Below are 72,089 nucleotides of genomic sequence, written 5' to 3' on the forward strand. Positions count from 1 at the left end.
TGCACTGAAGTCAGTGCACTGAACTCAACCTGCCCTTGGCTTCCAAGCCTTGGTTATTTGCTGCTTCTTTTAGCTGTTTCTTTGCTGCTTTACTTTCCAAGCCTTGGTTCATATCAGTTACATGTTTAGCTCACTGCCATAGTGCATTGCCACTCTTATTAGTCTAGGAAAACTTCTCATATGCTCCTCTCCCTGTGGACAAACCCCTACTCACTCTTTTATTACAAATATTGACCTTGTATACTTGCAAGCATATTGTGTGCATCTTATCATCACACCAGCTTACACAACTAGTATCATACATGAGGTGTGGGGATTAGGTTTCCCAGTTGTTAGAGTTCTCCTTTATATAGTCTCTAAATCATGGTTTGCAGTCTAAGTTACCTTGGTAACAAAGCATTAAATATTCACCGTTAGATGAAAACCTGATTAGATTCAAGTTAATATCTTTCAACTGTTAGATCGAACTTAGCTTTTTATACACAAATGAAATGTAACTTTATTTAGGTTTGAGTAACCGTACCTAAACGTATATACTTAGTTGGTTCGACAATAGTTAACCAATTGTTAGCCATATGAGCACTTTCATATCAACCTTATTCATCTTCACCATAACTAGTTGAAATGACTCAAATGATCTAGCTAGATATTTAGATCTTATAGAAGTATGCAAGACACAATCGTTGCAAAATCGGTTTTGATTCACTCGAATCGATTCATGAACATTATAGCCACGGTTTGTAAAGATTGCATTCCTTATTATATAAATGTTTTAGTTCATGAACAAACTGATGTTAGAAAGTAACCTACCTAAGTATGCGAATGGGTACGCGTACTTAAGTAACCGGATTAAGTTTGGTTTCACTTTCAAAATCCATCAGAAATTCACGGACGTGAAATTTCCGCCAGTATGCGTATGGGTACGCATACTTACCCGGATTTCCAACAACCATCAGTAAGCGTACATGTACGCATACTTTGGGTTCCCGGTTTTGGACTTTTACACAAATGTGAAAACACACTATGTTTACATCCAATGCTCGTTACATGTTCTAAACTCTCATTTCAATCATTGAAACATTCTTAGAGGATGTTATATAGTTGTTATTCACAAACTATTTTTCATCAATGCGATTTTCAAGATATTGAAATGATCAACAAGACTTTTGTCACGAGTAAAGATGAGCTTGGCCAAAGCGAAAGCTTACCAACACATATTTCGAGAAATAGATAAGCGAGATAAACTTGGCTCGAAATAACAAATGTGTATAATCGAAGTCTATATATATAGCCGTGACTACTCGTTTTCACGTAGTCTACATAATGTGTACGACTCAGAGGATCATATACTAAGTAGTATTGATGCCTCTGTTGAACTGATGATGCTTAGTAATAAATGGTATTCAAGATCGCAATAGTAACGAAGAACACAAATATAATGTAAAAGATTCTAAGTTATCATGAGACACGAGAGATTACGTGATTCAAATTTCGTCTACGTCCACGAGGTAATGAGTGATTGTTTTGTATTGAATATGGTGGTTACAAAGATCTTAATGGTGGTTACAGAGATCTTAAATGCTTCTCAAAGTAATAGAGAGAACTCAAGTTCAAGGATACTTAATTTCCAAACATTAAAGAGGTATAAGCTTAAGACTAGATCCTCTCTCCTAGATCTTGAATGCCCTTAGTTTGTTGGTGAGGCTTGGTATTTATAGCCCCTTTTGCTCCAGGTATATCTTTGCTGCCTCTGGGTCCATCGTTCATTGATATACCTTTCGCACCAATGGTACCTTCGTTCACCGCATGCTTTCTCCAGTCGCACTCTGCCACCTCAGCTGACCCAGTTCCTTCGGGAACTTCCCAACCTCAGTACAGGTTGTACCTTCGTTCACCGCCAGCTTCTGCCAATCGGGTTCTGCCACGCCTTCTCTCTTCACGTGCTTTGATTATGTGTGTAGATAAGAGATTTGTGCATTGAATGTTGATTAGATGCGTCATCTAACTCTTTCCTTTCGCCAGCTGCCTCCTTGTAGACTAGAATTTTACTCTTCTTATCTCAATCTTCGAGGCATTCTTCCTTGGGACGAGATAAAGTAGATCTGCGAAGGTATCCTTTGTTACTCAGGCTTCTCTGTCTAGCGAAGGCTGCACAGTCAAGTTTGTATGCGGCCACTAAGATCGTGACACGTGCTCCATAGAATATTGGTATTCACAGTTTACCCATTTTCTTTCATATTCTATCGTTTGGTATAATTGGAAGAAAACTTCTGTTACGTCACCATTTTTGCACTTACCGATTGAGTGGTCCCTACATGTCCTTTCATGCAATAAATTCCCCTTGAATTTCGGGACATCCAAATTTTTGGATTCTCCAGCCGCCTATAAGATGGGAATAAAGAGAAGGAATTTTCATTAACTCCTTTTCCCTTCCTCGAACTGTCGCTCTCCATCCCTTTCTCAAAGATTTTTTCTCCTGCTGCTAACTGCTCAATTTTTTCTTTTTCTCCTTCGAAGTTCTGATCAACGTCTGATTGTGCAAGTAAGTGGTTCTTACTCGTTGTTATTGCTTTCATACTTTTTATGCTTAGTTCTGCATCTCCTCTTTCGATTGATGGATGTTGTTGTGGTGCTTGCATGTGAGAATTATAATTCTTTTTTGCCCATTCTCGTTGTATGAGGGCTTGGGTTTCATCCTAGTTTGCATTTTGATGATGATCTTGCCATGATTGTTCTTTGTCTGTAACTCCGATCATGTAATGAATGACCCTTGATTTTTCCCCGTGATGTGTTTAAACTCTTCCTTTGGTTAGTTTAGTAAAACCCATGCCCAAAGTATGTTGATTTTTGCCCCTGATCTGTTTTTATAATGGAATGTGATTTTTCGTCCGCCATTGTTGATTGGGATGTTTCTCCTGTCGGTGTTAGGAATTATGAGACTTTCGAAGAAGCCTACGCATAAGGGCCATAGGATATCCTTGTCGACTGACCCTCCTACGCAAATGGATCATCTTAATGCTACGTCATCCCCTACCAATGAGGACCCATAGGTTCCACCAGGGACTGAGGTGGATATGGTCCCTGAGGAGGTTGCGTACCCTGAGGTTAAAGAAGTTACTGTTAAAGATCTTCCACCTCCTCCTCACTATGAGCTTCAGAGGCTTCAACTGCGTGACAAGGATAGCTTTGCTCATCTATCCATTACTGAGATTACCAAGTCTTTTCGTCTTCATAAGTTCGATATTTCCTTCGTCAATGGCCTTGATGTTCTCACCGAGTCTCTCATCCGGGATTTTCCTTATGAGGAGAATAACCTCCTGATTAGTGTTGGCCAGTTGGCTGCAGGTATGCTCCTCCCTTTGTTTAGTAGAAAGGATCCCTTTACTATGGTGCTTTGTCTACGAGGGACGACCCGACAAACAAGACACAGGTTAGAGGATTTATGCAATATATTGGTAATTTCTGGCGTGCTCTTCGTGAGAGATGGTACCGTAGCAAGGGTAAAACAACTCTGGAGTCTTATGATCCCTTTGATGAGGGGAGATCTAAGCGAGAGGATTATACCCCCGCCAACTTCAATGCCACGTATGCCGATGCTATTCAGAAAAGTAACCTTCTTCCTTGGAGTGTTGGTCCTCTTCGTATCCATGTTACTTCCAAGCAAATCAGGGAGGGTAATAACCTTCGTCTGTTGGAGGAGATCGATAAGATTGGTTTGAATGTTATTCCTTATTCTGCTAGGCTACTTTTGCCGAAGTCTGATCGCATCTGTCTTGACCATGATGATCGTTGGGATCGTACTCCTCTTCGTGTGGTGGGTCCTTGGGCCTATGGCTTTACCACCGCTGATCCTCGTGTTCCACGCACATCTTTTTCTTTACCTGAGAAGTATGATGGATACCAGCCTTGGTTTTTCAACCCCGCTGCTTCTCATGAGGTAACCTTCGTTTTTCCTTGAAGGTTCTTTGCTTTGATTATCTTTGCTTTAACGTCTTTGTTTGGTACTCTGATGGCTTTCTTTTGTAGCCCGCCCCTGCTTCGTCTGCTGGAACTGGTCCGGGCTCTGCTGGTAATTCTGTGGCTATCAAGACCAGGAAGAGGAAATCTTAGGTTGAAACACCAACACCTGCGGAGGTAAGGATCATTATCATACCTTTGTGTTTGTAAGTTCCTTAGTACCTTGCCCCTGATTATTAGCTGACGCATGTGTTCCTTTGTAGTCTTCCAAGAGGAAGGGTAAACTGAAGACTGTTATTGATCTTGAGGCTTTGGATGAGGATCCTAAGGTTGTTGTAGAGGTACCGGATGATGAAGATATCGAGGATATCGAGGATACCGGCCTCAGTCCTCATTTGGATGATATTGAGGAGGACTTTTCCAAAGACATCCCTAGTCCCGTCCGAGCTGCCTCAGTCGAGGGTGAGAATATCCTTGTTGGTAATGGTGCTCAGTTGGTCGAGCCTGTTGGTGTCCAAGCCCCAGCTCCTACTTTGTCTCCAAATGTGCCTTCGCTTTCTGCTCCTGGCGGAGCATTACCTGTCGTTTCTGCTGTTATTGAGGCTGATATCGTAGCTTCTAAGAGTCTTCCTTCGTCTCCTGCTACCTCGCTTCAATCAAGTGGTTCATTTGCTAAGGTTGTTTCCCCAGTGGTGATGGTTAGCAGTTCGGACTCTCAGCCGAAGAAGAGGGTTGTGATTTCACTTTCTAGCTTCTCCTTCAATGCTACGCCAACCTCGTTGGGGAGCGCTCAGTCTGTGTTTACCGCCCAAAGCTGTTGGTCTTCCGCATTCGTCACTGGATTGGACTAGATTGGGTAATCTTCCTTCTGCAGGTGACATGGACCTAGGTGGTGCTCAAGCTTTTCGTTCAGTTCCTAGCTCATCCACCATGCGTCTCTTCGTTGTGGTGAGGGTTCAGCATTGGTGCCCCGCGTTCGTTCCCAAGTGATGAAGGGAGTTGCTGCTGAGCCTAGCCACGGTAAGCTGCCTGAGAACCTGAGTCTTGGTAGTTCTGACGACGCTATCCTCGAAGCCATTCTACGGGACTCTAAGGGTCCTTTTTCTGCTGGGGTTGATCATCATCGTCTGGACAGTTCCCTTGAGGTAGCTTCTCAGTTGGATGTACTATCCTCTCAATATCGTGCGGCTAAGGATATGTTCTTCGACCTGGACTGTCTTCGCTCAAGTCAGAGCTTTGGTGAGATCCGTAGGGGTAGTATCCAGGAGATGGGGGCTTTCATGGATACCTTCGCCGATTTTCTTCCTCGTCTCTCAGCATTCCCAGTAAGTAATTGTTGTTTTATCATTTTGTTTCTTCTCGTCTGTCCTTTACTCTGCTCTTATACTTCTTTGTGGGCAGCTTTGTAAGCATATCGATGTTGGCCATACCTTATTTAAGGTCTATAAATCTAAGTGTACGCATTTGAGTGCTCTGTTGGAACGTGATCGTCAAGAACATGCACTTGCCATTGCACAACAACCTTCATCGAGTGATGCTGCTTCTGTTGCTAAGATATCTCCGTTGGAGGACGATCTGAGGAAAACTCGGAGATCCCTAGAAGCTTGCTTGTTGGCTCTTGAGAGAGCGAATAATGCTGCCAAGGTTGCTGAGGATGGGCGCAAAGCTGCTGATTCTTCCTTGGACGCTGAGTCTTCTAAAGTCATAGGTTCGTTCCTTCTTTACCTTAGATTTTTCTTCGTTCTCGTTTGGCTGCATAGTCCTAAGACAACCTTCCTCTGCCATCCGATAGCCCCAGTGAACTTAGATGTCTCCGGGATCAAGTAGCTAAGTTAACCTCCGATGTCTGGTATTATCAAAAGAAATCTGATAGGCTTATGAATGTAACCGTCCATAATGAGGCCCAACTTTCCCTTGAGTCTGCTCATAATGCGGACTTAGTGAAGCAGATGGCTTTGCTTCGTAAGGAATGTGACGAAGCCCTTAACTGGAAGGAGAGTCTCATTTCAAAGCAAAATGAGGATATTGCCTTAGTCTAGAAACGTCTCTCAGCCCAAGAAATTATCCGCAAGAAGTATCATGCAGATTTTGAATATGCATGCGCTTCCTTTGCTAAGGTTACGGCAGAACGAAATGTCTTAACTTCTGAGGTATGTTCCCTCAAGAACAAACCTGTCGATGCCGGCTCCGTGCCTTCTTCCATGTCTCATGCATCTTTAAGAAGAAGGTTGGAAGAGTTAGAGAGTATTTACCAAGTTTTATCCTCCGAGAATGCTTAGCTCCGGATTGATGTTGATGATCTCCTGACAGAAAGGGATACCCTCATGGAAGATCTTGACGTAGCTGAGGTGGATCTTGCTGAGGCTCAACATAGTTTAGAAGAATCCCTTAGCCATGCCGGAGGTAGATTAGGATACTTATTTTTCCGTAGCATCCTTTGTGTCTTTAACTGCTTTTCCTTGTTGCTGATATTCTTCGTATCTGCAGGTCTCCAGGAGCAGCTGGTGGGTGCAAACGCCAAGATTAGCCGTCTTGAGGGTCAAATACCTTCGTTGGAGATATCTCACCAGTTTGATGTCGCTGCTAAGTTTAAGGCTGAGGCACTTCAGCGGGCTAATGACCATCTCAGTGATCAGATGACGGAGCTTTGTCATAAATCGGCTTCGGATTTGGAGGCTCAAGCTTCTCAGATGAAGGTGCAATTCGAGCATTCTTCCATTGATTACATCAACAAGGCCTTTGCGGAGGCTGAGCTCCAGGCTGAAGGAGTTGTCTTCCCTCGTCTTCCTTACCCATGATCATGTTATGTTCACTTTGTTTCCAACTGAACTTCTTTGTTGTATTATGCCCCCAGCTGAGGGGTCTTTGTTGTCTCCTTTCCTTGAAACAACTATTTGTCATATTCTGATCCTTTGTCATCTGTAATTTTTAAGACGTGTTAGTCGTATTTTGGTAACACTATTATGGTACCTTTATTATTGCATGAGTATATGTAGACGTATTGTGTATAATTATTTGCACATTCGAGTTATCACAAGGTGCTAAGGTATGTTTAACCTTTGGTGGAAGATCCATCATCCTACCTATGTATCCTTTGGCCATAAGGTACCGTGGTGGCGAGGCTCCTACGTGGGCAATAATTTTCCTGTAACCCTACGCGTTCAGCGCGATGGATGCTTTACTTCGACAAGGTATCTCTATAGGGGATATCTTACTTTTTCTTACTGCCTCATGAATGGAGTTATCACTCCGAGGATCCGAGTATTGACACATGCACAATTATGCCTTGCCTTGTCTCATGGTCAGTTCTGACGGAGGGTGTCTATTCTAACACAGTTTGTATTTAATCAAAATATACTTTTTCTTAGCAAAAGTTTCTTTCATTGATTAGTTAGGTTTATAATACCTTTGATCAGGGATAGAACATGGTGGTCTATTGCCCCTTCCCTTCTTTTCCTGAGTAGTAATCATTCGCTTACGTGTAGTACTTCTTTAGGTACGTTGCGTTCCAAGGGTGTTGCAATACTTCACCTTTAAGATTTCTTAGGTAGTATGATCCTTTCCCGGCAATATCGTGTATGATGTAGGGTCCGTCCCATGTCGGAGCTAGTTTACCCCATTCCTTCTTCTTTTGATATGGTGGTATTTGACATAGTACGTATTCTTCAACCACAAAGTTTCTAGGGATTACCCGTTTGTTGTATTTACAAGCTATCCTTCGTTGGTAGTTTACCATCCTTTGCAAAGACACTTCTCTCCTTTCTTCATATCATCAAGCTTTTATAGCATAAGATCCGTTGTCAGGTCCTTTTCCCATGGCTCTGTTTTTGTTGTTGGCAGTATTATCTCCGCCGGGATGACTGCTTCGGCTCCGTAGGTTAGCAAGAACGGAGTTTCTCCCGTGGCCGCCCTTCTCGTAGTTCGGTAGGCCCATAGGACATTGTGTAGCTGCTCACACCATCTTTTCTTGTATGCCCCCAGCTTCTTTTTTAAGTTCATTGCTATTGTCTTGTTAGTGGCCTCCGCTTGTCCATTGCTCTTAGGATATATTGGAGTAGACTTATTTTTTCGAATGTTGAACGTGTTGAATAACATGTCTATGTTCTTTCCTTCCAACTGTTTTCCATTGTCGGAGACTATGGAAGCTGGTATTCCGAACCTGCAAATGATTTGCTCAAACAAGAATTTAAAGACATCTGTGTCCCTAATTCTTGCCAAAGCCCTTGCTTCCACACACTTGGTGAAGTAATCCGTAGCCACGATAAGGTACTTTCTTTTCGATGTTCCCTCTATCAAGGGTCCAACAATATCAACCCCCCATTTGACGAATGACCATGGGCTGATGACTGAGTTCAGCTCTGTTGCTGGTGCTTTAATTTTCCTGGCAAAGCGTTGACATCTTTCACAACGCCTTGCCACGTTCTTTTCATCTTCGTCCATGCTTAGCCAATAGTATCCTTGCATCTTGGCTTTGATCGCCAAGGACCTTCTTCTGCTATGATTGCCAGCTTCTCCGTTGTGTATATCATGCAGTATTCTTTTAACTTTATCTTGTGAGAGGAACCGCATCAGAGGTCCAAGAAATGACCTTCTATACAGTATTCCATCTCGTAGGCTGTACATTGCTGCCTTTGATTCGATTTTTCGAGCTTCTTTGACATTTGCGGTAAGGTACCTTTGTCAAGGTACTGGTGAATTGGTATTCTCCAATCATCTTCCGCTTCGTCTTCGTTGCTTCCGTCTGACATGGACTGATCTTTGTCGGACTCGTAGAATTCGTTATCTTGTTCTTCTATACCTTCATCTTCTTTTTCTTTTTCTGCTTCCCTCATGGCCCTAGTTTGGACGACCAAGGTAACCTCAACTCCTGGGGTTATCCCTTCTATCGAAGGTTCATATATCCTTCCGATTTGGACGGAGGTGGTGTTTCTGTCCCTCAGCATTGATGATATGAATGCTAAGGCATCTGCGTGTCTGTTGTCTTTCCGACGTACATGCCTGAACGTGACCTTGCTGATCTTTGATGCATGCTCCCATGTTAACTATAGGTACGCATATAGTATTGGATCCAGAGTTTGATATTTGAGCTCGATTTGTCTAATGACCAATTGTGAGTCACTAGTTAAACGAACATCTGATAAGCCTAGCTTCTGTGCCAAGCGTAGGTCATGTATGACCTCCTTATACTCCGTAATGTTGTTAGTGTATTGTTCGCATTCTAACCTGAATGCATAGATGAGTCGGTCTCCGTAGGGGTTTTTATTACAATCCCTATACCTGCACCTTCTTTGTTGGAGGAGCCATCTACGAATATCTCCCACTTTCGTGAATTTTGCGGTTCCAAGAGGTCTTCTGGTTCCGGATTGTCTTCCTCCATTCCTGGGATGTCATCTATCTCTGCTTCGTCGTTGGGAGGTAGGTCCGCTAGGAAGTCTGCTAGGATTTTTGATTTCTCAGTTTTCCTTGTTTCGAAGATTATGTGAAACTGTTTGATCATGGCGTTCCATTTTTCCACTCTTTCAATTTTCTCCGTGCTGTCGAAAATTTGACTTATCTGAGCTTTTGTGAAAACTCGGATGGCACACATCGAAATATATCCTTAGTTTCTGTGTCTCCACTACTAAGGCATATATGAGTTGTTCCACCTTGGTATAATTACGCTCCGCTGAACTGAGTGTCTTGTTGATGTAGTGTACGGGCTTTTCTCCTTGCCTCTGGTCTCGTACCAATACTACGCTCACAGCGTAGCTTGTTGTTGCTAGGTATAGGGTGAGTATCTCACCTGGCTCCGATTTATGTAGGATGGGTACTGATGCTAAGTACTCTTTGATATTGTGAAAGGCTTGTTCGCATTCTGCGGTCCATGTAAACATGTTTCCTTTTCTTAGCGTCTCAAAAAATGCTTTACATTTATCCGACAACCTTGCTATGAATCTTCCCATGGAAGCTAAAATTCCATTTAGCATTTGTACTCCTTTTAGAGTTTGTGGAGATGGCATCTCCATTATTGATGTGACCCTTTCGGGGTCTACTTCTATTCCTGGCTTAGTCACCAAGTATCCCAAGAATTTTCCTGAGGTAACTCTGAACGTGCATTTCTCCGGGTTCACCTTCATGTGGAAGTTTCTCATGGTTTCGAATATCTCCCTTAGGTCTGAGAGATGGTTTTTTGCTTCTTTACTTTTGACGAGCATATCGTCTACGTAGACCTCCAGTATTTTGCCTATCCATGGATTAAAGATTTTGTCTACTAATCGTTGGTATGTTGCCCCCGCGTTCTTTAAGCCAAAAGGCATCCTTGTATAGCAATACAAGCCTCATGGGGTAAAGAACGCAGTATGCTCCTGATCTTCTTCTGCAAGGTCTATTTGGTTGTAGCCTGAGTATCCATCCATAAATGATAGTCTTTGGTGGCCTTCGGTTGTGTTGACCAGATGGTCGATGTTTGGCAGTGGGTAACTGTCCTTGGGGCACGCTTTATTGAGGTTGCTGAAGTCAATGCAAATGCGCACGCCTCCGTTCTTCTTAGGTACGATGACCATGTTGGATATCCACGTGGGATATTTGACTTCTCGTATGAATCCAGCTGCGAGTAGCTTTTGCAATTCTTTTTCTACCCCTTCGTGGTAGATATATGCCACTTTACGAATGCGTTGCTTAAACGGTGTTGTCTCCGGTTTGAGCCGAAGGTGGTGTGAGACCAAATTCGGGTCAATTCCTGGCATGTCTTCCATTGACCATGCAAAGACGTCTGCGTATTCCCTTAGTAACCTTTGTAGTTGCATCTCCTCTTCAAGTAATGTTCCGATGTTGTGCATTTTTGGTTCTGTCTCCGTCCCGATGTTGATTTTCTTCGTTGGTTCCACCGGTGAGAAGGTTTGTTGCTGAGGTCGTTGAGGAGTGATTTTCTGTAATTGTCATTTGGCGGAGACGTCTGCCCCTGGGGTGGCGAAGGTGCTTGTATCCGGAGCTAAGATGTATTCGGGTACTAAGGAGGCTCCGTCCTGCACTTCCCTAGTGTTTGCCTTACGTCTTTTTCTTTCGTGCTGTTGGGCAGCAATTCTTTCTTCGTTGAGTCTGACTTCCACTAGATTGCATAGCCTTGCATCTTGCTAATCGCCTTTGATTTCCATTTCACCCATAGGTGTAGAAAAGCGTAGGTATTGGTGATATGTCGAAGTTGTTCCTTGCAATCTATGAACCCATAGCCTGCCCATGATTACATTGTAGGGCGAAGGTGCTTCCACCACGTAGAACCGTGTATTGGTTACTAAGGTGTCCTGCATGTACCTGCAAGACAATTTGTTCTTTTGGTCTAGAGACTGCTCCATTAAAACCGTATATTGTGCAAGTGGAAGAATCCGTTTGCTCTGTTGTCAAACCCATGCGTAGGTAGGGCTCGTAAAATAACACATTTAATGAACTTCCCCCATCCACGAGGACTTTCGTAACATTCCAACCGTGTATTGAAAGAGTGATCACTAGTGGATCGTTGTGCATTTCAACCTCCTGATTGACGTCCTTTGTTGAGAAAGTTAACGGCGTGGCCATCCATTCTTCCCAAGTGCTAGTAGGTGGTCCACTTAGCTTGAACACCTCATGGGATTCTAACTTCTTTTTGTTTCGAGCTAACTCGAGGATGTCTTCGAGCATTTCTTCTTGATCTCCGTTGGATAAGGTGATCATGTTGATGTATTTGCCGTCCTGAGGTACTTCTACCCTTTTATTTGGGGCCTCCTCAGTTTCCGATGGCTATAGCTGTACGTACTCTATGAATTTTCCTTCGTCGATGAATCTTTGGATCATATTTCATAAGTGGTAGCACGCATCAGTTGTATTACCGTAGTATTGGTGGTACGCACAATACTCCTTGGCCTCCTTCGTTTTGTCTGGCTACTTTCCCCTAGTATTAGGGTAAGGAAAGCCTGGCTTTGCTCCCTCCTTGCTTAGGATGTGAGAAAAATTTGTATTTAGCTTCGTGTAGATTTTATCCATAAACTCTTCTCTTCCTTTGCCTATTTTTCCATCTCCGTGTTTGGATCATTTGTCTTGAGAGTTAGTTCTGCCCCCTGCTTCATTTTGTCGCTTAAGTATCTCCGGAATTGGCTCCAGAGAGTTGGTTCGCTACGGAGCTGTTTAGTCTTTGCTTGTGCCATGGGGTTATCCTTCTGTATTTCTTCGAGTCTGATGTAGCGGTCTTGGACAACCCTGAGCTCGCCTTAGAAATCATGGGCTTTGTTGTGAAGCTCCACGAAGATGGCTGAGGTTCTATCAAGTCCATACTTATAGCAGTTAATGCTAATTTATGGATTGACTTTTCCGATTGCTTGGCACGTCTTTTGCCACCTGTCTATGTATTGCATCAATGTTTCCCGGGGTCCGATAGCTAAAGAAAATAGCCTATCTAACACTGCCTTTGTTGATTTGTTGTACATGTATGTCTCCAAAAACGCCGTAGACAATTGCTCGAAGGAGTCAATTGAGTTTTCCGGTAAGTTGTCATACCAGGCTAGTGCTGATCCTGTCAAGCTTGCAGGGAAGTACCTACAAAGTACTACCTCATCTCTTTCCCAATGGGCAAGGACACAAGTGTAATACCGTAGGTGGGCTGTGGGATCCGAGGTACCGTTGTATGCTTGGAACGTAGGTACCGAGCATTTCAGAGGGATAGGTTCCCTTAAAATGCGAAAAAACAATGGGTATGTGGTTGCCTCTTGAAGTACTTTTCTAATCTTGCGCCCTCGTGGCCAGTTTTTAGTCCTTGTATCTCCTTCCGCATTTTCTCCATCTGCTCTATGACCATGTTCACATTGTGAGCGTCTTTGGAGAATGCCTCATCGTAGTATGATTGAGAGGGTTTGTATGTTGAATCCATATCGTCTGGATCGTGTCGTGTTCTCCTATCCTTCCCGCTGGGTTAGAATTTGGTGGGTTGGTGTAGATGGTGGATTTTAGACAAAGACTAAAATCGTAAAACCATAATCTTACATATTCCTGATCCAACAATCAGATGACTATTGAGGCTCATGTCTCTTATCGAAGCATGAAAGCTCATGCCATAAGAGTCTCTGACTGAGTATACTTCTCTCAGAGCATACATGAATATGCAGTCTCTCAACTGAGGCAACGGCATATTTCATGAATACTGAGCAATTTCAGTAATCACTTTTATATAGAATCGAATGATTGGACGACTCCTAGACAGCTTGCCTGCTAGTATAGAGCAATAACGCCTTCAGGATGTAACAATGTTTTCCATGACTGTATAAAATACATGTGTATAGAATCTTAATGATTGGACGGCTCCTAGACATCTTGCCTGCTAGTATAGAGCAATAACGTCTTCAGGATGCAACAAGGTTTTCCCTGACTATATAAAAGAGATATGACGTTTCAACAAGCTCATATCTCTCAATTCTCAGATAATTAATGCTCCTAGACAGCATGCATGCTAGTATACAACCATCAATTAATTATCTCTAATCGTTAACTGAATATTCAACAATATTCTACGATTCTTCGTAATATTTCGTCACTTCAATTTGTGGTTCTTCCCAGCAAAATTCCACGGGTTAGTGATAAATATTCAACGTGCGGGCATCTGAGCAGCTATCGAGTAAGCCCAGACTAAAACTGTGCAAGTGTACTCAGTAATAATGCACAAACGAGCACCTGAATGCACAAACGAGCATTCCAAAACATGAAGGAACGATGAACCTATGCAAAATGGGATAAAAAATAATAACAATAAAATATTGGCAAAGGCGTTAAGGGACTGGGCTCACCGGCCGACCAGTCACGCCGTGGCCAGTCCCACGCCTAATTTCATATTTTATCATGTTTTATTATTTTTCCCTGATCTCATGAAAGTCTTTTCATTTGAGCAAATCTCCTTCGTCTCAAGGAAACTCCCTAATCTCATGGTGTTTCCTCATGTCAAAGAAATAATAAAAATAAGGAAAGGTGTCGTGGGACCGAGCTTGCTAGCCGGACGGCCATGCCCTAGCCGTGTCCTGTCCCACACCTCATGGTTCCTTATTATTTTATTATTTCCCTCATCCCATGAAAATTCCTTGATTTCATGATATTTTCCTAAACTCATGAAAATTATGTAAAATTAGGGAGAAAACGCACAGGACCGGGCTTATTGGCTGGCCGACCATGCCCTAGCCGTGGCCGGTCCCACACGCTCTTGTCTCATTATTTTAATATATTTTTTTCCCTCATCCCATGGAAACTCCTTCACTTCAAGGAAAATCCTTAGTTTCAACAAACTCCTTGATTTCATGAAATTTCCCTCAAGTCATGAAAAATAATATAAATTTAGGGAAACTCGTGGGACCGGGAGCCGGTCCCACACGCCTCTTATTTTTTTTATTATTATTTTTTTATGTTTCCCTCATCTCATGGAAACTCCTTTATGTCAACAAATTCCTTGGTTTCAACAAACTTCTTGATTTTATGATATTTCCCTAAAATCGTGAAAAATATTATAAAATTAGGAAAAGTGCCTTGGGACCGGGCTCTTTGGCCGGACGACCATGCATTGGCCATAGACGGTCCCACACTTCATGATTCCTTCATTATTTTATTATTTATCCCTTCATCTCATGAAGTTTTCCCGGTTTCAGCAAAAATCCCTGATTTCTTCATATTTTCTCAAAATGTTGCTCAAACGAACACCAGAAAATATCGAAATTCTCAGGACCGAGGAACGGACACTTTGGAGACCTGAGCACGTTACCTTGACCGACCAATGTTGTCTCTTTGGCTTGCAAGAAGCCGGTCTCACATATTTTCACAATTTGACCTAATTTGCACAATTGCACGTATTAGGTCAAAAACTCTTCCAAACAACTTGGAACTTCATAGAATGATCGTAAATCGATCCCATGACCAACCAAGAACGGTTTCGTGATACCTTGGTCGGTCCCTCATCTCTTCATAATTAGGTTTCAACACCTAATGCTGAGACATGCATTATTTTGATAAATGATTAAACCAACATTTAATCATCTTTTTACCAACTGGTCTTCAAGAGACTTTGATATTTTGCTCACTTGAGCATCTGGGCGCTACATGGTCGGTCCCTCCTTCATTTCATGAATGATTTCCAATAAATCATCAATTCAACAATTGATCAAAATTAGGGTTTCGAATCCAAGGTTCATAATTCCAGATTCAAACGCTAATAATTTTATGTTGATCCCATGATCAACACCAAAATTAATTATACTCGGTTCAGCTGCCAGTATTTTAAATTAATATTGATCTTGGTCATGTTACCAATGATTCCTCAAACGAGCAACATTTGCTCAAATGAACCACATTTGCTCACACCAAAGAATATTGGTTCAACTATTAATATTCAATAATTCATCAAACGAGCAACATATGTTCAGATGAGAAATATTTGCTCAGATCAAGGAATATTGGTTCAATTATCAATATTCAACGACTCAGAACAACATTTGTTCACTTTAGCTATCAACATTTATTCGATTATTATACCTCTGTCTCAACAGACGCGTTCAATTCGTGAGTTTCAGAACATTTACAAATCACGTTCAACTCAGCAATACAAGAACTCATCGTCCCATGAAGTCAGCAACTGACTAACTAAACCACGAGATGTCAATCATGTCATATGGGGGAATATTAACTAGGGTTTTGGTCTGGCGGTCTACGACACACGTGTTCATACACACGATGAGAATGTGAGCAAGTCGTGCAATCAGTTGGAGGAGTGAGCAAAGTAGTGGGTGGAAAATTAACCAAGTATCCGCACGATGAGCAACTAGTTTTGACACGATTTCCCCACTTCCCCACTCTTTGACTCCAGCAACTGTCACACTTCATGGGATCAAGGTGTTTACAATTCTGGCAATATAAATAAGTCTCTGAATCATGATTAAAAGAACATGAAAATCTCTGGTCAAGCAGACAACACGAGATTAACAACTCAATGTCTGAGCAATTACTCTCAACAGAGCAAATTCAATCAATCAGAACTTATTTTATTTCTTCACGCAGAATACCCAACACACCTACAATCTTTGATCACCATTGATCTCACACCCTCCTACAGATTGACACATCCTCTCTTGTGACCGAATTGACTCTGAAATGGCCATTGTCTTGGTTTAGGCCGGATTCCTACAGATTGATCTCTCGAAATTAAAGCACTCCCTTCTTGCAGTGCATCCGTGTGAGGTTGAACATTTACTCGGTTCAAGGAGTCTCCTCCGCACGGTCGTCTCCTCAATTCCGTAAAAATCAGCAAATCGTTTTTCCCCATCTACAGATTGGCGACCACAGTGTGAGATTAATCTCTCGGTTGCAATATCAAGCTTTCACAAGATGGTTGATCTTAGGTCACGCACGATCGCAGATCCTAGCACAAATGATGCTAACACTAGCAACAACACTAATGATGATGTTCCAGAAACCATTCCTGCTTCCAACAATGGCGGTGGCGTCACTCCTCATCAGACCGATACTGGAGAACATCCCCTGTTTGGTCGTTTCCCTGAGGAAATCAGAGAAAACCCACCTACCATAGATGATCTCATCAAGGTGCAAGAGACTCTTGCCAAGAATCAGACTGACATGGCAGCAACACAGAAGAAGTTGTGAAATTATCTCAAAACTCTCACTGACAAGATGTCAGAGAAGACCCAAGAAAAGGGAAAAGAAAAAGAAACATCCCAGATGCTGATCTCAAAGTAGTTCCAATTTATACAGTGGATGACAGCGAAGTCCGTAAAGCTGCAGACGATCTATCAACAAAGGAATCATCGAATTTCATTACTCGGGAAGATTTGGAACGCCTCTTGGAGAACCGTGGAAAAGACAAGACATCACATGTTCATCGTCACCAACCTCCATACCTTGCTGCTACACAAAGAATTCCTTTTCCAAAAGGCTACACTTCTCCAACGTTCACACTTTACAACGGAACAGGAAATGCTCGAGAACAGGTCTCTAGATTATTAGAATCATTAGGCGAGCATGAACACAATCATGTCGTTCGTCTGAAGGAATTTTCAAAGTCTCTGATAGGCAGAGCATATACCTGGTACATAAACATCGCACCAGGCAGCATTGCCAGCTGGGGAGAGATGATTAATGCTTTTTATGGAAAGTACTTCTTTGTTTCAGAACAAGTCACTCTCCCGATCTTGGAAGGATATTTCAAAGGAGCAACGAACATCCCAATGACTATGTGAAAAGGTTCAGAGTTCAAGCTTTGGACTGCCATGATCCAAACGTCATAGAGCAACAACTTGTAGACATGTGCATAAACGGGATGATCCCGGTCTACAGAGCCTTGCTGGAAAATCTCCAGTTCCAGACTTTTTCAGAGTTTCATGAAGCAGCCAAACGATCAACGACTAATGCACCTGCTTTACTGGAAAGAGAAAAGTCTTCAAGATCGAGGAAGCTCGAAACAGCCGACGCCTAGTCAACAATCAGTACAATCTCCAGCCTTCAACAAACGTTGTTGCTGAAAGGAATGAAAGGAAAGACGAGACACAACATCGAAGCGCTTCTCCAACATCCCAGGATCCTCTGAAGGCGCAAAGAAAAGATAACCAATCCTGAAATGCACAAACCTCGACCCGGCATCAATGAACGGGAAATGATCATACAGACTCAAACTTCTCTCTTCCCATGAATGAGTGATCGAGTTACTGGAAGTCTGGGTTCAAGATGGTGCGATCAAATTGTTGTTCATCAGGAGAGAGCCAACTGAAGAAGAAATGGATAATCCCAGGAGTACACAAGAATCCTCTCCAGTCAGAACCTTTATGCTCTCTGAACAACCAGTCAAAGAAGCAGTTCAATCCTTGGTCGAAATGTGAATTGCTCTATCTGTCGAAGGCACAAAGGAGAGACATGTTCACAGCACTGAACCACATTGTGTCAAGAAGTCCATTCCGGAAATACTTCTTGAGCCTCCAGCCACATACCAAGATATGTACGACTGGGGATTGCTTACCACAGTCAATCTCAGAAGAAACAAATTTGGAAGAACGATGATCGATGTTGGCACATCCATCAACAACATCCCACTAAAAACCATCGGATCCACAGGCATCACTCGACAAGAAGCTACTCATGCTCCTATCTCAATCAGAGACCTTGAAACACTCGGAAATACTTATGGCTACATCACTCTCAAAGTGAACATAAGTTCAACCTAGATAGAAACCAAGTTTCACATAATCAGGAAGATCCAGGATATGACATGTCCTTTAGACGAGCGTGGATCCACGCTAAAAAGATGGGTACTTACAAAGCGCCTTTGGTTACACATCTCTCCAACGAAGAAAGTTCTGATCCAGAAAATTTGGCGGGTGTTCCATCGTCAGATCACTTGGAGGAATCTTTGACGAGGTTGAAACAAGAACCTGCAAAAGATGCATAGACATTCATCAAAAGTTCCTGTACTCAGGCAAGTCTCATTCCTCCCATGTCTATGTCATTTATTTCCTCACATGTTATTCTAGTATGGGACTCAATTATGCTAGCATCTTTGCTATTTCAAGACGCTATAAGTGGGTAATCTCACTTCAGCAATATTTTACCAAGTGGTTGAATCTGACATTCACTACCGAGATGATGTTCAAGCACGGCAAAGAAAAATTTGGGCGTTTCTCCATAGCCTTGAAGGAGTGTCCATGTGTGCCACAAAACTAGAAAGCTCTGATGTCTGCACAAGTGTTGAATCCCACTACCGCGACTAAAGGAATACTGAATCAACATAAGATAGTTGGGACCCAAACGATCAAACCTAAGACATGCTCAAGGGATATGACGCTTAAACGCTCAAGCATCTAATAAGCCTTCCCAATCAAAGGGTGCACCTCCTATAACGGCGCATCTAGCTTCAACACAAATATCTCGACGATGACACACTGATTCAACACCAGCGCAATCAAATTTTAACTAAATTACAATCGCTAATTCTTGATTATCCCATGATAAGACTGATAGGGTGTAGAATACACCGTATTTAATATCTATTGGTTATGCTTTCTTTGTTATTTTTCGTGTGAATTATGTATTTTACGAGTGTTTTTGAGTTATTAGGTACTCTGGAGTCATATGGAGAAAAGAAGAAGAAATCTATCTCAATTGAGCAAAAAGGAAAAAATGGTCATTTCACAGGAGAGTGCTAGTGGCAATATAGCCAATGTTAAGGGTCAACTCTATTGGGGGGAGTATTAAACACAGATCAGCTAAGGTTAAGGGGGTTGCCATATGGGTGACCGTTATCTCAAGTGCTGGGGTGTCTGAATCTTGCCCTAAAACTATAACCTAATAAGTCGAGAGAAATCAATCTTATCAGCCGCATATAACCTGAAATTTAGAAGAAGGAAACAATGGTTGCAGCTGTTATTGCCACGAGAAATTGAGAGATTGAAGAGGGTTTTGAGAGAAGATTCTGTGAGATAAGGAAGAGAAGTTCATAGCTCATGAAGGGGAGAAATCAGAACGACTTGTTGCTGCAATCGATTATTGATGTCGTGTTCTTGAGAGATTCAAATGTTGATGGTGTGAATCAAATAATGGGTTCACTGGAAATAGCCGAAATCGGTAGTTTCTGTGAATAATGGGATGATTAGGAGATGATTTGATGAACAAGAGAAAGGGGATCTGAGAGATGCTACTGTTGGTTGATTCAGAGAGGATGAAATTGAAATGGGTATGGACTGGAATATGAATCGGGGTTTGTTTGAGAAGATAAAGATGATGGTCATCTTGAAATTCAGATCGACAAGTGAAGAAATATGTTGCAGTCCAGCTCGAGAATTGAGTAGCAGATGCAAATGGGTTTTGAATTGATTCTACGGAAAAGAGATGGAGGTGTTGATTAGGTTTGCTGTGGTGGAGAATTTGAACCAAGAATAATGTTGGTGGTCTCTGATAGAATGTTAAAGCTGTTGCGGTTTCCAGAGTATAGAATCAAAGAATGGGTATGTGGTTTGAAATCAGTTTGATGTTGAAGAAGTGTTCAAGACAAAGAAGCATAAGAACAGGTTGAAATCATGAGTTTTTGGCAGAGATGAATGGTGTTTGTGCAGTTCAGAAATGGAGGAAGAATTGAGCTCAATATTGAGATGATATGGGTTACAAAAGTGGTGTTGTGCTGCTGCAGATGAATCTAATTAAATGTATGCTAGGATTGTTACAGGGGACTGAAGAATGGCCTGAAGAATGGACGGAAATGCTGTGAAACAGAGGAAGCTCTGTATGATTCTCCCCTATGATGAGTCGACTCAGTAACTCGATTGACCTAACTCGGTGAGTCAGCCGAGTAAGCTAACTCAACCCTGACTAAGACAACTGACTAGAAGCTAACTCACGTTCTGCCTTGACCTAGTCGACTATTAAAGACCGTTAGTATTAACTGTTAACTTTGACGGAATATGCTTTCAATAGAGAAGAATCTCAGGTAACCGACGACGACTTTTCAGGCTGTATTCCGGTGATCCCGAGAACTTTTCAGGTGACCAAAAATACAAACATTTGTGAATAATTCTCTAGACTCATCTAGACTCCGGGGCTTGAGGAATTGGAGTTGAATTTGGAAAATGAAGATGGAAGATTTGAGAAGGACAAGGACTTGGAAAGAAGACTTAAAAGGGAAAGGGATTCTATTCCTAGGAGGATTGCAAGCAAATTGAAGCCTATAAATAGAGAAGTTCTCTACTTTTCTCTAGACACTTTTTTTTTGCACACCTCTACACACACAACACTTGTGTTTTTGCTTGTTTTTCAAAATTCTTCTTTTAATTATTTGTGTGAACTTTAGAAATTCTCCCTTTAATTCTTTGTGTGAATTTCAAAAACATGACTAGCTAATTTTCTTATTGATTGAGGATGAATTCCTAGTTCTTAACATGTTTTGAGTTTTGTTTTTAAATCTACTTTGAAGTTTTTCACATGATTATGGTTTGTTTTTACTAATAGGAATGTTAATACATTCATGGTTGATTGATAGATCGTTTAGGTGGCCAATTAAATTGATTTGTTAATTGATCTAAAGCTAGTGAAAGTTAGGGGATAAGTAATCGTTTCTTGACTGTTTATACAAGTAGCAAACACGAGACCTTGCGGAAGGATTCCATGAAGCAATTGTGTGTGAAAAAAACGTTAGCAAGTAGACCTTGAGATAAGAGTCTAACTACTAATATCAACCTAATAAATTCATAAATCTTAATGCGTTTAACTAAATTACATCTTGAGTGAGCTACTACTAGGTGGTTTGGTGAATAGAATCCGGTAGTCGAGAATTTTTGTATCCGGTGATACTAGGGATTTAGGGGTTTATGATGAGTGCCAAATATTGTATATATTTATCCCTTTTTGTTGGCATTTAACTCATCTTTTGTGCATTAATTCTACATTTTATCCCATATTCTGTATTTTCATTGTTTTCAAGAATAAATATTTTTCTTACTTAATTTTGCATTTTTAGGTAATAAATAAAATCTGGATAACTTGCGGAGCGGAAAAGAGCTGAAGAGTAGTGAGAAACCGGAAGAAATTACGCAAGGAAGCCGCAAAGAATGGAGCGCACGTCCAAAAAGCTAGGAATGGGCTCAAGAAGGAAGAATTGTTCTTAAAGAAGATATGGGCTTGGCATACCCAAGGCCCAAAACCCTTACCCAAACCCATTTTCTATAACCAAAACCGCCTCCATCTTCAGCCGTCGGATTGGATCCATCTCATCATCCGATGGTCGCTCCTTCATCGCGCATCAAAATCTGAAGATCCTGCAAAACACCATAGTGCCTAAATTCCAAGCCTTCAGATTAGATCACATTTAGATCCTACGGTCGCTTCTTTGCCTGCGCATCAAACCTCGATACTTCCGCTTAACACTACAACACCTAACTCCATCTGGCGCCGTTAATTTCGTTGTATATCTGCATCCAACGGTCGCTGCCAGCATCTTCACTTTTATCCGTTAGATCAATCTTCATCTCCATACCCCACGGCTAAGCATCGCAAGACATCGAAATCTGATGGGCCCGCTTCACACTCAAACAACCTAACCCTATACCCATCAAACCAAACATCCCCTTCTTCCCAAAACAATCGACCTTCACCTTCTTCCTCTCCACCATACCCTTGCAGAACCACCACCATCACCCTGCAACAGCCATCTCTACCACCTAACCGCCACCAAATTATCTAACCACCACAGCCCACTCTCACCACCTAACTCGTATGATGATTTTCAATCATCTTCATCAATTCCACACGCCACTGAGGTCGAGTGATTTTGATGAAAGTGATTGCATGTCTTCAAATAACGACAGCAAGGCTATGGAGAGGTAGAGGAGTACAAATGGAAGCATGGGTCGAGAAGAATTGGGAGTTATCACATCAAATTAGGTAAAATATCTAACCCTAATTTTGACTGATTTGGGGGAAACTTGTAGAACCCTAATTGAGTGTTGTGGACTATAAATTGAGGGTTGTGGGTGTGTTGTAAGGGATATCTCTGGACTAGCCAGTGTATCCCCATGAGGGCTGGACTAGACAGTTTCTCTTGGGTAGATTTTTCTTCCCTGTTTTGTATTTGTAGATTTAAATTTAATTTTCAATTTCAATTCCTGCTTCAATTTCAGTTTATTGCATGTTAAAATTCTGTCTTGTTTCAGTTCCTGTTTTGATGTTTAATGTTTGTGCATGTTTCAATTTTTGTTAGGTTTAGTAGCAATTTTTATTTCAATTTTATTTTACTGTTGTGTGTTTGTTTTGTTGTTAATTCCATGTTAATCTTAATGTTAATGCATGTTCAGTTCCTGTTTAATTTTAATGTCATGTTAGTGCCATGTTTAGTTCCATGTAATGTTAATATACCTGTTATGTGATACATGTGAAGTGATGGAATGCTAGGCTAGAAGCCTTTGAAGCACTGAATTGATTGAGTAATGGAAGAAATCAGTGCTCAACTGTGCTTAAGATTGATTGTACTGTCAAAAGACAGTCAATGCTAGGAGCACATCAGTTGAGCAAGCTGATTATCTTGCCATTCCATTTTTGTATGCCTAGGCTCACCTTCACCATTTCACCTTCACCATTTCACCTTCACTGTTATGTGCTTCCCATGTTATGTTATTGTGTTTAAATTCATGTTTTGTTCACTGTTAGTGGTAGAAGTTTAGCTTTGAGGCACTGTATTGATTGAGCATTGGGGAGAAACTAGTGCTCACTAGTTACTGTGAGCAAACTAGTTCTCTTCCCACTCTAGTTGTATGCCTAGGCTCACCTTCACCATTTCACCTTCACCATCTCCCCTTGCCATTGCCCTTGGCTTAGGCCTTGGTTTATCTCTTTGTCATTCTTTATGCCATTATCACCTTCACCATCATCATTGTTGTTTGCTGTTTGCTTATGCCATTGTTAATATGCACATGTAGATTACTGTTGTTTTATCATTGTATATATTGCCACATTGTATATAATGATACTATCTCCATTGCCATCCTCACTGCCTTGGTCTTTCCCTTTGCTATATTGCCTTGTTTTTCCCTGTTATGCTTCCCTGAGCAGCCTGCATTACCCTTCTGCTGCTGCTGAAGCCACTGCTGCTGCTGCAACTGAGCTTGCCTCAGCTAAGACCACAGTTCAGGTTAAGGCCTAAGGCCCAGTTCACTGTTACCAAGCCCAGTACACATTAAAAGAACCCAAGCCCAAATTCAAAACCAAAGCCTAGTTCACTACCAAGCCCAGTTCACAAGTGAACTGTTAAGCCCAGTCCATAGTTCTCTCCAAAAGCCTAGTGTATTGATAGGATAAAGCTAAAGCCCAGTTCATTCCCAAAGAACTCAAAGGCCCAAAGCACAATCATAACCTATTGGTTACCAAAATCCATTGGTACCCAAAGCCCAACAATAGCAACTAGAACCCAAAATAGCTAAACACTACAAAACACACCCAGTCTCTGTGGATCGACCCGTACTTGCACGAGCTACAACCGACGACCGTGCACTTGCGGTATTACTGTAGGCCCGTTTTCATTGCTCTTCAATTTTATACACTTTCCCGGGCCCACCAAGTTTTTGGCGCCGCTGCCGGGGAACCATTTTGCATTTAAATATAATATCTTTGAGGCCCACCAGTTTAGCACTGAGCTAGCTGCTTTACCTACGGTTGGTGATAATCTGTGACTAATAAAAAGTGGAAAAGAACATAACTTGAATCATTGTTTTGCAACGAAGAAGGATTCCTTGATCTAATCTCTCTTATTGATTTCAACTTAAACTTTTAATTGCTTTATTTACTTTCTTTTGTTTTTAAAATCTAAAACCAATCCCCCCCTTTATGTGACAACTAAACAACTAAAACCTTTTGCTCCTCATGGGAACGAACTTAACTACCACAATATTACTTGTTAATTGAGTGGAAAAATATTCACTAATTTGTTGTGGTTACGACACGCATCAAATTTTGGCGCCGCTGCCGGGGAGCAACGGACGATTTTAGTTGTTTTATTTTTCTTTTTTCTTTATTCTTGCTTTGTTAGATTCTATATCGTATCTAACTTAGTTTTCGAGAATCTTGTTTCAGGTACTATATCTTTGGTGAATGCTTAAAGAGGGAAAACCGAGTCCAATTGGTATACGTCTTCGATCCAGCACTCAACTAAAGGACCTCTTTCGAGAGGTTAACACTCCACTTCCTCCTTCATCTAGTGAGTTCGCAGATTCCGATATAAACGAAGAAGAAATGGCTGATCGTACACTCAAGGATCTAGCTTCTCACAAGCTCGATACACAACAATGGTGTATCCAAACTAACTCAACCTTCGAGATCAAGCCGGGTTGATTAGAGAGTTACCAAAGTTTCATGGCATGGTGAATGAAGATCCAAACAAGCATCTTATGGACTTCCAAACCATAGTCATGGTTATGCTTCCACCGGAACTAATGCGGATGGAGCAATGCTGAAAGCTTTCCCGTTCTCTTTGACGGGCAATGCTAAGGAATGGTTGTATTATTTGCCTTCCGGAAGTATCACCACATGGAATGGGATGAAGAAACTTTTCCTCGAGAGATATTTTCCTGCATCAAAATCTACTCAAATTCGCAAGGAGATTTGTGGGATGAAGCAAAATGTGGGAGAGTCATTGTATGAATGTTGGGAGCGATACAAGAGATTGGTGGCAAGCTGTCCACACCATCAATTCAGTGACGTCATGATACTCCAATACTTCTACGAAGCTCTCCACCCAAGTGATAGATCTATTCTTGAAATCGCAGGTGGTGGTGCACTAATGAACAAGACGTTGACCCAAGCTAGAGAGTTGATTGAAAGTGTGGCTGCAAACTCGCAACAATTCTACACAAGAGAAGAACCAATGGTTGGGAGAGTGCATTAAGTTAGTGATTCATCATCATACCTTGATCAAAGGATGAGTAACATGGAGATAATGATGCAAAGGATGGCTGCAGTTATCATACCTTCATATGATGAGACCGAACAAGTAAATGCTTTATATCCAAATCAAAGGCCAAGGTACGATCCATACTCCAATACTTACAATCCCGGTTGGAAGGATCATCCTAACTTTAGTTATGCGAACAAGCAAGCGGAGGCTCCTAATCCATATGTGCAACAAGGTGGTTTCCAACAATCACGCTTCCAACCTCAACAACAATTCCAACCACAAAAAGTCAAGGAGCGTGATTCTTCGAGTGATGACAATCTCAATGCGTTAATGCAAGGCATGCAAGGTCTTACTTCTATGTTACAACAAAGCCAACAAAAGAATGAATCGGCCATTAAGGCTTTGGAAACCCAAATGGGACAATTGGCAACCGATATGCATCTATTGAAATCTCAAGCATCCACAAAGCTTCCTTCACAACCATTTGTGAATCCAAGAGAGAATGTTAATGCGGTTACTTTAAGAAGTGGAAGACAAGTGAGAGTCCAAGTCATCATGAAGAAGCTAGAAGAGTAGTCAAAGACAAGAGGAAGTCGCACCAAAGGAGAATCAACACCTACCAACCAATCCAAGGAAACGGTTCCTAGTTTCACTACTCCACCTCCTTTTCCTAGTTTTGCTAATCCAAGAAAGAAGCTCAAGACAAGGCACTCATGGATATCTTCAAGAAGATCGAAATCAACATCCCATTCATCGAGGCCATCAAGACAATGCCAAGGTATGCTAAGTTCATGAAGGAATTATGCACAAAGAAGGATAGGTTGCTTGATAATGAAATTACTAAAGTTGGCGAGAGTGCGTCGGCTATGCTATTGAAGAAGATGCCTACAAAGTGCACGGCCCGGTGGTTTCACGGTGCCAATTACTATTGGTACAAAAAGGTTTGAACATGCTTTACTTGACTTGGGAGCTTCCATAAGTGTAATGTCGGCCGATATATATGACCTTGAATCTTGGACCTTTGAAAGAGACAAGAGTTATTATCCAATTAGCAAACAAGTCTAACATATATCCTAAGGGACTTGTAGAAGACGTGCTAGTGCAAGTGAATGAGCTAATTTTTCCGGTTGATTTCTTCGTGGTGGATATGGACAACAATGAGAATCGGTCATCTACTTCTTTACTTCTTGGGAGGCCATTTATGAAGACCGCAAAGACGAAGATTGACGTTGACAAGGGTACACTTACTATGGAATTCGATAAGGAGATAATACACTTCAACATATTTGAAGCCATGCGCTACCCAAGTGATGTGCATTCCGCTTACTCCATTGATGTGGTTAGTTCGTTAGCGCAACAAATGGTGGAATTGAGTCAAAAGGACGAACTTGAGGTGGTGTTGCAAAAGAGCATTGAATTGGACGTCCACGGCTTGTCTAATTTGGATGTTGAAATCTCCAAGGAATTGGTGGAGATGTGTGGTGCCTTGACGGCATTGCAAGAAGCTAAAAAGGGTAATGTTTCATATATTTCTTTACCCATGGATGATGAATTACTTGTACCATCTATTGTGAAGGCGCCTAAGCTAGAATTGAAGCCACTTCCGGACATTTGAAGTATGCTTTCTTGGGAGATGAAGATGAGCTTCCGGTGATTATTGTAAAGAACCTCACACCGGTACAAGAAGACCGTTTGCTTAGAGTTTTGAAAGAGCACAAAACGGCTATTGGGTGGACAATTGCGGACATCAAAGGCATTAGTCCATCCGTGTGCATGCATAGAATTCTAATGGAAGAGAACGTGAAGCCGGTACGTGATGCTCAACGTAGGCTTAATCCTCCCATGATGGAGGTTGTGAAGAAAGAGATACTCAAATTGCTAAGTGTGGGGGTGATCTACCCAATATCCGATAGCAAATGGGTTAGTCCGGTACAAGTGGTACCAAAGAAGTCCGGTGTTACGGTTGTTAGAAATCAAGACGATGAACTTGTTCCTACAAGAGTTCAAACCGGTTGGAGAGTGTGCATTGATTATAGAAAGCTTAATTCCGCAACTCGAAAGGATCACTTTCCTTTACCTTTCATTGATCAAATGTTGGAGCGGTTAGCGGGGCATTCATTATTTCTTGGACGGTTATTCGGGATACAACCAAATTGTTATTGCACCGGAGGACCAAGAGAAGACCACTTTCACTTGTCCGTTTGGAACGTTTGCATATAGACGGATGCCGTTTTTTGCAATGCACCGGCTACTTTCCAAAGATGCATGGTTAGTATATTCTCGGACTATGTGGAGCGCATCATCGAGGTATTTATGGATGATTTCAGTGTTTATGGCAATTCTTTTGATAGTTGTTTAGACAACCTTGAACTAGTTCTTAAACGATGCATAGACACAAACCTCCTTAATTGGGAGAAATGTCACTTTATGGTAAACCATGGCATAGTACTTGGTCACATCGTGCTCTCGAGGGCTCGAAGTGGACAAGTCAAAGATAGATTTAATAAGGAACTTACAATATCCCACTTCGGTGAGGGAAATCCGTTCATTTCTTGGCCATGCAGGTTTCTATAGGCGGTTTATCAAGGATTTCTCCAAAATCTCCATGCCGATGTGCAAGTTATTACAAAAGGAGGTACCTTTTGACTTCAACAAGGAATGCAAGGATGCCTTTGACAAATTGAAGGCAATGTTGACAAGTGCGCCAATTATCAAATCACCGGATTGGAATCTTCCATTTGAATTAATGTGTGATGCTAGTGATTATGCGGTTGGAGCCGTTTTGGGTCAAAGAGTGGACAAATTGTCCCATGTTATCTATGCATCGAGGACCCTTAATGATGCACAAATCAACTATTCTACCACGGAGAAGGAGTTATTGGCTATAGTTTTTGCATTGGAAAAGTTTCGATCATACTTGGTGGGCACAAAGGTTATTGTATATTCCGATCATGCCGCACTTAAATACTTAATAAAGAAGAAAGAAGCTAAGCCAAGGCTAATCCGATGGATCCTATTGCTACAAGAGTTCGACATAGAAATTCGAGACAAGAAAGGTGTGGAGAATACCGTTGCGGATCATCTCAGTAGACTTGTTATGTCTCAAGAAGAACTTCCATTACAAGACCGCTTTCCGGACGAACAACTTTTCTCCTTGGAAAATTCTACACCTTGGTACGCGGATATAGTGAATTACTTGGTGACAAGGAAGGTACCTAATACAATGTCTAACTTCCAAAAGATGAAACTTAAGAAGATAGCCAAGCAATATGTGTGGGATGAACCATACTTATGGAAATATGGCGTGGATCAAATGATACGAAGGTGCGTGCCTAATTCCGAATTTCAATCTATTCTCTCTTTTTGTCACACTCTTGCTTGTGGTGGCCATTTTGGTTCTAAACGTACCGCTCTCAAAGTTCTCGAGAGTGGATTTTATTGGCCCACCTTGTTTGAAGATGCACATGTTTTTTGTAAATCGTGTGATAGATGTCAAAGAACGGGAAATCTAGGTGCTCGAAATCAAATGCCACTCACACCAATCCTCACCGTTGAAATTTTTGATGTGTGGGGAATCGATTTTATGGGCCTTTTTGTCAATTCAAATGGAAATTTTTATATACTTCTTGCGGTGGATTATGTTTCGAAATGGGTGGAAACTAAAGCCACAAAAACTAATGATTTTCAAGTTGTTTGTGATTTTGTAAGAGAAAACATATTCACTAGGAATAGTATACCAAGAGTGGTGATAAGCGATGGCGGTTCACATTTCAAGAAGTCTTTCCACGCTCTCCTCAAGAAGTACAACATTACACATAATATTGGTACGCCTTATCATCCACAAACTAGTGGACAAGCGGAAATTTCAAACCGGGAAATCAAGTCCATTCTTGAGAAAACGGTAAATACTACAAGGAAAGATTGGAGCTTTAAGCTTAATGATGCACTTTGGGCGTATAGAACGGCGTACAAGACACCAATTGGAATGTCTCCATATCGGTTGGTTTATGGTAAAGCTTGTCATCTTCCGGTTGAACTTGAACATAAGGCTTATTGGGCGATAAAAAAGTGCAACATGGAGTATGACGAAGCGGGGAAGTAAAGGAAGCTACAACTAAATGATCTAGAGGAGATACATAATGATGCATACGAGAGTGTCCGTATTTACAAGGAAAAGACCAAGATTTTTCATGATAAGATGATTTCTCGTAAAAGCTTCGAAGCGGGACAAAAAGTCCTTTTATATCATTCCCGCCTTAAACTATTTCCTGGAAAGTTAAGGTCCCGTTGGATTGGACCATATGTTGTTACTAATGTTTTTCCTTATGGTGCAGTTGAAATTACTAGTCTTAGAGACAACTCGGTTTCCAAGGTCAACGGCCATAGATTGAAGCCATACTACGAGAACATCGCATATGTGAATGTGGATGAACTTTCATTTGAAGATTCACTCCCTCTGGAGGAGTAATGTGAAGCAAGAGCTAAGTCGGGCCGTCGACTTTAAAACAAGCGCTTAATGGGAGGCAACCCATAGGTTTTGTATTTCTTATCCTTTTACTTTTTATTTTCTTTTTGTTTTGTTTATTTATTTTTTCTTGTTCCATATCATACTAGGATTTCCCACCTTAACTTTACTTGGACGATTCAATTATATTGAGGACAAACTTTTAGAGACTTTAGAGTCACCAACATACTTCTAGGTATGTTTACATAGAGAATTCTGACCGACATAATTGAACTTAGAAGTGTTAGGGAACTACGTTCGGATTTCTTGCTTGTTAGAGTGTTAAATAATGGATTTAATCATGCCGGTGATGCAGATTAGGAGAAGGGAAACATGCATTATTAGAGTTGCTGATCAATCATTAGTGGAGACTACCCTATTTATATCATGCGAGGCACCGACCAGATTTCTTTATAAATAACTAAAGAGCTTTCTTTTGAGTGTGTGTCACCGTACTTAAATTCCGGGTAGAATGGTGAGCTACCCAACCTCCCACCAATAGAATCACTACTCTTTGATCTCTTGAGTGCTAATTTTGTCAATCATGAGGGTGACGTATATAGATGAAATCATCCTTCTTGTAGTTCGATTTGCAGTTAGCACCATTCTCTCTCTCGACAACAACGGATCCATAGAAACACCACCATCATCAACAAGGGAGATACATCAAAATCTACAAGGAAAGTTGAAAATATTCAAGGTTTACAAGCAACAGAACAAGAAAAGAGTAAATTTCATATCCAAGTAAAGCAACATAAAATGAGCGGATTTTTATATATACATGTTGAAGAATTACATAACAATGAGCATAATTTTATATCCAAGTTGAAGGCTTATTTACAAGAGCAAAGAAAAGCAAAAGGTGAGAATTATTGAAGTTTATGACTTCGAGACGATACAAGTTGTGAAGAATCAAGCGGTAAAGTACTTTTCCCAAGGCCATGGTTTGTTTTTATTTTCACCTTGTTTTGTATTTTATTTCTCTTGTCTCTAAAAAAAAAGTAAAATGAAAAAAAAAAAAAATGAGACAAGAGAAAAATTTATCATTGTTTTTAATATTTATTTAATAAGCTGTGGAGAAGGAAAAATCTATGAGGAAGTTTCAAGCGACAAGGATTTAAGGTAAAGAGTTACAAATTGTCAAGGAATTACGAAGTTCGAGAATTTATCATCAATAGTTGAAACCGAAGACGACGACCAAGAAGATGAAAACGAGGAACAAAGACGTTTTGTATTGGATGCCGTGAGAGTGGTGTTACCATAATTAGCAATCGGACGTGAAGGTGAGTAAGTAATCTCATCCTCGACAATAGTGGTTGATTTCATTTCTTAGAGATCGTCAGAAAAATGGTTTTTCAAAACGTTAAAAGATGTGGGTTTTTAAAATATTTCGGAAGTTGTCCTTCCCACCATTCAACGTGTTGAAGGATTTCTCTCTTCATTCCTACCTGCACACATGTGAGAACCATAAAAGTACGTCTTTTGAGTGCAATTTCATAAAATCCTTTTTGGTGAGGCAGAAGTCGAGGCGAAATGCTTATTGATCGCTTCTCAAACACGCAATCTCTCATTATGGTGTGGTTATTTCTCACTCAACATTTAAGAATGAGAATATGTTCTTTAGTATTTCTAACTTCTTATTACTAGCATGCAGAAACTCTATGTCCTCATAGCTCTTTGGATGTTTGCGACGTTGAAACGCTTTGAAGTTGTAAGTTTTAGTTTAATTTGCTCGAGGACTAGCAAAGTCTAAGTGTGGGGTAATTTGATAGGGTGTAGAATACATCGTATTTAATATCTATTGGTTATGCTTTCTTTGTTATTTTTCGTGTGAATTATGTATTTTACGAGTGTTTTTGAGTTATTAGGTACTCTGGAGTCATATGGAGAAAAGAAGAAGAAATATATCTCAATTGAGAAAAAAGGACAAAATGGTCATTTCACAGGATAGTGCTAGTGGCAGTCTAGCCAAGGTTAAGGGGCAACTATATTGGGGGGAGTATTAAATACAGATCAGCTAAGGTTAAGGGGGTTGCCATCTGGGTGACCCTTATCTCAAGTGCTGGGGTGTCTGAATCCTGCCCTAAAACTATAACCTAATAAGTCGAGAGAAATCAATCTTATCATCCGCATATAACCTGAAATTGAGAAGAAGGAAACAATGGCTGCAGCTGTTATTGCCACGAGAAATTGAGAGATTGAAGAGGGTTTTGAGAGCAGATTCTGTGAGATAAGGAAGAGAAGTTCATAGCTCATGAAGGGGAGAAATCAGAACGACTTGTTGCTGCAATCGATTATTGATGACGTGTTCTTGAGAGATTCATATGTTGATGGTGTGAATCAAAGAATGGGTTCACTGGAAATAGCCGAAATCGGTAGTTTCTGTGAATAATGGGTTGATTAGGAGACGATTTGATGAACAAGAGAAAGGGGATCTGAGAGCTGCTACTATTGGTTGATTCAGAGAGGATGAAATTGAAATGGGTATGGACTGGAATATGAATCAGGGTTTGTTTGAGAAGATAAATATGATGGTCATCTTGAAGTTTAGATCGAGAAGTGAAGAAATATGTTGCAGTCCAGCTCGAGAATTGAGTAGCAGATGCAAATGGGTTTTGAATTGATTCTGCGGAAAAGATATGGAGGTGTTGATTAGGTTTTCTATGGTGGAGAATTTGAACCAAGAATAATGTTGGTGGTCTCTGATAGAATGTTGAAGCTGTTGCAGTTGCCAGAGTATTGAATGAAAGAATCAAAGAATGGGTATGTGGTTTGAAATCAGTTTGATGTTGAAGAAGTGTTCAAGACAAAGAAGCATAAGAACAGGTTGAAATCATGAGTTCTTGGCAGAGATGAATGGTGTTTGTGCAGTTCAGAAATGGAGGAAGAATTGAGCTCAATATTGAGATGATATGGGTTACAAAAGTGGTGTTGTGGTGCTGCAGATGAATCTAATTAGATGTATGCTAGGATTGTTACAGGGGAGTGAAGAATGGTCTGAAGAATGGTCGGAAATGCTATGAAACAGAGGAAACTCTGTCTGATTCTCACCTCTGATGAGTCGACTCAGTAACTCGATTGACCTAGCTCGATGAGTCATCCGAGTAATCCAACTCAGCCCTTACTAAGACAGCTGACTAGAAGCTAACTCACGTTCTTCCTTGACCTAGTCGACTATTAGAGACCGTTAGTATTAACTGTTAACTTTGACGGAATATTCTTTCAATAGAGAAGAATCTCAGGTAACCGGCGGTGACTTTTCAGACTGTATTCCGGTGATCCCGAGAACTTTTCAGGTGACCAAAAATACAAAAATTTGTGAAGAATTCTCTAGACTCATGGTTTTGAGGAATTGGACTTGAATTTGGAATGTGAAGATGGAAGATTTGAGAAGGACAAGGACTTGAAAAGAAGACTTACAAAGGGAAAGGGATTCTATTCCTAGGAGGATTGCAAGCAAATTGAAGCCTATAAATAGAGAAGTTCTCTACTTTTCTCTAGACACTTTTTTTTGCACAACTCTACACACACAACACTTGTGTTTTTTTTCTTGTTTTTCAAAATTCTTCTTTTAATTATTTGTGTGAACTTTAAAATTCTCCCTTTAATTGTTTGGGTGAATTTCAAAAACATGAATAGCTAATTTTCTTATTGATTGAGGATGAATTCCTAGTTCTTAACATGTTTTGATTTTTTTTTTAAATCTACTTTGAAGTTTTTCATATGATTATCGTTTGTTTTTACTAATAGGAATGTTTATACATTCATGGTTGATTGATATATTGTTTAGGTGGCCAACTAAATTGATTTGTTAATTGATCTAAAGATAATGAAAGTTATGGGAAAAGTAATCGTTTCTTGACTCTTTACACAAGTAGCAAATATGAGACCTTGCGGAGGGATTCCGTTGAACAATTATGTGTGAAAACAAAGTTAGCAAGTAGACTGAGCTAAGAGTCTAACTACTAATATCAACCTAATAAATTAATAAATCTTAATGCGTTTAACTAAATTACATCTTGAGTGAGCTACTACTAGGTGGTTTGGTGAATAGAATCCGGTAGTCGAGAACTTCCGTATCCGGTGATACTAGGGATTTAGGGATTTAGCACTGAGCTAGATGCTTTACCTACGGTTGGTGATAATCTGTGACTAATAAAAAGTGAAAAATAACATAACTTGAATCATTGTTTTGCAACGAAGAAGGATTCCTTGATCTAATCTCTCTTATTGATTTCAACTTAAATTTTTAATTGCTTTATTTACTTTATTTTGTTTTTAAAATCTAAAACCAATCCCTTCTTTTTGTGACAACTAAACAACTAAAACCTCTTGCTCCTCGTGGGAACGAACTTAACTACCACAATATTACTTGTTAATTGAGTGAACAAATATTCACTAATTTGTTGTTGTTACGACACGCATCAAAGACTTTTGAAGCATATGTAACATCATTCATCCATGGATGGCACAAACTCCTTCAACATACACTGGGGACTTGATCTTATCGGAATTTGCAATCTGATGTGAATCCATGAAACTTCATCAACGGAACCTCTCTACATCACAAGCCTTGCACGACCAAGGAACTTTTTCTCCTCACATCCAGAATTGAGATTGCCGCTGTTATCTGCCACAACAACATCGATTCCCTGACGAAGACACTTCACAGTAAAGTCATATTCAGGAGAATTTGGGTTGAAGTCCTAGAACATCTTCATCTTAGGAATGCTCAACTCACCAACTAGTTCGTGAAAGGCTCACGAAGGAGCAAAGGCTATATCGATAATCATGGTTCTAGCCTTTTTCGGTCTCTGGAGCAGCTCCAAACATAGTATCGGCATCAGCAAGGATATGTGGAGGATCTCCGTTCATGGGCTCAGCATCAACAAGAATTTCTGGAGAAATTTTAATCGTGATCTAGCATCAACGACGGTCTCAGGGGCAACATCCTCATGACCAGCTTCATCAACTATCTGTTCTATGAAGTGTTACTCGATGGATCAGACTTCTCCAAGTACTAATGATTCATATCAAGGTGTGTAGACATGAAATATGTTCACATGAAAGTCTTTCCGAAGCTTGCACAACAGGCGGGCACAATCTCAAGTCTTCTACAAGAAGTTCTCATCACCTCTACAAATGAGATACAACATACTTCAGCCCATGGGTTTACAAAAACGTACCAATGAGTGAGGAATGGGGAAATACATCCTCAATGAAAGATGTTTATGTCTCTTCTACAACATACCAAAAGGGCGCATTAATCGGACATACGAGCTGAAAGATATGGCCTTTATAGTCAGGTCTACGAAATCTGAAAAATTTGTACGGGATTATAAATTACAAATGTACACGCTTCGTTGGATGACCTATACAACTCCAAATTGAGTGACTCTTTTTACATGTGATAACTCAGTCTTTTAGCTTCAAAATTTAGGGTCAAGCATCGAATTCCGACGTCGTATGAGGTTCCTACAGCTTCCAGAGCATATAACATGCAGGCAACAATTCTTGGACGGGATTCATAACTTCCAAAGTCGATCGGTGTCCACCAGGTATTTCCATCAAGTCATTCATCAAGGTACCTCCAACTTCGAACACCTAGGTCTTTGCATAAATTTTTCTACCCGGGTCCTCTATCTAGGTCTTGTCGGAAGAAGGGAAAACGAAAGGGAGAGATTTAACAAAATACTGGGGACTGACGGTCCACTGATCATGATGATCAGTTTCACAGTCCAAGACCCGTGGCACCAGACTCTCATGTGATAATCATTCGTCATAAAAGGAATGCTACCACCAGGACATGCAACCATGGTCATTACATCACCCCTTTTTGAGAATAACCTCAGTTATGGTCCCGTGACCACGGTTTCATAAGTGATGTTTCTACGACTGACAGAAACAAGATGGCGCTGCAAGCACCATGCTCATGTATATATCAAGGGGTCCTGATCTCAAATGAATCACTGCCATTAAAATACTTCACCGACCGTTCCAGACACAAGCGATGAGTGTTTTACAACAAGCTCGCCTGAGATGATTTTACACTGTCACGCACAAAGCAGCAAGCTGGGAGAAATTGGTGAAGAATCTAGGGATGCGTCATATACCATTCTCTTCGTATGTATGTCCTCTACAACATATCCCAAATTCATAGCAATTGGAGAAACGAGCAAAACGATGTGGCCAAAACATTGGACTACATACCAGCTAAAAAAATTCTGGAAGTCTCTTGGAAGTTTACTGTTTCGTCAATTTCGGCCCTTAAACGTGCTCAAAAGCCTAAAATATTCTGCATTAAATCTTGGAAATTTTCTGAGGATGAAGAAACATGGGTAGATCACGAAAATCCAATATCGGACGAAGATTCTACAACATTTTCAATGAAGATCTGACTTCTGAATTTTCTGATGACGAATTATGACGAAATTATTCATTTATATACATCTGAATCAGAAGCTACGCCTTCCGCGAGAGATTAGACTTCATCTTCAGTCGCTAGTCTCATTTGCTGAAGCCGGCGGCGTGTTGCTGATAAGCTGCAAGCCTTTCATCTTCAGCTTTCCTTTTCAGTAATAACTCATCTCGTCCCTGCTTCTCTCCTGCATCCGCTAAGGCTAAGAAAGCATTGATTCCATCACGGATCACTCCCAGATGATCGAGAGACATACAATGCATCAACTTTCCAGCGTCTCTGAAAGGTTGATTCACCTCGGCATGAACATCTGCATAAGTCTTCATCTTTGACATGATATTTCTGGAGCGTTCCCCGGAAGGGCCAGAAGAGTGGTTGTAACCAGAAGTCACCACTATCTGAGGCGAAAGACATGGAGTCATGGATATACCAATAACAAACGCGTAACAAAACGGTAACAATCCAACTCTTACCTATTTACGATTTCACTAGTTGTAGTGATTATAACGTGAGAATTTCAAAAACTTGCTCGTTCCCTCAAACTTGCAAAGACGGGCAAAATTCATTATTCAAAATCATGACTTGATTTTCATAAAACCGTGAACAACCCACGTGAATTTAACATCCACTGGTTTTTCAAAAACTAGACAGACGTCCATTCTACAATTGTTAAAACTCACATACATACATTATTTTACCATATATAATGGTCTACTTTCAACTGTTGTTCAAAATCAAAACATACAAAATATATAAATATTTAACGTGAAACTCACGTAAATTTGAAAAATATATCTATATATTTTTGCTCCCTCGCACGAGCATCTGTCTTTGAAGCGAGAGTATATTTTCAAAGATTTATGAAAGCTCGAAGATAAAAAAATTTCATGAAAGCTCATAAACAAAATTTTATTACTAACAGACGCACGTCTATTAAAAAAAACTTTTCTCTCGTACGAGCATCCACCTTTGAAACGAGAGTTTATTCCACTTTGCGAAGTCTCACATATTTACAAAAAGATAAAAATAAAATTTTGGTTTTCGTGAAAGCTCATAGAAAATTTTTTATATCATCAGACTGAGGTCTATTTTGTTTGTTCCTTAAACTAACAAACGAACGAGCGTCTGTTCCTAAAACAAGGATTTCTTTTCTTGGGCCCGGACCCATGAATCCTAAATCAACCAAGGTTCGATCACCAAATCAGCAGTGCTACACCAATTTGCGCTTGATGCTCTATCATGCTACTGAGATCTTCGTTCTAGCCATGGTTCGTTCGTGCAATCGAAAATCCGGTAACATTCTATCTTACGACTAAGTTCAATTACTTATTTCGTCTGTAACTAGAAAATCACCATCCAGTGTTGACTGAGGAACATGACTATCCCACACTAAGCAGGGGACTTAATGTAGATGGTGGATTTTCGGCAAAGGCTAAAATCGTAAAACCATAATCTTACATATTCCTGATCCAACAATCAGATGACTATTGAGGCTCATGTCTCTTATTGAAGCATGAAAGCTCATGCCATAAGAGTCTCTGACCGAGTATACTTCTCTCAGAGTATACATGAATATGCAGTCTCTCAACTGAGGCAACGGCATATTTCATGAATACTGAGCAATTTTAGTAATAACTTTTATATAGAATCGAACGATTGGAAGGCTCCTAGACAGCTTGCCTGCTAGTATAGAGCGATAACGTCTTCAGGATGTAACAATTTTTTCCCTGACTGTATAAAAGACATGTGTATAAAATCTTAATGATGGGACGGCTCCTAGACAACTTGCCTGCTAGTATAGAGAAATAACGTCTTCAGGATGCAACAAGATTTTCCCTGACTATATAAAAGAGATATGACGTTTCAACAAGCTCATATCTCTCAATTCTCAGATAATTAATGCTCATAGACAGCATGCCTGCTAGTATAGAGCCATCAATTATTTATCTCTAATCGTTAACTGAATATTCAGCAATATTCTACGATTCTTCGTAATATTTCGTCACTTCAATTTGTGGTTCTTCCTAGCAGAATTCCACGGGTTAGTGATAAATATTCAACGTGCGTGCATCTGAGCAGCTATCGAGTAAGCCCATACTAAAACGGTGCAAGTGTACTCAGCAATAACGCACAAACGAGCACCTGAATGCACAAACGAGCATTCCAAAACACGAAGGAACGATGAACCTATGCAAAATGGGATGGAAAATAATAATAATAAAATATTGGCAAAGGCGCTAAGGGACTGGGCTCATCGGCCGTCCAGTCACGTCGTGGCCTGTCCCACGTCTAATTTCATACTTTATCATGTTTTATTATTTTTTCCTGATCTCATGAAAGTCTTTTCATTTGAGCAAATCTTCTTCGTCTCAAGGAAACTCCCTAATCTCATGGTATTTCCTCATGTCAAAGAAATAATAAAAATAAGGAAAGGTGTCGTGGGACCGAGCTTGCTAGCCGGCCGTCTATGCCCTAGCCGTGGCCTGTCCCACACCTCATGGTTCCTTATTATTTTATTATTTCCATCATCCCATGAAAATTCCCTGATTTCATGATATTTCCCTAAACTCATGAAAATTATGTAAAATTAAGGAGAAAACGCACGGGACCGGGCTCGTTGGATGGCCGACCATGCCCTAGCCGTGGACGGTCCCACACGCTCTTGTTTCATTATTTTAATATTATTTGTTTCCCTCATCCCATGGAAACTCCTTCACTTCAAGGAAAATCCTTAGTTTCAACAAACTCCTCGATTTCATGAAATTTCCCTCAAGTCATCAAAAATAATATAAAATTAGGGAAACTTGTGGGACCGGGCCCTAGCCGTCCGGTCATGCCCTATCCAGTCCCGCACGCCCCTTATTTTTTTATTATTATTTTTTACGTTTCCCTCGTCTCATGGAAACTCCTTGATTTCAACAAATTCCTTGGTTTCAACAAACTCCTTGATTTTATGATATTTCCCTAAAATCGTGAAAATATTATAAAATTAGGAAAAGTGCCTTGGGACCGGGCTCTTTGGCCGGAGGCCATGCCTTGGCCGTAGCCGGTCCCACACTTCATGATACCAAGTATCTGCACAATGAGCAACTGGTTTTGACACGATTTCCCCACTCTTTGACTCCAACAACTGTCACACTTCATGGGATCAAGGTGTTTACAATTCTGGCAATATAAATAAGTATCTGAATCATGATTGGAAACAACACGAGATTAACAGCTCAACGTCTGAGCAATTACTCTCAACAAATCAAATTTAATCAATCAGAACTTATTTTATTTCTTCACGTAGAATACCCAACGCACCTACAATCTTTGATCACTATTGATCTCACACATTTCTCAGCTTCCCTCCTACAGATCGACCCATCCTCTCTTTTGACCGAATTGACTCTGAAACGACCATTGTCTTGGTTTAGGCCGGAGTCCTACAGATTGATCTCTCGAACTTAAAGCACTCCCTTCTTGCAGTGCATCTCTGTGAGGTTGAGCATTTGCTCGGTTCAAGGAGTCTCCTCTGCACGGTCGTTTCCTCAATTCCGTAAAAACCAGCAAATCGTTTTCCCCATCTACAGTTGGGATCCACCATTCGTCTTCCTTGGGTAGCTACGTCCTCATGCCTCTTTAACGGAGGGTGAGTTTGAGAACCTTCGATCTGTATGTCTAACATATCTTTTAGGTTCTGGTTCTCTTGGGCCATTTCGTGCATGGCATCCTCGTTTTCCTTGTTGCGGAGGAGCAAAGCTGCTACTTGTGCTGCCATTTGATCTTTGTTGTGGATTCCACCACCCTGAGGAATGCTGTCGGCTGGATCTTCAGAGTTCTCCGCTCCTTCTACTACAATTGGTGCGTCTGGACATATCTGGAATGGATCTAAGTTCCCCAACCCTCGTCCCGTGGGAACTAAGGTTCTGGGTAACCCTGCGTTGGCCGCGGGTGGATTTGTAGTGGTGGGATGCTCTGGTAACGGCATGCCGTAAAGTGGTTGAGCTCCCGATGTTTGCCCCATCCCTTCAGCAGGAATAGGTGATTTGTTAACAATTTTTCTTCTTGCTATTTCGCTTTGTCCGTCCTCTGCTTCATTCCTTTGATTCGCTTGAGACGGCTTTTGGGATCTCCCTCTGGTAAATGCTGGTCGTGAGCTTGTTGGTACATCATTTGGTTTCTACATGCCTTCGGCTTTTGTTATCCTGCGGTCACAGAAAGTCGAAGAAATCTGCTACTTGGGTGCCTTCGTCAAAAGTAGCAATTAATGCTCTAACACAGAAGACAGCTAAGCAGCTTTTTCAGAAAAAAGGACTGAAATAATGTATTTGAAAGACAGGTATTAAATGTTTATGACACCCTTGGAAAAAACAACCTTAAAAAGTTGAAAACCAATAAAAAAGGGTGTCAGATATCGCAAGAAACAAGGTTATTAAATGCATTAGAAGATCTTTCTTCCTTAAAATCTCACTGAGATTCCTCTGTCAGTCAAAGGTTCTCAGATCTAAATATGCTCTTGTTAAAAAAAGGTTGTTTTAGTATAAAACAAAGATTTTGGCGTTTTGTGAGTACGCTTTTGTGAAATTTTTGTAGATTTGTAATAAGGTACGTCTTTAGAGGCCATGAACTCAAAAGCATACAAAATAACAGATGAACAAATCACTAGAGAGTGAGATTCATCGTTTTGGAACACAGATCCCTTCGTTTCAGAAGATACATAAGTTAAAGGTAAAAATATGTCTAAACTCAAGCTCGTGAGCGCCCCACGGTGGGCGCCAAACTGTGACTACTCGTTTTCCCGTAGTCTACGTAATGTGTACAGCTCAGAGGATCATATACTAAGTAGTATTGATGCCTCTGTTGAACTGATGATGCTTAGTAATAAATGGTATTCACGATCGCAATAATAACGAAGAACACAAATATAATGTAAAAGCTTCTAAGTTATCATGAGACACGAGAGATTACGTGGTTCGACTTTCGTCTACGTCCACGGGGTAATGAGTGATTGTTTTGTATTGAGTATGGTGGTTACAAAGATTTTAATGGTGGTTATAGAGATCTTAAATGCTTCTCAAAGTAATAGAGAGAACTCAAGTTCAAGGATACTTAAGTTCTGAACATTAAAGAGGTATAAGCTTAAGACGAGATCTTCTCCCTAGATCTTGAATGCCCTTAGTTTATTGGCGAGGCTTGGTATTTATAGCCCCTTCTTCTCCAGGTATATCTTTTCTGCCTCTGGGTCCATCGTTCGCTGATATAACTTTCGTACCAATTGTACCTTCGTTCACCGCATGCTTTCTCCAGTCGCACTCTGCCACCTCAGCTGATTCACGCTTCTTCGGGAACTTCCCAACCTTAGTACAGGTTGTACCTTCGTTCACCGCCAGCTTCTGCCGATCGAGTTTTTCCACGCCTTCCCTCTTCACGTGCTTTAATTATGCGTGTAGATAAGAGATTTGTGCATTTAATTCTGATTATATGCGGCATCTAACTCTGTCCCTTCTCCAGTTGCCTCCTTGTAGACTAGGCTTTTACTCTTCTTATCTCAACCGTCGAGGCATACTTCCTTGGGACGGGATAAAGTAGATCTGTGAAGGTATCCTTTGTTACTCAGGCTTCTCTGTCTAGCAAAGGCTACACAGTTAAGTTTGTAGGCGGCTACTAAGATCGTGACACGTGCTCCGCAGAATATTGGTATTCACAATAGCAACACAACTTTTGTCTCAAGATAGGAGACAAAATAAATAAACTTTTGAGTGATAGATAAGTTGTCTCCACATACCTTTTTGTCGATGAAGTTCCACCAGTTCCTTGAGTAGTTCTTCGTATTTGCATGATGAATGTCGTGGAGTTTAGAGTTCAACTACACTTACTATCTTAGTACGAGACTTAGCTATAATTAGAATATAAATCAAGACTTATAGTTTTGGCGACTAAACTTGAAAAACAACATTGAGATAAAAACGCTTGTGAGTTCGACCGAGCAGTGCTCTAACACCCTTGAAATGTGCTTTTGGGTCTCTTCTGGAAAATTTCTGGGATTCCAAGTAACCGCTGAAGGAATCAAGTTTAACCTAACCAAGACTCAGGCTATCCTCACAATGCCTCCTCCAAAAACTGTGAAAGAACTCCGAAGCTTCATGGGCAAGGTAAACTATATTCATCATTTTATACATAGTTTAGCTCTGCTTATTGCTTCATTCACCCCGTGCTGAAGAAGGGAGAAAGCTTCACTTGGACCATGTTGCAGCAAGGCCTTTCGGAAAATTTAAAAAATACTGTCATCACCGGCCATTTTGAAATTTCCTGTACAAGGAAGACCGTTGTTTCTTTACACTGCTTCCAGCGATGCTGCCATTGGAGCCCTCCTTGATCAAGAGGATGATAAAGGAATTGAACATCCTATATATTATTTCAGTCGCAGTTTGAGAGATGCTGGACTCAGGTATCCTAAGGCAGAAAAGGAGTGTTTGTCCCTAATTCACGCTATTCAGAATTTCAGACAGTATCTGTTGTCAAACAAAGTGGTACTACTAGCTAAAGCCGATCTTGTCAAGTTCCTGCTCTCAAAGCCGTCTTTGATAGGTAGGCCGACTAAATGGATGCTCCAAATGTCGGAGCTCGACATAACATGCACCCCTCCAAGAGCTATTAAAGGGCAAGCATTAGCAAATCTGCTGGCAGTGTTTCCGGGAGAAGATTCAACCGCGCTACATGAAGACCTTCCTGGGGAGTTTCCGGAAATCTCTTTTATCAAAGAGGAAGCGTGGCTTTTGTATTTTGATGGATCTTCTACTCCTAGCAGTAATACCGGAGGATCAGGCATAGTTCTAGTATCCCCAATTGGTGAAGTCTTCTCACATTCGTTCAAGCTGGACTTTCAGTGCACCAACAATTCAGCAGAATACGAAGCTTTTCTCATAGGGTTGTCATTAGCCAAGCGAGCAGGAGATACACATCTGGAAGTAAGAGATGATTCGAAATTGCTGGTCAATCAGATGAACATAGTATATTCGCTCAAGGAGGTAATCCTAGCCCCTTACAGAGCTGAAGCACAAAAGCTATTGAACTACTTTGATGATGCAACCATAACCCATATCGGCCACAATAAAAACAAACACGCCGATTGCCTGGCTACATTAGCCTCAAAGCTGCAATTCGGTCTGGAAGAGACTTTGACGGTGAGGAGACGGAACGTGGCATCAACATGGATTTCACAATCCAAATATACCGAAACTAATGATTGGAGAACTCCGATTATCCAAGAGCTTAACAGTTCGCTTTCTCAAGGAAAGATTAGTCTCAAAACCTTACAAAACTTCTTCATGCTCCATGGAGTGTTATACCACAGAAACCCAGATGGATCCCAGTCAAGATGTCTCGGAGACGAAGAGGCACAACTACATCTTAACCGTATTCATGGTGATATCTATGGGAAAACACTAGTGGTGACTCTCTACCGACATATTCAACGCCTTGGATACTACTGGCCGGATATGGAGACACAAGCTCGAACGCTCCAAGGATCTTTCTCCTATTGTCAAGTGCCACCACATCAATTGGAAATCTCAAACATCAATTATGTTGGGGACTGGCGGGAACCCTACACCAAATACCTTCGTGATGGAGAACTGCCTTCCGACAAAAGAGATGCAGCCAAGATAAATCATAGGGCCAAGAGATTCATATTTCATGAAGGAATCCTATACCGTAAGAGCTTTGGAGGAGACCTTCTACGTTTTTTTGGCAAAGTCCGAAATCCAGGCTATGCTGAAATAGACACACGAAGGTGAACACCAGGGGAAGAAAAAGTTATTCCTCCACGTGCATGAAAGATACTATTGGCCAACCATGGAAGATGATGCAGCAGCATTTGTCCATAGATGTCACGAATGTCAAACTCAAGGGAATCTTATCCACACACCTTGTGTCCCCCTTCATTCAGCAAGTAGTCCGTAGCCTTTCTACAACTGGAGACTTGATATTATCGGGAAAATCAACCTCCCGTCATCAAAACAGCACGAGTATATCATAAACACAACGGAGTATTTTACTAAATGAGTTGAAGCTATTCCCCTTAGAGGAACCACTGAAGCGACTATTGCAGCATTCATCAAGGAGTACATCATCTGTCGGTTCGGCGTCCCTAAGCACATCATTACCGATAATGGTATTCCTTTCGCCAACAAACATGTGCGAAAACTACTTGAAGAATATGGAGTCAGGCAAGTCTTTTCTACTCCTTACTACCCTCAAGGAAATAGGCAATCCGAAAGCATCAACAAGACTTTAATTCGATTTCTTAGTCGAACCGCGCATGATAACCCCAGATCATGGCACGAACAATTACCTATAACACTATGGGCGTATCGGACGGCACCTAGGAGATCTATCGGGGTTTCTCCTTATTCACTTGTCTACGACGTTGATGCCATTCTCCCAGCAGAGATCAAGATCCCATCGGCTAGGATTGCAGCAACAAGTGGAGTCCAATGGAATGAGACCAAAGCATACAACTCCAAAATAGCGAAATTGGATACTCTGGATTCCAGGAGGATTAAGGCGGAAGAGCGTGCTCATGCGTACAGGAGGAGGATCTCCAGGGTGTACGACCAAGCCGTAAAGCCCAGAGTTTTTCAAATAAGAGATCTGGTGCTAAAGACATCAAAGCATATTCAACAAGACATGTCCGCACCAAAGTTTTACCCAAAATGGGAAGGTCCTTATGTGATCACCAAAGCTTATAGCAGCGGATACTACAAAATTTTCAAAGAGGATGGAGGCAAATTGAAAGCAGTCATCAACGGAAAATGGGTTAAGGCATACTATGCCTGATCATTATTCCATCCCTCGTAGTCTCATGACACGATCAATCAGGTATTTCTCATTCCCCTCATGTATGAGTTATCAAAATTTCCCATTAGTCAAAACACATTAATATAAACTTAATTTGCTTACCAAAACCCAGTGCAATTCATTCTCCAAATACAATGTTCAAAACCTAAAAGGAGAACAATCATACGTTTTCATACCTACTTATTCAAAAAACAAGTGACTTAAAGAAGGCCATCTAGCAAGTTTTAACCCCTTGAAAGCATCATCTTCAACCTATCCTAATACCTTTCGGTCCTACTCTTCAAGTTCTGGATTGCCTGCTCCACCTTCTCAGATTCCGCAGCTAAGGCCTTTTCCTCCCCCAAGATAGCTTTTGCAGCAGGAAAAATATTGGCAATGATACCATCTCGGTCAACTTTGACTATATCAAGGCGCTGCTGCAGCCAGCTCACATTGATTTCCATGGATTCGCAGGTAGATATCATATTCTCCCACTTTTCAACAATTGATTCAACAACATCACGAATGGATGTACCTTCCATCTCTACAACCATGGGTATAAGGAAGTTCACTGTAGTAACCAAGAAGACGAACAATGCCGCACCACGTTCCTGGTGGCAATGTGGCCATACCTTCTCCATATTTTTGTGTAGAAAGGCACAAACTACTTCCGTACTAAGAACTCACCAATAGTCTGATAACTAGAAGATAAAAACTTCATGTGAATATCAAATGGCAAGCTTTCATTAGGGTACTCGTAGGAGGAGATACCCTAATCAGCGTCTTCCAGGTCTGCAACAATAGGCGTGTTTGAGCTTGGAGGAAGAGGAGTGGCTAGATCATCGTCGTCAACCACTGTTACACATGTTCTATCAGGTACCTCTATAAAAAAAAATTTTATTACCTACCGGCCATGGCAAACGAATACATATTCACCAGTGAAAAAGTATACCGATATGATCTTCTTGACTCAGATGATCCGAATAGGGGAGTTGTCACGAGACCCAAAGATTCTCCTACTCTGAAAAAATGATGTTAGAGTCAAAAAGAGAAGACGAATTACCACTTCAAAATCAAGAGATAATTAAATTCATACTATGGATATAAGCCGGGTCGAAGATGATCCACTCATGTCTGACGTGATGAAAGAATATGGGTTCAACATGAGAGTTTATATTCCAAATTGAGAAGAATGGCCTAGTTTTACCTGCATATAGATACATATATATATACGCTGCAGAAACCCTAAGAGGAAACGAATGTTGAACAACCACAACAGGAACTTATTCGATAGACGAGGATTCAACGCCAACCAAGTCGTGTTTCTTGTTGAAACCATAATTAAAGCCGGGAGAAGACTGTGAGATAGTCAAAAGAAGAATGCTCTCGGTGCAGCTCAAAATCCTGGCAGAACATGCTCGCTGGTGTGACTGGATCGAAATCATCATATCTGAAAGATACAATCGTGATCTGGCGGTCTGATTCACTGTTTCGAATTCAAGACCACTGCCACTTCCCTGGTAATGTTTATTCACTTTAATTTGATCATTTTATCTCTTGAATGTCACCATCTAGTGCTTACCCAGCAACAATGTCATTGTTACGTGCTATGCAGGGGACTTAATGTTGATGGTGATTTTTATTTCAGAGATAAAATTGTGAAACCCTGTATTTAATGCGCTGTCATTCTGCAAAAAAACTGAGCCATTTAAAAGTGATGAGTGCCCAGGCCTCTTTACTCACGTATGTATTGAGAAATTCAGTATATTTATATATAAAATTTACTCAGAATGGTGCATGTAACAACAATCCCTAATATTCTATAAATTTTGTCTTCCACCTGCATTACTCATTAATGCATGGCTTGTCGAGTATTTATTCTGTGCTACGTTCCCCAGCTGAACTCTTAATGTTGACATGACATGACAATTAATGTTCGCTTGCAACTGAGTAGCATGAATTTCCCGAAGTGATTAATATGTGCATGGAAGTACTCAATTAGAGGAACGCGAAGTACGTTGCCCTATGAAACATAATTAGTGATTTTGTATGAATACGCAAAATTTACTAGAAATTGCTTGATTTTATGCCAGCTCACAAAGTTCAATCTTTTTAACCTAATTTTTTAATTTACACAAAAATTAGGTTTTTTTCGGCCTTCGCAGTGTCTCGAACCCTATTGGTCGAAACCAAACCTAGAAAAACTAGGAAATTAATCCATCATGGAACTAGTAGGAACCAAATCCTAACAAAGGTCGGAAAACAAGAGGCAAAGGGAATCTATGTAAAATAAAGGCAGCAGGCACAGCCACGCCGCTTGACCGGTCGGCTTGCCCTAGCCGACGCCGCCCATGGCCGACCATCTCGGCCCCATATTATTGCTTTCCAGCCCTTCTTTCCTATTGACCATTCAAACCACTCCAAAAGCGTCACATACACTTTTAATTAAAATTGGAAATTGGCTGGTCGACACACTAATTCATTAAGAAATCAAATATAGGCTTCCCATGTCGGTCTCAAAATAATCATAGGCACACGATTTTGGCCGGCTGATTTAGCGAGCTTGGCCTCCTCTCAGCATGACCAAACAAGCTCCATGGCGGTCACCGGTGGGCCCACTACTATTCCAGCCAGTCGGAATTCTCCTAGCACACCAGCAACATCGATGTGCGCTAGCCAAAAGTAGGCCAGCTGTGCAGATGAAAGAGGAGGTTTAACGAGTTAAAACTGGCCATGACAGTCTCAAAACTCATCGCATTCGTCCAACTTAGCCAGCCTAGTTGAATGGATTAGATTTTGCTTCGAGCGACAAATGGAGTGTCGTTATGCTCACCGGCGACTCGCCTTCAGCCACGACCGGTAGTAATTCCCACAACATGCCTACAACACATCAAACCGATTTCTCAAAAAAGTTTGGTCGTGCATCCTTTAAAACCCTAATTTGTGTAACGATCTCGGCCATCCAGCTCAGCTAGCCAAATTAACCGGCCCGGATCCAATTTTAGTCGGCCAATGAGATGCCAGTATGCTCACCAGCGGCCCACTTTCAGCTCTGTCTAATCGAATTGATCATAGACATCAACTAACGCCTCCAACCAGTTATCCCAAAGTAGGTTGACCACACGGCTTCAAAACTGCAAGGTCGAATCAACGGTAGTGTGCAACTATCGCAAAAGATATTAGTCGTCCAACTTCGCTAGCTGAATTGACCGGCTTAGATCTAATTTAGGCGAACAATGAGATGTCGTCGTGACCACGACCATCCGTCTTCCATGAGGAGCAATCGGCCAAGCCAAGGTTTGCATATACGTCTCCCGAACAGTTACCCAAAGGAGGCTAGTCGCGTTTCCTACACAAACTTTAAATAGATTTAACGGCAGCTATTAACTGCCGCAAATCATCACAGCCACTGAACTTAGCTATCCAATTTAACCGGTTTACATCTAACTTGGGCCGACCTATAGGATGTTAGAATGGATACCAACCATCACTCTCCTATAGGGACCGACCGACCTACCTCTGGCATCCGTGCATAGCTCCTAGAAGCCCCTTGAAAACGGCCGGTCATGCTTATTTTAATACATTAAGTTCCGCGACCAACTTAAACGAGATTTACACAACGATGCTTCATGAACATCAATTATTTTGAGATGCTTGCTTAAAAGCGATACCTTATATGCATCGATTACAAACGATGTTTTATAAATATCGATTCCACAAATAATTTTATTAATTGACCTAAAAGCATTACGCGCTGCGTTTAGTGGAAAGTCTCACAACTTGACCCACTCAACAACTTGTTGTATATATCTCTACAAAATACTCGAGACATCAAACGTGTCATAAACTGAGGGATGCTCAGCAGGGTATTGGTCTAGAGGTTTACAACGTGCGGCGTACAACACGCCCGTTACGAGAAAGTGTCAGGAAAGGCAGACGGTTGATAACGATAAAACAGTAGTGGGTGTAAGGCTGACCACTCTTCCCTCATGATGGAGACGTAATGGTCACCACTTATACACAATCCCCACATCTCCACTACTTAACTGCCTCCACTTCCTATGAGATCAGGGTGCGTTCAATCATGACTTGTATAAATAGGATTTCAACCTATTTCGACAAAGACAAGTGTTAATCAACATAAGTATCCAGAAAAAACCAAGAACTGATAGCTTACATTCTGCAAGCAAGTTCTACATTCAGATACAAGTCATAAACAACCACACCTTCATAATTCAACATTGTGATCTCAACACCTTCTTCGCTTCCCTCCCTAAGATCAACCCTTCTCCTTCATTATGTGACCGAATTGAATCTGGAACGACCATTTCTTGGTTTAGGCCAGAGTCTTACAGATTGATCTCTCGAATCTAAAAGTACTTATATGCAGTACATTTGTTTAGGATTTGAATTCGTTTCTCATCAACACGTCCAATTTACCATTTTCGACAGAATTGGTTTTTACCCCAAATTAACAGCAGATGTACTTTTCAGGAAACCATACCATAAACTTTTACCAACTGAGGTGTTGGTTTGATTTGGAAAAAATGTGTTTTGGTTTCGTCCGAATTTTTGATGAACCACTTTCCTCCATAAAGCTCTTTCTTCATTACCATACCTCCATATCCACTTAGCATGTAATGCTTTGTTCATAATTCTTAACTTTTTAATCCATACACCTCCTCTTTCTTTAGGAAAATGCACTGTTTTCCAAGCCACCCAACTCTTCTTTGACTTCTGCTTTGAAGAACCCCATAAAAATTGTTTCATGATTTTATCAAATTGTTTCTCAACTGAAACTGGTAGCTGAAATAGTGAAAGATAGCACACTGGTAAGCTACACATGATACTCTTAATCAACATTAATCTACCTCCTTTAGACGGATATCTTCATTGCCAAACACTAAGTTTTTGTTGGAATCTCCGAATAATCACATCCAAAACACCAACTTCTTTTGATTTACTACCTAATGGAATACCCAAGTACTTCATAGGAAAAGTAGCTATAGGGCACCCAAAATATAAAGCTCATGCATCAACATTTAGTGCATTACCAACTGCTACAAGTGCACTTTTCCTGAAATTCACCTTCAAACCAGAAATAAGTTCAAAACTAAAAAGAATGCTCTTCAAATTCTGAACTTCCTCTACTTTACCATCCAAAAACACAATTAAGTCATATGCAAATTGAAGATGATGAATTGCACTTGCATTTTCAGCTGGTTTGAACCCTGAAATAAGATTCATATTAGCTGCTTTTTTTAATCACCACAGAAAGTACCTCCACCACCATAATAAAAAGAAAAGGAGAAATTGGACCCCCTGCTTGACCCCCTTATGACTTCTGAACAAACAAGAAGCAGTACCATTAACATCCAAAGAAAATCTTAATGTTGACAAACACCATTTAATCCAATTTTTCCACGCATCACCAAAACCAAACCTAGTCAGTGTGTAACCCAGATAACACCAACTAATTTTATCAAATGATTTCTACAAATCCACTTCCACCACCAATCCAGGCTCATGTGCTCTTTCTCTAGCATCCACCAATTCAAAAGCAATGAGTATGCCATCTGTAATCTGTCTATTATCCACAAAGGCACCTTGAAATTCTAAAATGATAGCAGCCAACACAATCTTCAATCTATTAGCTAACATCTTAAAAATAATTTTATAAACACCACCAATAAGACTGATGGTTCTAAATTTATGCATACTAGTTTCTCCTTCACATTTGGGAATGAGAATTATGTTGGTACAATTTAGTCTCCAATCAAGTCTGCCTGTGTGATGAAATTCTCCCGTAACTGCCATCATTTATGGTTTAATGATATCCCCTACTGCCTTGAAGAACTCCGTTGTGTATCCAGCAGGAGCTGGAAACTTGTTGGTCCCAAAACTCCATATTACCTTCTTAACTTCATCCTCCAAAAAAGGCTTCTCTTACATAATTCTATGTTTCACACTTAAGTTAGGTAAATCAATGTTATCAAGAGTAGGCCTTGAATTAATCTCTTCTGTAAATAAATTTATATAAAAATTCTTGGCCTCATCATTGATTATGCTCTTATCATGACACATTGTACCATTGATTAGAAGAGAATTAATGGAATTTACCTTATCGTTATAGTTTGCATTTTGGTAAAAGAATTTTGAGTTTCTTTCACCATCAGCTATCCACTGGCCCTTTGATCTTGCAAACCATTTCCTTGCAAAATTTAAAGAAGTCTTCTTATGATTAACCCTTGCTGTCTCCCTAGCTGCAAAGTCTTCCTCATTTAAGATATTAATTTCCTCCAAGCTATCATAAACATCTAAAAGACTTTCCAGCTTGTCTACTTCAGCTTGCAGAGAACCGTAGTCTCTCTACTCCATTTTTTATAGAGAGTTTTAGCCCTTGCAACTTTTTTGCCATAATATAACTTGGACTCCCAGTAAAAGTAAGATTTTCCCACCAAATTCTCATTTGAATTAGGAAATCTGGATTAAACAAATAATAATTCTCAAACCTAAAAGCAGGTTTAAAAGAATTACTTGCATTACAATTCACAAGAATTGGTGCATGGTCTGAAATAGGCCTCTTAAGCCTGAATTGCACCAATGATAAACAATGCTCCTCCCATTTTGCAGAAAAAACAAATATATCCAACCTAACTAGGGTAGGTGTATTTTGAAAATAGGTCCAAGTATAACAACCTCCTGATATTGGAATATCAATAAGATTGTTTTTGTTAATGAACTTTTGAAAATTCTTTCTATTTCTTCTACAGCCTCCTGGGAGATTTATTTTAGATTGATGAAGAATGGCATTCCAATCACCACGGATTAGCTAAGGGTCAGTTAATAAAATACGGATGTCCTGCAATTCCAGCCAACATTGATCATAATCAGTTGGATCTGTAGCCCCATTCACAGAATTAAAATTCCATACAAAATTATCAGAAGTATTGCGAAATTTTAAAGAAACAGAAAATGCCTCAATAAGGTTATCTTACATCACTAATGCAGCTCTATTCCACATGACAAGAATTCCCCCAGACCGGCCTTCATATGGAAGATAAATGTAGTCACACCTAATATTGCCCTATAAACTTCTAACCAGTGCTTCATCCATGACCGCCTTTTTTATTTCTTGAATTGTTGCAACTGTCGCATTGTTTCTTTTGATCGCATTACGAGCAACTGTTGTTTTTAAATCATCCCCTAGACCTCTAATATTCCATGAAAGAATTTTATGGTCCATTAGTAACAATACAATCCCGTGAAATTACCTTTGATGGATCTGATTGAGGAGAACATTCTGAATAATTACCATCTGCATCCAAACTCACTGTTCCACATGTTTCTTCTGCTGCCCAATCTTCATCCAATGAATCAACATCAAATTTATCCAAACCATCAAACTGATTTGCATCAACATGATTACTCGTCTCAGTTTTCTTTAAATGCAATAACATTTTTTTTGAAGACTTCTCTTGAGTTAAGATCATCACAGTCGACTCCCAATTTTTAGCTAAAACTCAATTGATTGTCAACCATCTTGTTGATATCGCCTTCTAGAGAAACATGTGAGACAGAATTTGATTTTTGAACTCAATTTTCAGTAGCCGTTAGGGAATTTGAATTTGAATTCTCGATTGACTTTTGACTTGAATTCAACATTGTGATGTTGATCCATCAATCCTTATTTTTGAACTCGAGGATACATCCATCAGAATAGAGGTTGTTGAAACAATCCTTTCCGGGTCAAAATCCCCGCCCTAAAAATTGTTGTCCCCGAACATATAAAGCGACATGAAATATCTAACATACCAGTTTCATTTAGATCACAGACGGGCCTGGATGAAGCTCTCTTACACGGGGCCATGGCCTGACGGGCCTCGAAACACCCACTTGCATGTATATCGATCTTCATTAACTGAATGGAGTGAGTCATGGGAAAGACTGACTGGGGCTCTCTTATACGAATTAGAATTCTTTGGGCCTCCAAACACCATCTTGCCCATATAGCGACTCACTCCCTAGTTCAAAGTTGTCTTATTAGCAAATGCAACTAGATAACCTGGCGATTTAGTAGCTGAATCACTGTTGAAAAGTGAATTTTTCAACCAGACTGAGTGCACACCCAAACTAGCACGTTCCGCGGAAATATTTTGAAAATTATGTAACTGGAAGCAACCTTTGAAGCAACATTTAACATTTCCCTATGAAGAAGGAAAGAATAAAAATATTTTATATTCCGGCGTACTAGAATCAAGCTTTGGTCATTGAAACCTCAAAGTGGGCAACTTTTTGGGATTTGATTGGTCATGCTATTGTTTTTTTATAATACGAAAATGGGATATATTGATGATTTTAAGGAGCAGTTTTATCTGCATGAATACAATCTTCAATCCTTAGTGGGAATGAACTGGACCAATATGATTTGCCTAATAAATCAGATGAAATTTTTGCAGCTACATGTGCTGCCTTATTGACTGCTCTTTTAACATGAGAGAAAGACCATGAATCAAAAAACTTAAGAGAATGAATACAGTCTTCCGTTATGTTATTATGAAACCAATGAACATCTCTTTTTTTCCATTCACTGCTTGCACGACGTTGTAACAGTCACCTTCGAATTGAATTTCTTTGAGTCCCAATTCTTTGGACCAATTGATTGCTTCCAATAACGCCAGTGCTTCCACCTGTTCTGCATCTACAACTATTATGGGGATGCATCTAACTCCATAGAAGATACCTGCAAAACCACGCCAGATAAGACCAATGCCAGATTTTCCAGATTCTTTAAAGAAAGCAGCATCAAAGTTAATCTTAAAACTTCCCATTTCTGGGAAATTCCAAGATAGAACTTCCTGCATTGCATTGCATTATTAGTAACAGGAGAATGAGAGGTTTTAAAGTTTAGCTAGTTGATAAACTCCCTGTTTATTTTCCTTGCAGTATCTGTTACATTAACCTGCACATTGTCAAAAACCAAAGAGCATCTATCCTTACAGATTAACACAATCCTGTAGCAATTTTATCTGTATTGACATTCAGAATTGCAGGATTATGATTATCTGACAGGAAATTACTTACAAGCCATTCATGATGAACAATGTTGTTCATATAGGAAACTAAAGTAGGATCAACAACATTCCAGATTTCTTTAGTGACTCTACAGTCAATAAGAAGATGTTGCATACACTCAAGAAGATTATCACAAAAAGGACAAATATCAGGACAAGAAGATACATACTTACTGATTTTATCCCTAGTAGGCAGACAATTCTGAATATACTTTCATAAGAAAAGAAAAATCCTTGGAGGGAGATCACTTATCCAGAATTTTTTCCAATTCCAGTTATTTTGAGCACTTGTGTTTGTAGAATTTTGTATAGTTTTATAAGCAGACTTAACTGTAAAGTTTCCATCACGAGTATGTTTCCATCTCAGTATATCCTTGCCATTATTATTATCTACAGGTTTATTTGTTTCTGGCACCCAGATATCCTTCCAGCTGTTAATTCTAGAGCCATCTCCTACTTCCCAGCAAACATCGTTTTTAATAATATCCAAACCTTGTTGTATTCCTTTCCAAATACAAGAACCTGACTATTGAGAATATTAGTGTTACTACTATAGAATTGCTTACTTGCCAAAAGTTTGACCCATAGAGCCATGGGGAATGTATCATCCTCCAAGCTAACTTAGCTAGGAGATCTTGGTTCATTACAACAGATTGTTTAATGCCTAACCCTCCCAAATCTTTAGATTGGGCTAATTTTTTCCATTCCCCGAAGTACATACCTTTTTTTCCATTGCTTTTTGTTCCACCAAAACCTCATATGTATAGAATCCATCTTGTCAGTCATCTTCTTAGGCATAGGAAACACAGCCATCTGGCGTGAAGCAATGGTATCTAAGACAGATTGAATGAGAATAGTTCTTTCTTGCTGATTCAGAAATTGAGCTTTCCAGTCCGCCAGTCTACCATAAGTGTTATCAATTAGGCTAGAGAAAGATTCCATCTTGTTTTGCGGTAGAAGAAGAGGCACACCCAGATATTTATCATTTAAGTCTAATCTTTTAATTTTCATAATATTAACAATATCATTTTTTATTAGAGCATTGCTCGGTCGAACTCGCAAGTGTTTCTATCTCAAGCTTGTTTGTCAAGGTTAGTTGTCAAAACTATATGTCTTGATTTCTAGTCTACTTATAGCTAAGTCTCGGACTAGGATAGTTAAGTGTAGTTGAGCTCCAGACTCCACGGGGATCATCTTACGAAGACAAAGAACTACTCAAGGAACCAGTGGAACTTCATCCGACTAAAAGGTATGTGGATACTTGAACTTATCTATCACTCAAAAGTCTATCTACTCTATCTCCTACTCTTGAGACAAATTCGTACAAGTATGATAGTTTCCATACATACACATTTGCTATTTCGAGCCGAGTTTACTCGCCTATCTATTTCTCGAAATATATGTTGGTAAGATTTCGCTTTAACCATTTTTCATCTTTACCCGTGACGAAAGTCATGATGACGTTTCAATCTTGAAAATAGCTTTGATGACGATAGTTGTGAATAACGACTGTTATAACATTATAGAAGAATGTTTCAATGATTGAAATTTAGAGTTGAGATTACGTAACCATCTATGGACATAAGCATATATAGTGTGTTCGCACGTTAATGTATAAATACATGTGCCGGAAACCAAGTGTGTTCATACACTATTGGTAAAGAACACAGGTTGGGTGCGCGTACTGGCGGACTTTTCCTCCCGGAAAATTCTGCTGAGTTTGTAGTTTGCAAACTAGTAAACCAGTTACCTTAGGTACGCGTACTGGTGGAACTTTTCTACCAAATTTTTTTGTTGAGTTTGTAAACTCAAATCCGGTAGCTAAGGTACGCATACCCGTACGCGTACCCAAGCTGGTTATTTTCTCAAATCGGAAGTTCATGAACTTGAACAATAAATTAATAAGGAATGCAATATATCTTTGCAAACTGTGGCTATATTGTTCATGAATTGACTCAAATGAATCAAACCAATTTTGTTTCAGTTTTTTCTATGCATAAAGACCTAAGCAATTGAACAACTCTTGAACTAGTTCTTTTGAAGTCATTGGAACTAGTTATGAGAAAGATGAATAAGGTTGATATGAAAGTGCTCATATGGCTAACCATTGGTTAACTATTTGTGAACCAACCAAGTGTACGCGCTTAGGTACGGTTACTCAAACCTAAATGAAAGACATTTCATTTGTGTGTGAAAAGTTAAGTTTCGATCTAACGGTTGAAAGATATTAGCTTGGTTGAATCAGGTTTTTCATATTGAAAAGGCGAGGGTACCCAAATACACCACAATCTTTTCGTTTGATCACAACCTATTCAATCTATACCGTGTATAAACCTCTTGGAGCAACAATCACTCAACGAATATTTCAACACAGTGTCCACTTGAAATAGGGTTAGTCCGGACTGGCCTAACACGTGAATAATTATATCAGACAAGTGGAGAAATCCAATACACTTTGCGTGATTGTCTATGGATATTAAATCGAGATTATATTACAACAAAGTGTTCACTTGATAACCGAAAACCTTATAAGATAAATATCAAGTTCCTAGTTAACGTACAAGTGTAATTACTTTAATTATAATATAATAACAATTATAATGAGGAAATAAAGTAAAGCACACACACCAGAATTTTGTTAACGAGGAAAACTACAAGCTTGTAGAAAAACCCCGGACCTAGTCCAGATTTGAATACTCAATGAATTAAGACGCTACAAAAAGTAAACCTGCAACTTCGTGTAGACACTACTAAGTAAACTTAAATCCTAGTTACTCAGCTTCAGCAGTATTCTTGTTTTGACAATATCTAGCAGATCTGAAGTTCTCTATTAATATTTGTTTTGATAATATCTAGCAGAACCGAAGTTCTCAATAGATATTTGATATTAGATATCCTAGAAGAACATGCATTCTCTTTAGGACTTAAATCTAATCTATCTTCTTAATGGTTCAATCTCTCAAGACAGGATTCCTTTGGATCGTATTCCAAACAGTAAAGGATAAACTGTTTGGTAACAAAAATCACTTTTTAATCACAATACCGAAATATATGACATAAATTTAGTTAAGGATTCTCCAATTTTTAAGACTTGCTACCAGATCCGAAGTTCCTCTATTACAAGATAAAACACGACAATGATCACCGAAATAATCAGTCTTGATTACAAGGTTTATGATAGAATCACAAACTACTTGTTGATCTTAAAAAGGGTTATGTTTATTGAAAATAAACAACCTCTTTGATCCCCGAAAATCAAGTCACAGAAAGTTACACCAAAAATAAAAACACAAGAACAGAAGTCTTCAAATCTTCAAAGTCTTCAATCTTCGATTTAATCTTCAAACTAACAACCTGCAAAACAAACTTGATTCCTTATTGATTTGTCGCACAGAACGGAGTCTGTTAACAATGGCAAATCAATGAATCTATCTTACGGATCTAGAAAGACTTAGATCCGTAGAAACGTTGATCTTTGATCTAGGTTGAGTGAGCCTTATATCAGAAGAGAAGGTTCTCAAGAATAAACAAACTAGGTGCAATCAAAGATTCAACAACCATTAGTCAAACAAATCAATAATCAAAAACTGAAATAACAATGCAATCTTCTAGTTTCCCACCAACGGTACACGCTAGAGCTTCTAAATCACAAAGAAGACTTTAAACTGAGCGACTGTAAGAGATTTCGCCTAATTAGGTTACTCTCCTCTCCGAATAGGCGGCTACACCAATAACATATTCTGGTTTTGTTGTCATGAAGGATTAGTTTGCTAGAAATGCAAACTTCAAGTATTTATAGTCAAGGAAGTTTGGACACCAAGAAATTTCCAAAACCAAAAATATTCTCAAGATATGCAATATATTTCCAAAATCAGTTTATATATATATATATATGGTATCTAACTTGTAATTTGGTGCACATGTCTAGAGGATCGGTTCCCTATTAGTTAAAACCGTGTTGCACATGTGCATAGGATCTCTTCCCCCCAATAACAAAACTTGATGCACCTGTGCATAGGATCCGTTCCCCTCAATAAGAAAACTTACTTCACATGTGCATAGGATCCGTTCCCCCAATAAGAAAACTTGTTGCACATGTTCATAGGATCTGTTCCCCTTTTGCACCTCTTACAAGGATCAATTCCCTTTTGTGATGTACTGCACCTCTTACTAGGATCGGTTCCCCTTTACCCAGATTTTGTCAGACACAACAAAACTCGATCATACCATCTCAAGTGATTACTTAAGATCGGTTTCACTAATAAAAGTCATACCAATACATAAGTTAGGCCTTTGTGAATAGTTCTACCAAGAACACAAACAAGTTGTGAGCGGTTATACTCAATCACACATATTGGTTGTTCATAAGATATGCAATGAATAACAAAACCAATAACACCTGACAATTTCCTTTTCGATTCACAAACATGAACTTACTTCCTTAGAACACATGTAAACATTGTTCCCTAGGATGAAATTCTCACCTCATACCCATACATAATCACAATAGCATTCAATAGATTATGTTGATAAATTCCTTGACAATTTTCTCATAAGAATATAATCTTGCATGTTATGTTTTCTATCTAAAAGATTTGAAAGAAACAAGATAGATATGGAACAAGTCAAGTCATAGTTACTAACCTCAAGCTGAAGGAAGATGTCTTTGTTGTCTTCAATCCATCTTCAGATCTTTGTGAGTAACTGGAGCACAATACTTCTATCATTTCTAGTCTAACCTATCGAAGTTGACTGTAGTTTACATAATAGCGACTCAAGTTTTGGAACTAAATATGACAACCAATCTTGACATACCAAAGCTTGGTGGGTTCAACCGAGCAGTGCTCTAACAATCTCCCCCTTTTTCAATTTAGTAACAAAACTCTATTACATATGGATAAACAAATTACAAAAATAACTCGTTCTATATACGTTACATTCACATTTCAACAGCACAAAAACCTGGAGATATTCAAACCACAGATGCCGTTGTTGACATTATAATAACAAAGCTATACTACTCCCCCTAAAGGTAAGATAGGTAGATTTTAAATTCACACGTCTTTGTTATACCATGTAATATGATATGTTACTCCCCCTTAGTCTGTGCTTTCACTCTTTCGTTTATATAAACGTTCAAGCACCAATGTTCTTTTCCTTAGCGATACCAATTAATATAAAATCAATGCCAGTATCACTTGTTTACTCCATATATTTCTCCCCTTTTTGTCACAAAATGACAAAGAAACGAGAAAAAAAGGACAACGCGAAAAGAATCTTACAAATCTCATAATAGACTCACAACCTGTAGAGTTAGGCACGAGGGTTTCACACATCATGTTCTGATAACCAATATCAAAACCGAAACTACAAGTAGTTTTATTTTGATATGTTACCAAGAAAAAAATTGTCTGAAACAATTTTTCCAATTTAGTTTAGCAAACCAAGAATCAACTAAGCACTTTAGTCCCTTTGCTAAACCGATTGTTCAAAAATAACCGCTTAATTCGATAAGACCAAAATAAAGATAAACTCTGTTTTTCTCATCAGGTTCTAATTATCCATAAACTTAGACCTTTCAATGTTAAACAAGACAAGTACTAGGTTAGTTAACTAGCATTTCTTGTTAAGGCATTCGATTAGACTTGAATAACAGAAACCTCACTTCGATAAGTCTAACTAAGATTAGAATTAACTTAGTTTCTCTTATCTGGAATCGAAGTGGACTAAACAACTCATCACGTAATCCTTTTATTTCGTTAAGCCATAAATAATTCATACAAACCAACATAAATCAACTTGCATAATTATTCACCTCAACCAGAAGCAATTGAATCAACATAAGCATTAAAACACCGCAATTGCACCGAAATTTTGTAAGCCTAAACAATTTATACCACACAATAAAGCAAGATAACAATAGTTTTTCTTAACCGGAACCAATTGAATCACACACATCCACACACACATCATAGAATAAACATCAATTGAACCAAAAATTTGTTAAGCAAAAGAAAAATATGTGCAATAAAATCATGCTTTTCTTAAACATAAAAATGATTAACTAACAAATTTGTTACCTCAAAATTCTTTCCTCATTGTTTTTCTCATCCTTTCGCAAAGATATAAGAACAGCAAAAGCAACCTTTACCAGAGAAAGGTTGAAATGGTTTTAACTATTACGTGCCAATAGTAATAAGCTAATACCAAAGACTCATATGTATATTATATACACAACTTATGAGAAATAAATTGATAATAGTATAATCGTGACTCACATATGGGATTAATTTTCATCATCCTTTTATGATTATTTGATTCAGCAGCCCAAAAAGTTAGATATGAAATCCGCTAAATCAAAAGTCACAAAATTATAAAAAGGTAACCGATTATGAGACCTATCTCATATAATGATGACAACACGGAGATACATTCGTTTGACCAAGAACGTTTAGCACAATATACTGAATGTCATGAGTATTGAAACTTATCATTCCAGTGTCATCATTGTGACTATCTTTTGATACCATCCTGGTTGTCTTTAGAGAAGACTTTGGACTCCATTTAGAAATGGGTTTTGCAGAAGCAGCTTTGTTCTTCCTATTATTTCTTCCTGAAATCCAAGATGAATCTATTGAGGAAACATTAGGGTAACTGAAATGTTGAAAACTCTGAGAGTTAGCCTTTCTCCAATTTGGAATATCAGATTTGGTCTTTACAAGGTTATCTCTCCTTTTGTAGTTTGAGTGATTCTGAGAAAACTTTGTAGAAGCCTGATAAGCAAACTTTGAACTATCATTACAATAATTCTTTTGTTCATTTTTAGGACAATGATATCCTGATTTAGCGTTATTGAGTTCAGCCAATTTTGCGGAAACACGTGCATTTATGGCTTTTTCATTCCTTTTACGGAATCTGCTTCCTCTTTCCAAGTGTCCTTTATTTCCACAATAAGAGCAATGCTCAGTAAAATACGAACCATGGGGTTTAGTGTTACCTTGTTGTGGATTTTATTTCATTGGAGTTTGACGGATTTCACGTTTTCGGTCTTTTACAGAAGATGAAGGTGTTATAGATTTTTCTTTTATGGAAGAGCAATCTTTTGTGGCAACTTTTGAAGCAATTTATTCCGCAGAGTCTTTAGGTTTTACAAACTTTGTTTGCTATTTAGTATTCAAAGTTTGTTTACCTTTGTAGTCCACTCCTCGCATGTCACGAGGAACTCTATTTGACTTCAACATTGAGTCAAGTTGTTTTGTGCTACTATCGAAATTTTTCAAGTCCGTTTTTAGACCCATATTCTCTTTTTCCAATGTTTTTATTTTTTCGAGAGCATTATCTAGATCAATCTTAAGTTTATCAATTTGAACTTTATACTCTAAAGAAATTTCGGATTCGATAGAATTACTTACCTCAGTGTCCTTTAGGCTCTCCAGCTCTGTATATAGCTTCCTTTCTCGATCATGACTTTCTTCGATTTGCTCTCTGTAACTTCTCATGCATTCACGATAATGACCACCACCAATAATATCTATATCGTTATACAGATCATCAAGTTCATTTTTTAATCTTTCATTCTCTTCACGAACATCACAGTCGAGTGTCTTTGGTTCTAGAGCTTCTCGATCATCGCCTTTTTGTTTTCTGTATTCTTCCGAGACTTCAAGATAAGTCTGACCATTGCTTACACGTTCTATATCCTCATATAGAATATCAAGTTCCATTTTAAGATTTTCATTCTCTTTGCAGAGTTTATCACATTCAAGTGCTTTTGACTCTAAAGTTACTTCAATATCCTTTCCAAATGTGCATTCAACAGTTGCATGGAAAGGATTGTTCTCTTGATCCTTGGAACAATAAGATCTACCACTATTATTTTTTTCTTTATTCTCTACACATTTCTGTGATTTTTTGGAAGGAAAAGATGTATCAGAAGAACTTCTTTTCTTTTGTCTTAATAACTTTCTCAATTCTCGTGCGGTTGTATCGACACTACAATTCTCAGTTTTTGTATCCGAAGAACAAGTCTTAGTTACAGTTTAAGGATAATACCCTCATCATTCTTGAATTGGTATTCAAGATCAAAGATCTTCAATTTACTAACTAGAGCGCTTCTAGATAGTGTGGAAAGATCATTTGCTTCCATGATGGCATGCTTTTTAGATTCGTATCTTGATGGTAAAGACCTTAGATTTTTACACACAATATCTTTATCTGGAATAGTTTTTCCTAAAACGTGAGAGGCATTCACTATTTCAGAGAGTTTTTGATCAAACTCATCAAAGTTATCGTCTTCATCCATACAAAGGTTTTCCCATTTAGAAGATAGGGTTTGAAGCCTAGCTTCTTTTTCAGAGGTATTCCCTTCAAATACGATATTAAGAATATCCCATGCTTCCTTTGATGTTTTACACTTGGTTACATGATGATGGAGGTCTCGAGTTAAAGCATGAATAATGGCATTCAATCCATCGTAATTTTGCTTTGCAAGCAATTTTTCCTCTTTATGGAACTCGTTCAATTCCTTTAGTCTAAACTCAGTGGTTGAGTCGTCGACCAGTACTTTTGGGTGTTCATATCCATTAATAACTAAAACCCAAGTGTTAAAGTCACGAGATTGAAGAAAAGATTCTTTTGCCATTTTCCACCATAGATAGTTTGAGCCATCAAACCATGGCGATACGTTAACTGAATCAACCATTTGATTCAAAACTTATAGGTTGGATCTCGCCAAACACAAATTATTATATATTTTCGTGTTTGCCGGCTCTGATACCAATTGAAAAGGCGAGGGTACCCAAATACACCACAATCTTTTCGTTTGATCACAACTTATTCAATATCTACCGTGTATAAACTTCTTGGATCAACAATCACTCAAGGAATATTTTAACATAGTGTCCACTTGAAATAGGATTAGTCCGGATTGGCCTAACATGTGAATAATTATATCAGACAAGTGGATAATTCCAATACACTTTGTGTGATCGCCTATAGATATGAAATCGAGACAATACTACAACAAAGTGTTCACTTGATAACCGAAAACCTTATAAGGTAAATATCAAGTGCATAGTTAACGTACAGTGTAATTACTTTAATTATAATATAAAAATAATTATAATGCGGAAATAAAGTAAAGCACACATACCAGAATTTTGTTAACGAGGAAAACTACAAGCTTGTATAAAAACCCCGGGACCTAGTCCAGATTTGAATACTCAATGAATTAAGATGCTACAAAAAGTAAACATGCAACTTCGTGTAGACACTACTAAGTAAACTTAAATCCTAGTTACTCAGCTTCAGCAGTATTCTTGTTTTGACACTAGCAGAACCGAAGTTCTCTATAAATATTTGTTTTGATAATATCTAGCAGAACCGAAGTTCTCAATAGATATTTGATATTATATATCCTAGCAGAACAGGCATTCTCTTTAGGACTTAAATCTAATATATCTTCTTAATGGTTCAATCTCTCAAGACAGGATTCCTTTGGATCGTATTCCGAAAAGTAAAGGATAAACTGTTTGGTAACAAAACTCACTTTTTAATCACAATGCCGAAATATATGATATAAGCGTAGTTAAGGATTCTCCAATTTTTAAGACCTGTTACCAGATCCGAAGTTCCTCTATTACAAGATCAAACAAGACAATGATCACCGAAATAATCAGTCTTGATTACAAGGTTTATGATATAATCACAAACTACTTGTTGATCTTAAAAAGGGTTATGTTTATTGAAAATAAACAACCTCTTTGATCCCCGAAAATCAAGTCACCGAAAGTTACACCAAAAATCAAAACACAGGAACAAAAGTCTTCAAATCTTCAAAGTATTCAATCTTTGATTTAATCTTCAAAGTAACAACCTGCAAAAACAAACTTGATTCCTTATTGATTTGTCACACAGAACGGAGTCTGTTAACAATGGTAAATCAATGAATCTATCTTACGGATCTAGAAAGACTTAGATCCGTAGAAACGTTGATCTTTGATCTAGTTTGAGTGAGCCTTATATAAGAAGAGAAGGTTCTCAAGAATAAACAAACTAGGTGCAATCAAAGATTCAACAACTGTTAGTCAAACAAATCAATAATCGAACACTGAAATAACAATGCAATCTTCTAGTTTCCCACCGACGGTACACGCTAGAGATTCTAAATCACAAAGAAGACTTTAAACTGAGCGGCCGTAAGAGATTTCGCCTAATTAGGTTACTCTCCTCTCCGAATAGGCGGCTACACCAATAACAACACAACCGAGGAAGTTTGCTGTCACGAAGGATTAGTTTGCTAGAAATGCAAACTTCAAGTATTTATAGTCAAGAAAGTTTGGACACCAAGGAATTTCCAAAACCAAAAATATTCTCAACATATGCAATATATTCCCAAAATAGGTTTATATATATATATATATGGTATCTAACTTGTAATTTGCTGCACATGTATAGTGGATCGGTTCCCTATAGTTAAAACCGTGATGCACATGTGCATAGCATCTCTTCCCCCAATAACAAAACTTGCTGCACCTGTGCATAGGATCTGTTCCCCTCAATAAGAAAACTTGTTGCACATGTGCATAGGATCCGTTCCCCCAATAAGAAAACTTGATGCACATGTTCATAGGATCGGTTCCCCTTTTGCACCTCTTACAAGGATCGATTCCCCTTTGTGATGTACAACACCTCTTACTAGGATCGGTTCTTCTTTACCCAGATTTGGTCAGACACAACACAAACTCGATCATACCATCTCAGGTGATTACTTAAGATCGGTTTCACTAACAAAAGTCATACCAATACATAAGTCAGGCCTTTGTGAATAGTTCTACCAAGAACACAAACAAGTTGTGAGCGGTTATACTCAATCACACATATTGGTTGTTCATAAGATATGAAATGAATAACAAAACCAATAACACCTGGCAATTTCCTTTTCGGTTCACAAACAAGTTTATTAACTTGCTTCCTTAGAACACATGTAAATATTGTTCCCTAGGATGAAATACTCACCTCATACCCATACATAATCACAACAACATTCAATAAATTATGTTGATAAATTCCTTGAAAATTCTCTCATAAGAATATAATTTTGCATGTTATGTTTTCGATCTAAAAGATTTGAAAGACACAAGATAGATATGGAACAAGTCAAGTCATAGTTACTAACCTCAAGCTGAAGGAAGATGTCTTTGTTGTCTTCAATCCATCTTCAGATCTTTGTGAGTAACTGGAGCACAATACTTCTATCATTTCTAGTCTAACCTATCGAAGTTGACTGTAGTTTACATAATAGCGACTCGAGTTTTGGAACTAAATATGACAACCAATATTGACATACCAACGCTTGGTGGGTTCAACCGAGCAGTGCTCTAACACATCTAACGGTGAATATTGAATGCTTTGTTACCAAGGTAACTTAGATTGCCAACCCTGATTTGAAAACTATATAAAGGAGAACTTTAGCAACTGGAAAAACTAATCCCCACACCTCTTGTATGATACTAGTTGGTTTATCTAGAGTCGATTTTCCTTAACCTTAGGTTTCTTCTCGAGACCCTGTAAGTTAACGACTTAAAAACTTCATTTGGATTGTGAAGCCAGACGAAACTACTTCTCTTGTAGTTGAGCGATCTGATCTTGCCAGTTTCTATCGTACGAGTTCAATTGAATAATTGACTTGAGATTATATCTCCGATAGGCAAGATAAAAATAAATCACAAACATCTTCGTCTCATCGTTTGTGATTCCACAATATCTTATTTCTCTACCATACAAATAAGATTATTGTGAGGTAATTGATAATTCTTGGCTGTTCTTTAGGAATATAAGTCCGGGTTATCGATTGGTTCCTGTTCACCTTGATTTTATCAAAATACGGAATAAAATACTTAGGTTTATCTGTGAGAGACAGTTACATATTATCGTAGACTTTTCTGTGTGATACATATTTGTTTATTCAAGTCTTCGACTTTGGGTCGTAGCAACTCTTGGTTTTGGGTGAGATCAGCTAATGGAATCAAGTGCGTAGCATCCTGCTGGGATCAGAGACGTAAGGAGCGTAATTGTATCCTGAATCAGTGTGAGATTTATTGGGGTTCAACTACAGTCCATACCGAAGTTAGTTTGTAGTAGGCTAGTGTCTGTAGCGGCTTAATACAGTGTGGTGTTCAGTCTGGACTAGGTCTCGGTGTTTTTATGCATTTGCGGTTTCCTCGTTAACAAAACTTCTGGTGTACGTGTTATTTCTATTCCGCATTATATTTTGTTATATAATTGAAATATCACAGGTTGTGCGTTGTATCGATCAATTGTGAAATCCAACCTTTGGTTGTTGATTGGAAATTTATTAATCCTTGGATATTGGTCTTTGGTACCATCCAAGTTTATATGTCTTATATTTGATAAAGACTCACAGATTTCTATTTGTTTGAGTATAGATCAAATCGAGAGATGGAGATATTAACTCTTTGATATACTTTTTATTAATATTTAGTCTGATTGACTAGTTGATTCTCTTAAAAGTATATTAGAGTTTGTTCATACAGATTGCTAATCAAAATATTGGGTGAGGTTGTTAGACCCCCGCATTTTTAATTGGTATCAGAGCAGACAAACACGTTTAAGACCTCAAAAGTCTGTGTTTGTAGCGGTCTGACTCTATGGACAGAGGTACTATCTCTGATAAAAGCATCACCAGAAATAAAGACTATGTTTCTAATAGATCTATCAAAGAGAAAGATCCTTCAATCTCTGTTATAGACGAACCTAGTGTTCAAATGAAACGGACTAACACTGACATGTGTTATCCTGATGAATCTGACTCCGTTGTTCAAGAGGAAACATCTAGAGAGAGTAAACTAATTCTAAATCTTGTTAGAATTCAAGCTGATAGATTCAAACAGTTAAAAAAACATGTCAATGTCCTTTTTGGTGTAGTAAAAGACCGTGGCTCCAGTGAAAAGGCTTCTTATAAGGAAAATCCTGGAGTTCGATCAACTCCTATCTTACTTGAGGTAAAACTTAAAAAGGATGCTTTAGAAATTGAACATCTCTTGAATAAACTCTCCATTCAAGGATGTTCAGAAAAGTCTGCTATACCATCTACTTTTATTCAAACTGAAAGAGCTCCAGTTTCAGAAGTAATTTCAGATTCTCTTCCCACTCAAACTAATATGCAAGAGATTCACACATCAGTTGGAAGAAAGAAATCTACAAACGATAATGTTAGGTCTGCAATCTCTAATCACTCCTGTGATCAGAAAGTGTGCCTCTTTTGTGATTCAAAAGGGCATATAGTGCAAAAAAGGAAATCCAAGTTGAAAAACAAATCGTTGGTTCAACTTCAACGCACCTTAGATTTAATACTTAAAGGTGTAACTGACATTCGTATTTCTAAACCAATTGGTTTTAGTACACATCCTGTGTTTCCTACCAGGAAGGTCAGTTCAATGAGTTCCTCAAATGCACAAAAGAATAATAGACCTTTTAAAAAATATCGTCTAAGAAGAACTCATATTCTCTCTCCTATCAGAAATGGAGATAATAATAACCCTGATGTGAATCATGTATGAAGTGTAGAATGTAGATATGAGCATATAGATGACAACCTAAAATTGATCATTCGAGGATATAAGGAAATCATCAACAAACTGTGTACTCCATCTAGACAACACTCTTCAGGTAAGAATCCTTACTATGTGTCGTATTATGATGATAGTAAATTTTATGATAATTTTTCACATCATAACAGTCTTCTTCCAAAGTACAAAATAAAGGGGTTTAACCAAAAACAATTTTCATTCGATGAGCTAAAGGCTCATATTTGTGCTACTTGATCACAAGGTTGAAATCTCTCACACAAAAAATCCTGGTTGAGAGATATGCTTAGGTATACTTGTTGGCTATGGTGTTTTCAGATTCTAAAGCTATTTTCTTATCGTCTTTAGCATGAGTATCTTTGCGAAAATGCATGCACAAGTATTTGTTTGTGCCGTGGTCAGTTTTTATATTTATTTTTTTTGGTTTTGGTTAAACAAGGTGCTACTCATGTACTCTAAAATTGCTTCTCTTATGAGACATATATTTTTGGAGTCATTATGATTTCTTCATGTGTAGGAGTTTTCAGCAAGGTTGTGTACGTACGACTCTTATCCTTCTTTTAGGTCGAGATTGAACTCGTACATGTTACCCGTGTGACTGGAACGAATCAATTAAGGAAACCTTAAAAACTCCTTCCGTAAGAAAACTTTAAGTATCCGACCTAATGAGTTACGTAAGTCACGTACGCGTACTCTAGGTTATTTTTGGGTTATCAAGAATGTCTTCTTCTTCATCCCGCCATGGTGATTTTGCAAAGGGATTTCTTGAGAAAGGTTTTGGTTTCGAATCAAAAGTGAGGAAGAAAATAACTCTTGTATAAGATGGTGTACCTAATGCCTCATGCTACTATGCCTACTCACACCAAGATGTTGAGAATGAAGATATGGTTTCTGCTGAAGTGGTTCATGACTTTCTTAAATACTTTGAGAAAGAAAAACTGCAACTTGTTGATACTATGAAGGATCTTGATGTGATTATAATTGAGTTAAAAAAGGTTACCAATGACCTTGGTATCATAAAGTCACATGTTAAAGGACTTCCCAATGAGGATATCTTCTCCGAAGACGCAATTGACAATATGAATCACAAGCTCAAAGATCTCGAAACCCGTGAAGCTGCCGAACGTGAACTTTGATTTAGCTTGTGATCAGTTTCTAGTAGACTTTTTATTTTTTTTATCTAGGAAACTTCTTAAGGGAATTTTTATTCTTGTTTTTGAAGGATAACTAGGGTTTGGAATATCCATTATTGTGAGTACACATAGCTATGTCCAACGTTTTCATCTTGCAATGTTTTTATATTTATTTATTTAAATTCTAAAGTTGATTTGAAAGATGATTTTTGCAGTATTAATCTTTATGGTTTTATATATTGAAATATGTTATAGGATATGTGTGTTTGCGTCCGTGAACTATTATTTTCCCATACGATGTCAAAAGTTATATCTTTCATATGTCGATATGCATGTATTGGTACAAGATCGATGAACTTTTGACAAACAAAAGTTAAGCCTATTATGTCATTATTGATGGAAGATAGGTTAAAACCCTTTGTCTACAAAAATTGAACCGATTGTGTCATTGTGCAAATAATTGATCTAAGATAGGATGAATTTTTGTCTACAAAGATTATGTCTATTACATGTCGTTATGAAAATAGTGATGAAAATAGAATGAATCTTCGTTTATTCCGCAGTATTGATCTTCCCTGATCCATATTCGTATGTATGTACTGCGCGGATCCATAAGTCTTCTTATGTGAGCATTTCCGACTAAACTAACCATAGATTATTTTGTGGTTAATTTGGTTGTGTATTCCGATTAAATTAATCATGGGTTATCTTATGATTAGTTTAATTGAGAATTTTGGATACAAAATCATTTCCTTTGTGATTTTTGGTGTCCAAAGAAAATCCTTCTTTTCTTGAGAAAGTAATGTCGCTCTTGTTGTTCTTTCGGGAATGACATCAAATGGGGGAGAGTTCTTTTGAACTTGCGCTTAATTTCCATATCTTTGTGGGGAGTGCGGCTGTGGAATATTTTAGGAGTTATCTTAAATCTTTATAAACTCCTTGATGGATGCATTTAGCTTCGTCTATATGATTGCATCTAAACAAAGTTGATATGTACTTTTCTTTGGTCTTGAAGTATCTCCGTTGAAATTTCATTAGGATCCCGTTTTCGTACCTTTGCCAATTTTATTGAAAAAAAGGGGGAGAATTAATATGTAGTTCACACTACAAATACATATAGTTTTCAGATCATTATGTAAGGAGGAGTGGTTTTCATGTTGAGATGAAAGTATTGACTAAGGGGGAGTGATACATATCACCATAGTATTTTTGTCGAAGTTGTGATACAATTGAACTTTGATACTGTGTAATAATACTATGACACTGTATAACAATGATCAAGAGCTTTTGTTTTCTCGTTGTTATGGCTACGGATCTTCAACAACTATGATGCTGAATTGAACATCTATGGAATCATGGGAGTACTTGGAAAAGATGAAGTTTTCGAGTAATGTTGAAGCACCAAGGAGATCAAGCATGTGGACGATAAGCTACAAAGTTTTATCTATTTTGTAATCCATATGTATTTGATAGTTTTTCCACTAAAATTGACAAAGGGGGAGATTGTTAGAGCATTGCTCGGTCGAACTCGCAAGAGTTTCTATCTCAAGATTGTTTGTCAAGTTTAGTTTTCAAAACTATATGTCTTGATTTCTAGTCTACTATAGCTAAGTCTCGGACTAGGATAGTTAAGTGTAGTTGAGCTTCAGACTCCACATCGATCATCTTACGAAGACGAAGAACTACTCAAGGAACCAGTGGAACTTCATCCGACTAAAATTTATGTGGATACTTGAATTATCTATCACTCAAAAGTCTATCTACTCTATATCCTACTCTTGAGACAAAGTCGTATAAGCATGATAGTTTTCATACATACACATTTGTTATTTCAAGCCGAGTTTACTCGCCTATATATTTCTCGAAATATGTGTTGGTAAGCTTTCGCTTTAACTCTTTTTCATCTTTACCCGCGACGAAAGTCATGATGACATTTCAATCTTGAAAATAGCTTAGATGACAATAGTTATGAATAACGACTATTATAACATTATAAAATAATGTTTCAATGATTGAAATGTAGAGTTGAGATTACGTAACCATCTATGGATATAAGCATATATAGTGTGTTCGCACATTAGTGTATAAATCCATGTGCCGGAAACCAAGTGTGTGCATGTGTGCATACGCTATTGGTAAAGGAGACAGGTTGGGTACGCGTACTGGCGGAACTTTTCCTCTCGGAAAATTCTGCTGAGTTTGTAGTTTGCAAACTAGTAAACCAGTCACCTTAGGTACGCGTACCCGTACTGGCTGAACTTTTCTCCCGAAAAATTCTGTTGAGTTTGTAAACTCAAATCCGGTAGCTAAGGTACGCGTACCCAAGCTGGTTATTTTCTCAAATCGGAAGTTCATGAACTTAAACAATAAATTAATAAGGAATGCAATCTTTACAAACTGCGGCTATATTGTTCATGAATTGGTTCAAATGAATCAAACCGATTTTGTTTCAATTATGTCTATGCATAAAGACCTAAGCAATTGAACAACTCTTGAACTAGTTCTTTTGAAGTCATTGGAACTAGTTATGAGAAAGATGATTAAGGTTGATATGAAAGTGCTCATATGGATAACAATTGGTTAACTATTTGTGAACCAACCAAGTGTACACGTTTAGGTACGGTTACTCAAACCTAAATGAAATACATTTCATTTGTGTGTGACAAACTAAGTTTCGATCTAACGGTTGAAAAATATTAGCTTGGTTGAATCAGGTAGAAAAGATGGTATGGAAGGAAAGACATCCACACTACCTGTTTGCCAGATTTAATCTTGATCAGCTCCCTCATTTTCTCTACAACATAAATAGAGCAAGCGCGTAACTCAACTTTCTCCTCTGTACCTGAACCTATTTCATTGTTGGCCTCAATGATGCTAGATAATGTTGAACTGTATTTCAATACACCAAGTTGCTTAAGCACAGCTGGAACTATATAATCGGCGAATATAGTAATTGAGCCTATGTCACTAAATTCACCATATCCTTGACCCTTAAATGCTCCCCACAAATCAGCTGCGAATATTTGTGCTCTTTTGTACAAGAAAACCTGGTGACCTTTGTACACTGAGTGATCCCGAAAACCTATAATGATACGTGAACAAAGTGAAACATTATGGAAGATTACTTTGAAGAACAATCTAATGAGCTCCACTAGTACTCA

This window comes from Papaver somniferum, chromosome 5, assembly GCF_003573695.1.
Source record: "Papaver somniferum cultivar HN1 chromosome 5, ASM357369v1, whole genome shotgun sequence".
NCBI classification, from domain to species: Eukaryota; Viridiplantae; Streptophyta; class Magnoliopsida; order Ranunculales; family Papaveraceae; genus Papaver; species Papaver somniferum.